Source organism: Pangasianodon hypophthalmus, chromosome 7 (genome assembly GCF_027358585.1).
Source record: "Pangasianodon hypophthalmus isolate fPanHyp1 chromosome 7, fPanHyp1.pri, whole genome shotgun sequence".
NCBI classification, from domain to species: Eukaryota; Metazoa; Chordata; class Actinopteri; order Siluriformes; family Pangasiidae; genus Pangasianodon; species Pangasianodon hypophthalmus.
In genome coordinates this window covers 10,216,928-10,278,343 of record NC_069716.1, presented here as the reverse complement: position 1 = coordinate 10,278,343, position 61,416 = coordinate 10,216,928, and the positions used below count along the sequence as shown (strand labels likewise).

General features: G+C 39.2%; 2 protein-coding genes across 2 annotated transcripts; both read left to right on the top strand.

Moving 5' to 3' along the window:
* The first annotated feature begins 4,364 nt into the window (after positions 1-4,364).
* Positions 4,365-9,097, top strand: cysltr1 (cysteinyl leukotriene receptor 1). The gene is made up of 2 exons (XM_026940480.3): positions 4,365-4,628; positions 5,931-9,097. The coding sequence occupies exon 2, from the start codon at positions 5,941-5,943 to the stop codon at positions 6,973-6,975; it is 1,035 nt and encodes a 344-aa protein (XP_026796281.1). The 5' UTR covers positions 4,365-4,628; positions 5,931-5,940; the 3' UTR covers positions 6,976-9,097.
* A 1,513-nt stretch (positions 9,098-10,610) lies between these two features.
* On the top strand, positions 10,611-59,396 carry LOC113542752 (fibronectin type-III domain-containing protein 3A). The gene is made up of 26 exons (XM_026940478.3): positions 10,611-10,916; positions 20,027-20,156; positions 31,912-31,987; positions 32,079-32,155; positions 32,324-32,528; positions 33,523-33,756; positions 34,549-34,613; positions 34,735-34,898; positions 36,219-36,278; positions 37,702-37,840; positions 37,965-38,018; positions 38,122-38,246; positions 38,483-38,666; positions 39,585-39,671; positions 41,408-41,546; positions 43,554-43,616; positions 43,782-43,900; positions 43,998-44,103; positions 44,668-44,843; positions 47,204-47,317; positions 47,452-47,601; positions 49,446-49,732; positions 50,165-50,368; positions 51,703-51,869; positions 52,500-52,621; positions 53,543-59,396. The coding sequence occupies exons 2-26, from the start codon at positions 20,058-20,060 to the stop codon at positions 53,843-53,845; spliced, it is 3,519 nt and encodes a 1,172-aa protein (XP_026796279.1). The 5' UTR covers positions 10,611-10,916; positions 20,027-20,057; the 3' UTR covers positions 53,846-59,396.
* Positions 59,397-61,416: the final 2,020 nt, after the last annotated feature.

The window sequence follows — 61,416 nt, the reverse complement described above, 5'->3', positions numbered from 1 at the left end:
TTATTTGGTTATGCAAATACAGGTGTTAAGTACAAACTTCCTTACTTCCTGGTGTGCTCTGGACAGGCAGCATTTGTGTAATGACTGTTTAGTGCCTTCCACTTATATTCACCCCCTTGATGTTTTCCACATATAGTAGTGTTAGAACCTATAACTGAAAATAAATAAATTGGGAAGAGGGGGAATCAATATAGTTTGCAAAGTATTTGCGATTAAAAAAAAGTAAATGTTGCAATTGCTTGAAACCCCTAATGCAACTAAGAAGTCACATAATTAGCTGAATTATTACTAATTATTAGTCACATAATTATTCCACCTGTGTGCAATTTAAGGTGTATTATTTAAGATTTGCCCAAATTTGGCAAGATTATGTCTCTGAAGTTTAAATAGTTGGCGTTGAATAAGATTTGAGTGATATTTTTACTCCTTGAACCCACCTCCATTCCCGCCCATGTACACAAAGCTCTGCTCCAAAAGCCTGTGGTGGTTCATCCACAGTTAACATGATAACTAGAGTTAGCATTAGCAAAGACTGTCAGGATATCACTTTCAAGCACGCTAGACATTCAACTGTTTGAGGTACAACACTATGTTGTTGTTCTTCTTTCGACTGCCCCCACGTTAGGGGTCACCAGAGGGGTCACCTCAATGGTCTGTGTATTTTATTTGGTACAGTTTGTACACTGGATGCCCTTCTTGACACAATCCTCCTCTATTTTATCCGGGCTTGGGTCTGTCACTGAGAGTGCACTGTTGCACGCAACCCCAGTGGCTGGGATTAGTTCCCTTGCCGGGAATTGAACCAAGGCCTCTGCGGTGAGAGCACTCCAGGGACCCTAGACCTCCAGGAACCCAAGGTACAACACTATAAACACTCAAATTCAACTCATAACCATTTATGAGGTTGTTCATGATTGCTATCTTTTTTCTTTGTAATTAGCTCTTATGAGCTCTAAGCTCTGATAATTAGAATGTTAGCATCACTAGCTAAAAGATCAGCCATTTGGCAGCCTGAAAGCCAAGTTACAATAATAAAAGCAAAGAATATAGCACAACCTCAGCTCTGCCTAAAGGAGGCCATGTGTATCTGGAGTGTAAAGGAGTGTATCTGTCAGTAAAGCAACCAAAAGGCCAAGAGGAAATCTGAAGAAAATGAAGAGATCCCAAGACACTGAAAAAATTTAAACATTAAATATCTGGTTTATTTAATGCAACCAACAAATATCTGCTGACTGGTGTCGTGAATAACATTGATTATCTTGTTACAATGACACCTGTCAATTGGTGGGATATATTAGGCAGCAAGTGAACAGTCAGTTCTCGAAGTTGATGTGATAGAAGTAGAAAAAATGGGCAAGCTTAAGGATCTGAGAGACTTCTACATGCCAAATTGTGATGGCTAGATGCCTGGGTCAGAGTATCTCCAAAACGGCAGGTCTTGCGGGGTGTTCCCTGTATGCAGTGATTACTACCTACCAAAAGTGGTCCAAGGAAGGACAACCAGTGAATCGGCAACAGGGTCATGGGCGCTTACCTGGGGAAGAGATGGCACCAGGATGCACTATGGGCAGAATGTTCTGCTGGGAAACCATGGGTTCTGGCATTCATGTGGATGTTACTTTGACTCATACCATACTCTGCCTAAACATTGTTGCAGACCAAGTACACCCTTTCATGGCGACATATTCCCTAATGGCAGTGGTCTCTTTCAGCAGGATAATGCGCCCTGCCACACTGCAAAAATTATTCAGGAATGGTTTGAGGAACATGACAAAGAGTTCAAGGTGTTGACTTGGACTCCAAAAAAAAAACACCCAGCAGCACGCTTTTTGAAAAAACTAAATTAGTTTATTGTAGATCATGCAATTGTGTTTATTACTTTTGGCTCATAATCAGGCGATAAATTGTGAATTAGAACGTGGTGGAGCCGATGTAGAACGGTGCCAAACGTGTGGGAATTACATTGTTCAATTTGTTCAATATGAGATTCTCAACACTGAGAACAGGGGGATGGGATTTTTTTTTTTAAAGGTCAAAAATCAAAATTCTCTCAGCAGTCAACAGCTGACTGAAGGAGTACATTTTAGATTTTTGAAAGGAGAGCAAAGGAAAACTGTATTATGTCATCACCGTAATCACCATTATGCCATGCTACTGTATGTTTTACATTGCACTTCATAAAAGGTTTTAGAGTTTTTTTAAAGATTTAGATTTACTGTCATATCACAGTTTACACAGGGATAACAAAAGGTGAGAGAATTGCAAAGCTCTAAAAGAAGCAGGCAGATAAATAAGAATAAAGTATAAAGTATAGAGGTCAGGGGAAATATATGTTGTTGGGCTGCATCAGGTGTGGCAGATAACCACATAATCCCTAATCTATTAAGGAAAAAAAATCCCAGAAGATATTTTTAGGATAATTTTGTACATGCAGACATGTGTTAGTCTGAATTTTACATCAAACATTTTAATCATTATCATGATTTTACCTTTGTGTACAAGAAGACTACACTCTAAAAAATAATACACTGGCTCAACTTAGAAAATGAAGGTAACAATTTGCACGGATCTTTTTAAGTTATTTCAACTCAAGCCATTTTTGAGTAAATATTGTGAGACTTTTCTAGTTAGCCCAACTCAGTTTGTTTAGCACAACCAACATGATTTGAATTGTCCTCTAAAAGCTTAATTAAGCTGAGCCAACTTAATGATATTATGTGGTCAAATTAGTTAATTTAAGCTGTTCTATCTTATTTATTTTGCTTTCAGTCTACTCAGAAATGTCCATGCAAATTGTTACCTTAATTTTTTGAGTAATAGTGACTAATTTCAATTCTGTCAGAATAAAAAAACACAGCAATTTCAGTTTTATTTCTGGTGGAAACACGAAGGCAAACTATTTGTAGATTCAATGAAATTGGTCTAAATGTGTCTAAATGTGTCTATCAAATATTGTTAAATAAAAAATGCTCTTACGTACAAACGCGTTACAAGATGGTTCAAGCATTGACGTAAGAATGAACAAAATGGCGCTTCTACAACAGAATCAAACTCCTGTAACCTACATTTGTTACAGAATGATCCACAAACTTTCATCAGTAGTGCCAAATTTAAATGAGGACAACGCGAGACTTATTCTCAAACATGTGCAGTGTTTGAACTAATGCTACAAACATTCAGTGCCGATGACGGTCATTCGGCTGCCACTGTAAAACAAAACCTAAGAAAACTGAAGACAGCTAGCTAGACAGATAGCTAGCGGTCAACTTCACTAACTCCAAATTAGCAAAGGGCACGCTGTAGCTAACTTAGAAGACGCTAGCTAGCTAGCTAGCTGAAGTCAACTTTCCAATGGTCGAATTAGCAAGGGGCAAGCTGTAACGCTACTTTAAAATGTAGTGTCCTGTGACAAAGATTTTATTGCACTGTGTGCCGATATAGTTTGATAGTTGCTGCTAGTAAAACAAATAAAAATAGTTCGGCTCCTCAGTATGTACCTTTGATGTGTGCACTCGCGCTCGTTCCTTCATTGTTCGTTTCTGCTGTTACTTCTCCTCCTGTAGGCGAGGTCTGGCTCTGGCATGTTCAGACAAGGTCCAGTCCTGTTCTCAGCTTTTTTTAGTTCGCTCACTACATTTTCAAGTTTCCCTAACTTCATACTTTTTTGTTGTTAGGTGAAAGCAAGACTGTTTGTTCAAAATCCATATATTAATAAGCTGAGACAGATTTCTTTCTTTTCAGTTTGACAAACTTCGTAAAATAAGTTGTCAACTCACTAATACATGTACATGTAACAAATTAAATTTTTTATGTCAAAAGTGTTCTTTATTTTCAGCTTTTCTCACTAGCCACATGGATAATTTTATAAGTGAGTTTCCCTCTCTCAGGAGTGCATTTGTTTAATTCTTGCTAATTTTCTGACCAATGATTTGTTGCTAAGGCCATTAAAAGCTTAATATTTTTGCCATTTTGGGTTTAGTAGTTCTGTGATATAGGAATTCTGCTATATAGTAGTGAGCAATGAAATATTATGAAAAAAAAAGGGAAAATGTGTAAACAGATGAGTGGGTAAGTGAAGTGCAGTCTCTACACTGCAAAACATAAAATAAGATGCAATGTACAAGTAATGTGAGACCAGGGAAGTGTCTGGCCATGTTAACTAGAATTAAATGGAGTATGAGGCAATAATTAGATGACTTTGCGTCATGCTAAAAAAAACAGGAAAAAGCACTTATGCTTTAGCTTTATTTAGCATGCAAAACTTAGATAATAGGCTATGTTTTGTATGCGAGGTCGCTAGTGGTGACTGAGCAATTGTTAAACAGTGCTTCAGTAAGAGGAGTTGTGGTTAAAGCTTGGACAGCACTGCTGATTGCATGAAGCACGTGGTTCACTGTGCCAGGACTCCGCGCGCAGACTAGACTTTGTTATATGCGCGCGCGTAATGCAGCAGGCTGTGTAAGGCAGAGATCATTACCGCGCGCTCATCTGTCCCTCAGCGCCTTTAATCAGACGCGATCAGACCCAAGCCTCGCTTCTTCCACACCGAGCAAGAAGCCCTTCTGATCAGCTGGCACAGCCACCCCACGGAACACCTGGATAAGCGAGTCAACGAATCAACATCTTGGGTAACCTTTTCTCAATCTTTACCTTGCCATGGAAAGTAAGCAGCATGCAAGAACTAATTTGAATTTTCTCTTTGCCAGTTTGAAAAAGTCATGCAGATGCACTTGCATTGTTATGAATGGATCTGTGCATACAATGATTCTGGATCTCAGACTGAAAGTTAACTTTTAACTTAAAATAAATGGACTGAATATTGACTTCCATCAGCAGAATTCATTGCCTCAGACCTGCATGCATGTAGAAAACTACAACCAAGTGACCTCGAGATCACTTTGAAACAGCTGCATGTTGTTCTTCCTCATATTCAGACTGCATAGTTGCATAGAGATTAATGGTTTGATTACTTCACAGACTTGTCGCAGCCTGTTTGTAATGTTTAGGAAAATGACAACAATAAAGCAAATACTGCATGGGCAAATTATTAGTATTTTTTTCTTCTTTATATATGTACATGCCACATAAAGAAGGGTGGTTCTTCCTTAGAATTGAAGAGGAGCCAAAACTAATTAATAAAACTGCATTGCTCAGGGTGCATCCGGACACCTTGCACACACATTGACACACATTGACACACTCGTGCACAGCCAAGAAGCAATTTAGTGCTGCCAGTTCACTTAAGGACATGGTTAAAATGTTTAATCTAGATACTAGTCATTCATTCATTCATTCATTCTTCAGTTACAGCTTTATCCTGGTCAGAGTCGCACTGTGAGTGGGGGATGACCCCCATTTATAAATTTAAAATTTATATCTGGAATTTATATATTCCTATAAAGCTGCTTTGTGAAAATGTCCATTGTTAAAAGTGCTATACAAATAAAATTGAATTAATTGAACCCTGAATGGGACTCCAGTCCATCACAGGGCAACATGCATACACACTCATTCACATCAGTTTGGCATAAGCCAATCCACCTACTGCCATATCTTTGGGAGGTATGAGGAAACTGAACAACCTGGAGGGGAAACCACAGGGACACAGGAAGCTCATACACAGAAACCCCCCCCACAGGCAGTAACCCGAGCTCAGGATGGAACCTGGGACCCTGGAGCTGTGCAGTAGCAATGCTACCCCAGTTGCTTGTCATGTGTTTTTAAATTAATTGTCTTACCTAAAGTCTACACGTTTTATAGTTTGGAACTATAGCCTAATGTGCATAACAGTTAAACTTCCCCATCACATCTGTACATCATTACTTAAGTGTCACTACTGTGGTGTGTCAAGTGTATAACTTGTGTGTGATCTGTGTAATCTTTTGTGTTTCAGTGCCATTTATGCTTTTTATCTTTGTTTTGTTTTAAAGAACCCAGAAAATGGCAAACAACACCACCGAGTTCTCCTGCCCCTCAATTGATGACTTCCGTAACCAGGTCTATTCCACTGCCTACTCCATCATCACCATTTTTGGCCTGGTGGGTAATGGCTTTGCCCTGGTGGTGCTCATCCGGACCTACCGCCAGTCCTCTGCCTTCCATGTGTACATGCTGAACCTGGCAGTGGCGGACCTGCTGTGTGTGTGCACACTGCCTTTCCGCGTTCTCTACTATGTGCAAAAGGGCCACTGGATACTTGGTGACTTCCTGTGCCGCATCAGCTCGTATGCGCTCTATGTCAACCTCTACTGCAGCATTTTCTTCATGATGGCCATGAGCTTTACACGTTTCCTGGCCATCGTCTTCCCTGTGCAGAATCTGCGCATGGCCACTGAGCGGCGGGCGCGAGTGGTCTGCGCCTGCATTTGGGTCTTCATCTGTTCCACCAGCTCACCGTTCCTGCTCTCCGGCCAGCACACTGACCCGAAGACCAACAAAACCAAATGCTTTGAGCCACCGGAGGAATCGGGCAGCCTAAAGAAGCTGGTGGTGCTCAATTACTTCTCACTGGTGGTGGGTTTCATTGTGCCCTTTTTAGTGATCCTGGTTTGCTATGTTGGCATTGTGCGGGCACTGCTGGGCAACTCCAATGCAATGAAGAAGCAGCAGAACACGCGCACCAAGGCCATCCGTATGATCATAGTTGTCATGCTGGCCTTCTTGGTCAGCTTCATGCCCTACCACGTGCAGCGCACCGTGCACCTCCACTTTAAAAAGCAAGGGGCCTCATGTGATGAGATCAATTACATGCAGAAGTCGGTGGTGATCACGCTGTGCCTGGCTGCTGCCAACTCCTGCTTCGACCCCATGCTTTACTTCTTTTCGGGTGAGAACTTCCGTCACAGACTCTCCACTTTCCGCAAGGCATCACTGAATTCCCTGAACATGAAGCGCAACCGCAATTTGCCATCGTCTTCCCGTCCATTACAGCAGAGCGACCTGGAGAAATGTAATAGCTCAAGCAATCTTGGGTAATCCTAAAGATGACAGTGCCTCCTGGCTAAACGAACGAGCAAGCAGTGAGCAAGCATGATGTCGTTGGATTTTGTTTGATTTCATAGAAAATTAATTCATAAAAAATGGCATTCACCTTGCCATTAAGCTTAAACCTAATCTTAACCTTTGAAGTGAATTCAGTTGTGCAAACTGGTGCCTCAAGGAATTAAAAAGAAGCGACTGTTGCTCATTGTGGAAACTCAGGTTCAACCTGAAGGACCTGAAGGTAGGGTAATCATTGAAGAAAGCTCAGTATTATTATGGTCCAAGAAGTGGAAATGAAGCTTACCTGTTTTATTGCACTTTTCTTTTTCTGGATATTAATTAGCAAAGAAAAAAATCCAGAAAACGAAAAGAAGATAAAGGCTTACACAGATTCTATATTAACTTACTATAAATGGACTCACAGAACAGTAGCCTGCTTACAAAATAATGTGTATACTGTATTAATGATGCTGCTTTAAATCTGTAAGGCAATGACGGATTACCACTGACAGATTGTTGGGCCAATCTGCTTTTTTTTATTATTATTATATGTTCATATTAATACTGATTAGCATAATGTGCTTATATTTTGTAATGTACCTATTGTATGTTAATAATTGCAAATGTTAATGTATTGTGTATGTACAGTGCAAATGCAGCAAGGCATATTTATATACAAAAGACAACTTTTTTATACCATGCAAACAGACTCATTCACACCTAGGGTCAAATCAGAGTTGCCACCCACCTACTGTGTTATTTGGGACATGGGTACTGTAGGACATGCCAAACTCTGCACAGAGAGTAACCCGAGCTCAGGATGTACCCAGACGCTAGAGCTATGAAGGACCAATTTGTTAATTGCGCTGTTATGGCGAACCATTTCTGTTGTAAGATATATTCTAAAGCTTGGGAAAGGGAAAGGGGGATTATGGAGTGGATACTGTCTGTACTAGGCGATGACAAAAAAAGGCATACTGCAGTTATTTATTGCAAATTGAACCATTTTGTGCACCACAGTGTACTTGTTTCCCATGCAAAGACTGGGAAGATGGAAAAAAAAAGTCCAGTGCCATTTTTGGGCTTGTTTCAGTTTTTCAGTTTTAGTTTTTTGTGATGTAGTTGAGCTGGAACTTTTTTTTTTTGAGACCTGGCAACTCTGTCCACAAAGTTAAATTACTACAGTGGACAGCCATTTATGTGTCACCCTTCAGTTCTGATAGTATTACAGTATTCTAGCGACATCTAGTGGCTGAAATGGCAACTGCATAAGAAGATACATTTGTACATTTGGTAACATAATACAAGAACAACAGACTGCTAGTACTAGTGTGCCATTAATACATGTTTTTCTTTAATATATGCACTAAAATTCAGTTGAACAGTATAGTATGTCATATTGGCTATCTATTAAGCGTTACTGATAGTAATTAGTCTATTATAACGTCGTAGCTTTAATCAACTAAAAGTAATATAGCATGAAGGCGTACCGACTATCATGTAAATTTTTGTTAATTGAAGATAGCATATTTAAGATTTTTAATAAGGTACATAAATGATTACTTTTCACACTGCAGAAGATAGCTAAATGGGTTTGCATTATGCAATTTTTCGGTTGATTTGTAAAGACGGACAAATAAAACCCAAACTAAAAGTGCAGACCCCCCCCCCATCATTATTCTAACAATGGAGTGATTCATTTTCTTGTGCTTTCTCCAGCCTCAAAACTACTTACTGAACTCTTATAACCCACATGTCCATAATTAACACTCAGACTGAATCAACACAAACAATAAAGACGGCAAGCTGTCGCAGAGTATAGTACTACTGTAGATACTGTAGATACACTTCAAGTCACGTGAACGACTGCTACCATCCCAACACTCCGAAATAAGTAACTGTGCAATGTATTAGTACTGTGCCACTCGCCACTCATATAGATCATTTGTTTGTGTCTATTGTACTGTTGCAGCTAGAGAAAGAACATGCAAGTAAGACTGATCATTGCATATTGTATACTGTAGGCTATTTGTGCTTATGACAATAAAAACTTGAAACATCAGGCAAAACCATCTTAAGGATAATTTTTAAAAAAAGGAAAAATAATAATCCTTTTATTCAACATTTACATGTATTAGGAATTTTTCTTGGTGTTTGGTCACGGGTGGGAGACATGGTGGTTTAGTGATTAGCACTGTTGCCTCACACTTCCGGGGTTGAGGACTCGATTCCTGTCTCCGTCCTGGTTGTGCGGAGCTTGCATGTTCTCACTGTGTTTCAGGGGTTTCCTCTGGGTACTCCGGTTTCCTCCCCCAGTCCAAAGACATGTGTTGTATGCTGATTGGCATTTCCAAATTGTCTGTAGTGTGTGAATGGGTGTGTGTGTGTGTGTGTGCGATTGTGCCCTGCAATGGGTTGGCACCCTGTCCATGGTGTCCCCTGTCTTGTGCCCTGAGTCCCCTGGGATAGGCTCCAGGTTACACCATGACCCTGTGTAGGATGGATGGATGGATGGTCACAACGAAGTACATTCAACACACACATCTCAGACAACACAACACAATTAAGTGAAGTGAAGTGACGTGTAGCCAAGTATGGTGATCCATACTCGGAATTTGTGCTCTGCATTTAACCCATCCAAGTGCACACACACAGTAGTGAACACACACACACACCGTGAACACACACCCGGAGCAGTGGGCAGCCTTTTTTTTTTTTGCTGCGGCGCCCGGGGAGCAGTTGGGGGTTCGGTGCCTTGCTCAAGGGTCTCACCTCAGTCGTGGTATTGAGTGTGGAAGAGAGCGCTGGTCATTCACTCTTCCCACCTACAATCCCTGCTGGACCTGAGACTCGAACCCACGACCTTCAGGTTCACCTAATCTACACATATTGCACCTAATATACACTGAAGAAGAAGAAGCCTTTATCTGTCACATATACATTACAGCACAGTGAAATTCTTTTCTTCACATATCCCAGCTTGTTAGGAAGCTGGGGTCAGAGTGCAGGCTCAGCCATGATACAGCACCCCTGGAGCACAGAGGGTTAAGGTTAAGGGCCTTGCTCCAGGGCCCAACAGTGGCAGCTTGGGATTGCTGGGGCTTGAATCCCTGACCTTCTGATCAGTAACGCAGAGCCTTAACCACTGAGCGTGATCAGCCATCACATTAAAAGCAGTGACAAGGGAATAATATTGATTATCTCGTTACAGCGACACCTGTCAAGAGGCAGGATATATTATGCAGCAAAAGAAGTCAGTTCTCGAAGTTGATGTGTTGAATGCAGGAAAAATGGGCAAGCGTAAGGATCTGAGCACTTGATGTACAAAGGAATTAATACATTTCTAAATTAACCTTGCATAAAAAAAGGGGGAAATGTATTAAGACTGACATATCCAAAAGAAATCTGTGATATTTGCCTACATCTCCTGGCCAAACCAGGAAGTGTGGTATTTAGAAGAACATGATAGCCTGTATTTAGTAGAACACTGCAGAGAACATAGCTACAGAGACGCCATGATAGCATCCTGTCGTCCTGTTAACCCCTGATGAAGGAGTGCTGGGAGCTAAAAGCAGTCAGGAATCAGGAATGTTGTAAAGTCAGACCAGACACCCGCGTTTTCGGTTCAAACTTTCCTCCTTCCTCCTACTATGGGAAGACCCTGGTTTAGGCTGACGGAATGTGGCTGGCATTGCGCATGCGCGCGCAGAGCCCCTGATGGCGATGTAGAACGGCGAGCTCGGGAATTCACCTCAGATGTCCCCCTGTTTCAGCCGAGCAGAGCTGGTGCTGGGGATGAGCGCAAACCAGCAGGCGTGCGGAATGACGAGGATCTCGGGGACGCATTAAAATCTGGGAGTGGGGCTTCATCAGCAGCTCGTCTAATCACATGCGAGCTGCGTCGTCCATGTCTTCTCCGTTCCGGCACTATTGCGGTAGGCTACGACTATTTCCTCTCATCACTCCTCGTGTATTGCTTTGAAAGCAAACGCGTTTCGGGTCCTGTCCGATTTCCATTTCCAGACTACTCCCTCTCGTTCTGCTCACCGATTCAGACTACGCCCTGTTCTGCTCGTCATTAACGGCGCCTCATCCTTTTCCCAACTTCCGCTTGGAAAAGCAGAACACTTGGGAAAAAAACAAAACAAAACACAAAGCGCTTTAATGAATAGGATTTTTCTTCGACTCGAGGTTAACTTAGAGCGAAATATCTTTCTGTAAACAACATTTTTCCCACATGAACAAGCCGTTAGCTAGTTTTCCTGTGTAATTCTATCGAGCTAAGGGGGTTGTAGCCAGAAGAAATAGTCTACATGGCACTGTTGTGTTTGTGGCTCTTTTCTTTTGGATGCAGCTCCAGTCATTTGTTCTCCTCAGTGAGAGAGTAAACACTAAGAAACTAGCTCTCTGGTGTCTTTAGCTCTTCAACTATCTGTTGAAAAGGAGCTATTCTCCTTCTAAATACAAGTCAGACACATGCCCAGTGTGGAAACTAGTTTTTTTTTGTAAGGTTTGTGTAGTGCTCTGAGGATATCTGTTTAACACAACTTTGAAATATTTAGCACTTGCTTTTATACAAGGTGACACTTTTACCTCAGGGTGAATAAGGGCCTTGCTCTGTGACAGCCAGGGCAGCAGGCTTCTAGTTTTATTCGTATTTTTATTTTATTTTATTGTTTTTTATTTTATTGTTATTTTATTGAGACTTTACACAATACTTTACACAATCTTTACACAATCCACAAGCCATAAAACAAGTTTTGCTAACAAAGCTAAGAAATCACCAAATAAACACTGGTGCCATATTGTGAAAAAAAACGTAAGACTAAAAAAAAAAAGAAAGAAAAGAAAAAAACTTAAGATATATTTGTTCCATATTTACAATAGTTACAGTGAGCTCTGATACTTCTGATTTATTATTTTTTTGACAGAAATATCATATCACGATATTTTTAGTAGACATGATAGACATTACCAGCGAAACAGTATTTTTATTTTATTTTTTTAAGAAAACACTTGAATTGAGTGATTTGAGTTAAATGATTAGTATTTTTTTTATTAATTTGTTGTGCATGCATGTGTTTATTTTATTTAACATTTACTAAATGTAATTATTTAACACAAAGGGATGGGCGAAAAAAACTAAACTTTAAACAGTTTTAAAATTTAAGATGAAATTTTTACATTAAAATGTGCCACTTTCAATCAGAATGTGAAATTAATTTTTTGTTTTTAATTTAAGAAATCACTTGAATTGAGTGATTTGAGTTGAATGGTTATAGTTTATTATATAGTATGTGTGTGTTTATTTACATTGTAATTATTTTTAATTATATTATTTACATTGATAATTATATTTATTGAATTATTATATATATTTAACACAAAAGGATGGATGAAAAAAACTAAACCTTAAACAATTTTAAACATTTAAGATGAAATTTTTACATTAAATGTGCTTCTTTCAATCAGAAATTGTTGTAATTGTTATTAAAATACCGATGATACCTCTGAAAATTTTACCCTGATATAATTGTTCACAATATCAATATTATAATGTCATTAATGTCATATTTTCCGGTATCCCTATAGTACTCAGAAGAGCATATCATAATGTACATATATCGGTACAGACCTCAGTATCACATATACAAACATACTGCAGATTCCTAGTACATCTTCAAGTACACACATCTGTCTCCAAGTCTCCAAAAAGGTGTTTACAGATGTTACAGATGGGGAGCTGGGGTACTGTATGTCCGTCTTTTATTGGCGGATCAACAGGTAGGACCCAGTTTCAGGTAGTTCTGCTCCCACGTCTCTTCTGTAAATAAGTATAACAAGGCAGTGGGAATCAAACTACTCCTTTACAAGTAACTTTATGCAATAATGATCATTTTGTCTGCAAGATCAGTTTCGTTATTTCTGCACAGTAGCATGAATAGTAATAGGAGCAGCAGATTAAACAGATTACCTGATGACTAGCAGTGGATTACGACTGTGAGTGTTAAGAAATCATTCCTCAGACAGAGGTAAGGTCTGTCCTGTTATTGTCCCAGTTCTAAGGCAAGGTTTTGACACAAAGTACAATCTCCACTTCTGAATGAACACTTGCAGGTTGAATTGTTACCTACAGGGTTGTATTAGCACGTACAGTGTTCATTTAGGTCCAGATGGATGTGTACTGTAGGTGTTCATTCAGAGCTGACGATTTTGCTGTGTACCCTGTTATTCGGTTTTGCAGGACTGTGAGGCCTCTCGCAGGTCTGATATGAGGAAAAATGTGCCCTTGTGTGTTTGTCAGAGGAAAGGAAAGACAGACACAGTGTGTGTGTTTGACCTCAGAGTTGATCAGTCTAGAATTACACACCATAACCATGAGCTACTCTGTACAGCAATGGACATTGGTTAGGAAAATTATCTTTTATTTTAGTCTTGTTAAAAAGTTGAGTTATTTTTAGATGTGACTTATGACGTATTCCAGAAGAGGGTAGAAGGAAGGTGAAAGGAGTGGTCACAGGATATCAAGATTCCCCATTTCAGCATCTTTTGTCTGACAAGGGTTTGGTTTCCTCAGTGCCCCGCGCCTGGTGTCACACCTTTCAAAGGCTGGCCTCATGCTGGATGCCCTGAGGGCATTTTCACACTCTGATCTAATTTTTTCTGCTTCCCTCGTTCCCTCCCTGTGACACAGCCAACCTGTAACATAGTTCAGAAAGAGCGCTATGAACTAGGGGTTGTATGGCTGTTAATTTTTAGTAGTCCACCAGTAATTCAAAAATAGTAGCTGACTAGTCGTCTGAAACCGATTCAGAGCATCACTACGTATTTTAAGGCTGTTTTATTAGTGCACTTAATAAACAAAGGCAAAAAAACTTCATTTAACAGCCAAACACAGGCTCCAAATGACATTTCCAGCTTCAGTGTTTTTAGGCTGCACTGTTAATGACAAAAAGAAATAAATCAGTAACATAAATGTACAAAATAATAAATCTGCGCATCATATTACACTCGTGTGTATGACCTCGTGGCTCCAGCTGAAATAGGTGCATCTGAAACTGAGAACGCACAGCATGGAAGCTCATGCCCGTCAGCAGAGCCCTTCTTATAGCTCAATGACTAGTCTTACTTGGATGTAGTCTTCTATGTCTACAGCAGCAACTGGGACGTTTTTCCATCAAGTTCAGCTGCAGCCTCAGTAGCATCAAGAATGAGTCTGGATCAGTCTCAACTCGCTTACTGGAACAGGACAGTGACGTGGCAGCGAATGTGCTTGTTTGCACAGTGCTGGTCACAATGAAATGAAATGAAATTCACTATGCTACAGTGTAAGGTTTTTTTTTAAAACCTTATTTAGCTAAAGGACAACAAAAAATACCGCACAAGGATTTCCGTCGGAAGAGAACGGGAGTGGAATAAAAAACAACAACAACTTGCACACACATCTACACGTAACCATAAAACTGATATTAAAGTAATAATAACATATTATTATTAAAGTAATAATAATGTTCCATTAAACAAAAGATCTTCAAAATGACGTTTTCCGGTGTAGTCTTGCAAAATCTGCAGTTGGCTGTAGAATATACAGACTAACAAAGTAACCTTTTTTGACCGTGTATCTAGACTACCATTTGTGACCAATGAATGGACATTATATGGCCATAAGTATTTGGACACCTGACCATCACACTCACATGCGCTTGTTGAACATCCCATTCCAGATTTAGCCTCCCTTTACTGTTATAATAATCTCCACTCTTCTGGGAAGGCTTTCCACTGGATTTTGGAGCATGGCTGTGGGGATTTGCCCATTCACCCACAAGAGCATTAGTGATGATGAGTGAGGAGGTCTGATGATGGGTGAGGAGGTCTGATGATGGGTGAGGAGGTCTGGGGTGCAGTCGACAATCCAGTTCATCCCAAAAGTGTTCAGTGGGGTTGAGTTCAGGGCTCCGTGCAGACCACTTCAGTTCTTCTATTTCACCCGTGTCTTCATGGAGCTCGCTTTGTGCACAGGGACATTGTCATGCTGGAAGATGTTTGCGCCCCTTAGTTCCAGTGAAGTGAAATCTTAATGCTACAGCATACAAAGCATTCTACATTTGTGTGCTTCCAAATTTCTGGCAACAGTTTGTGGAAGAACCACATATGGGTGTGATGGTCAGGTGTCCACAAACTTTTGCCCATACAGTATAGTGTGTTAGTCTATGCAAAACCCTAGTATGAACATATGACATGTAAAAAAGTGGGAAATTATCATATTTGTGGTGGTTATAGAAGACACTAGGGGTGTACGATGGTGCTGAAAATGTCATCAAGATCCTTTATGATACAGCCGCTTGTTATTGCGAGTCAGTCAACGTTATTAAAGCACTGATGACACGCTTTCAGAAGTGTAAAATAGAAGTGTAAAATAGAAGTGTACTGAGACTTTGTCATAATATTGATATTATATTGTCATTTCACAAAGATATGTAAGTCACTTCACTCTTTGCTAAATCTAAAACGTTCAGATCAATGGTGAGTAAACAAATGGTTTGCTTCAATTTAAAATGTGTTATTGTGTGAAAAAAAATCGCATGTTATAGATTTGAATCAATAAACTCTTTTTACATTTAAACATATCATTCATAAAAAAATACAAGATCTCAATAATATCATGCTATTAGCAACTGAATTAGCATTGGCACATGTCTGTGCAGGACTAAACAGGGCTTGAGGTGCTTCTTTCAAGAGCAGCTGTTGAACAGAGGCAAATGGAAGGACCCAGCGCCCGCCGATGTCAAAGAGTTATTGTGTGGCACTGGTGCCCTTGGCTAAGGGGTGCCTGGCACTGCCAGGGCTCTTCACCCACAATCCCACACTAAGCTCTCACCACTTCTGGTCCTCTATTAGCGTGAGAGAAACAGAAAGATAAAGAGACACACAGGCATAACTGAGTCTTTATTATTCACATTCACATAAATATGAAACCCTAACTGAGCATAACACTTCCCTAAACTTTGTAGAACAGTAATTAATCATTGATATTATCGTAATAATAAAATGACATTACAGAGCGATGGATAATGTAACAATTGATGGAACATTCCTTAATAAGTTGAAAATCTTATAAAGTTTCAAAAGTTGACTTTTGCAAGTGAGCAAGTATGAAAACTTTTCTAAAAACATGATTCCATGATTGCTGTCATTGATGCCAAGAAAAAAAGGCACTTATTTACAGCCTAAAAAGACAGTAACAAGGTTGCCAGTACAGTACTGTAATTAATTTACAATAAACAACTGCAAACCCATAAAAATTTACAGTAAAGTACTGTAATATCTTACATGGTATAAAATAATGTATAATCCAGTACATTTGCTCATTTGGCTGATGCTTTTTAAAAAGTTGCTTATAACCGACGCAGGATACAACTGATCTGAAGGTTCAAGGTCTTTCTCTTGGCTGATGCTTATTTATTTATTTATTTATTTTTAAACATCAGCCAAATGAGCAAATGTACAGGAATCAGGAATATGTGTTATTTACTTTACTATGTTTACTATGTAAATATATTTACAGTTATTTATTGTAATTTTTTTACAGTACTTTATTGGCAACCTTGTTGGCAATGGTACATTACCTTAAAAATTTACAGTCTTTTTTTTTTTTTTTTTTTTTTTACAGTGTATTACCCTGCCTTTAAAATTTCCCGTTGTACCACAGCACTGTTGAATTCTCGATTCTGATTGTTCGGAAGGCGTTGATTAATTTCTAATTTCTATAACAGCATGGCTCAAACAGTAGTTCCGTCTGCAAGACAAAGCACAGGTTTATATTAATGCACTTGTTCTAGTATATTATTGTTTCTATAGTAATATTATATTTTCCGACATTATCTTGACATTTATTTCGCGTTTTTAGAAGGAGTCTCCAGTGTCAGCACTTTGTAACAGTCAGAGGTAAAGCTGTAACTTTACATTTTCCGACACAAGAAAGTCTCCGGGATTTAGTGTTGTACAGTTTCTCAGTAAAAAAAGGGTGCATTTTGTTTTTGTCTTATTATCTTAAAGAGAGAAATAGGAGAGGTTTGATAGCTGCTATAGTGTAAGTGATAACAGGAGCTAATGTGTTTTATGGATGTTACACAACATTGAACATAACTATAAATGGATAAAAAGTGTTGTTCGTTAATAAGATTAATTCACTGTGAGATTGCTGAGATACAAGCGAAATAAAAGTACTTCAGGATGACATTGGAAAATAATCAGCTTCATGGTAACAACTGACTGTCACTGAGCTGTTGATTATTTTCCTGTAAGAGCTCACCCTGTTGTGATTTATTCTTCATATACTACATGTTTAATCCCTTAAACTCACATTCCTCATTGTCATGACTATACACCTTTCCTATTACTTTTAATACTTGTAGGTACTGTATCATGTATGATAATTACTGTATAATACTGCATGCTTAATACCAAATAAATATGTAAGATGAACAAATAAGCTGAAAAATAAGCTTAGACAGTTAGACAGTGGACAGTGATAAGGCTGATAGGATTGCCAACCTTATTACTCAGCCATTGCTATCCGACTCTTCTGGCACACTCTCTCTCACGCAATATCCTACAGGCTGGTAGATTTGTTAGAGTGTGATACCCATGAGGGAAGTGTGTGTGGTCTGAGCTCTTAACTGTGTGCAAGCACAGGTCATTTCGTGCTCTGGTGTCGCGCAGGGTTTTCTGTCACATCACACGTGTTCCCTGTGTTTCCTGTTTACAGCCTGGGCTGAATTTGTACTGAGGAGTGTGGAGTTATTGACTCCAGATGGGAAATGTAGCATGAAGTTCGGAGCGACAGGGAGAAAAAGAGAATCAGACCACATCACTGCAATCCATCGACTTGTTTCTTTTTTTTTTTTTTAACCCGAGTTTTCATGAAAAGAGCTTCAACTTTTGCAGAAGGCTGTGTAGAGGTCAAATATGTTCAGATATGAAGGAAAAAGTTCAGCGTCACTTTTCCAGATTTCTCAATCTCTGAATAAAAGCTAGGCTTGTTTCAAACTCAGATTACAATGTGGAATATTGTTTTGCCCCTTCACTTTAGGTGGAAAATTGCTGGGTTAAAATGGATTCTTTTAAGAACCTCATGTATTTTTCCGAGAAACAAAACTTCAGTGTTGAATTGAACCTAATTTTAATGCATCTGTATGCACAGTATTCACATTTATGAAGTCTATTGAGTGGCTGGTGAGGTGTGAAGAATATCATGGTACTGAATGGTGTTTCAGATTCCTTGTTATCCAGTATGCAATGCAATGCATCCAGTCACTTGATTGCATTTGTATAGTGGGCTGGATAAACCTGTAAGATGGTGCTCTGGCTGAATTCTGGCAAACAGCTAAAAGAAAGAGAGAGAGAGAGAGAGAGAGAGACGGAAATCTTTTTTTTTTTTGGCTGAAAATGGGTTTATCTGCCAGTCACATATATTTCACCAAAATGATGTGGAAAAATATTTATTTAGGCTACTTTCTCACCTTGCCTTGGCTGTCTCCCTGCCACAATAAGATTGGCTAAGAAGCCAGTTTACAAATATGGTAGTAAACATAGTTAGTTTGCCTGAAACATTGCTATCTAAGTGTGATTTCCTCTCACATGTTGGATATCTATGTGATATAACCAAAAAAAAAAAAAACATAAGCCTTATCAATTTAGATTGTAATCAGATGCCGGCTGTCAAAATGTCCGCGATGCAGCTGTGTTGTCACATCAGCATCAGAACAAGGAAGAGCATGTACACAGTCTGTACAGCTGACACAATCACAGTCACCTTTATTGCCAAGTACTGTGGGTTTACATGTACAAGGAGTTTGTCTTGATGCACTGGTGCACAGTATAAGAGTAAAAATACAAGCAATAAAACAACTATGAGCATAAATATAGACATATAAAAATTTAGGAAAATAAAATAATTGACAGAGGACAAATAAAAAAAAATGTTTGACTGGCCTAATAAAAAACATTAATAACAAGAACTTTAGTCAGCAGAAGAGATTATTGTCAAAGCAAGCAGAGCAAAATGTGCTGAGTGACTTTTACCTCAGGTCATGAGTCAAAGACTAATGTGGCTGATGCTAATAATCAAAGTGATAGCTCATTTCCCATCATATATTTTCTGATAAAGCGTTATAGTGTTAAGTGTTAAAGTGTGTATAACATCATATATACGACTTGTATGACTTGTGTGTGTATGTGTAAATATATATATATATATATATATATATATATATATATATATATAGATATATATAGATATATATAGATATAGATATAAAATAAATAAGTAAAAAGGGGCCACTGTGGCTTAGTGGTTAGCATGTTTGCCTCACACCTCTGGGGTTGGGGTTTCGATTCCTGCCTCTGCCCTCTTTGCATTTTCTCCCTGTGCCTCGGGGGTTTCCTCCAGGTACTCCGGTTTCCTTCCCCAGTCCATGCATATATATATGTGTGTGTGTGTGTGCGCATGTGTGTGATGTCTTATTTATTACATATTGAATGTAACTGAAATCAATAAATAATCAGTATGTTGATATCTCAGGTGGAATCTTTAAATCTTCTATAATCTTCTTCTTTATTTCTAGATTTTACAATGCTAGCAGTTTTTGTCATTGATATATGAGCAAAAGAGACAAAAATATTTCAGTTCAGGAAAGCTTGTAGCTTTCAGAACTGTATACAGTATAAAATGTGCCATGTGAAGGGTTTTCCCAGGCTCCCACACATGTAGAAGATCGTCTGTAATGTTAATGTATGTAAATGTATTTATTCTGCTATCACAAAATGATATTGACAGTTAGATTCACAATATTGCAGTGTTAGCCTAATTTGTTGAGAGGTCACTGATATGCAGAGGACACTGTTATATGATACTCAGGTCTTCAAATTCCCCATCATGTTTACCTCAATTAAAGCTCCTGCTTTCAAAACATGACTGTGGTGTTGTGATGGTATACTGAATGTTCCAGGTATTAATCATCTTTCTTTTTTTATCATCCCGTAGGAGTTGATGTCAATGAACGCTCTCTTCAGCTATGATGACAGATCAGCACCTCCCACTTTTGGAGGCCACGCCCATGTTGGCTGAAATGCCCCTCCACCCGCACATGCTCAGCCGAGACGGCATGCAGCAGGTGAGTGACCCAGAATGAGGAGGCCCAGATCTTCAGATAGCGAGCTTTTCTTTTATTTGTGACCGATTGTCATCTCTGAGTCGAGGCTTAGGGAATCAAATGGTGACTTTTAAGACAGTAGCTTGGTTCCAGCATACAGCAGGTTGAATAAGAAGCTTAAGATAATCCATATGTACATACTGCTTGTATATGCTTCATGCTTTTTTTCTCCACTATAATACAGATTTTACTTTTTTGTGAAAGTTTCATGTCCTCAAACTCTGTTTCATTTCACTGTAATATGATTTCACAGGATTTGGAGTGAAATCTAAGTGCAGGGTTTATATTAGAAGACCAAGGCAGACAGTCCAGAAAGCCAAAGCAGACTCAGAGTGATAAAAAGGCCCAGGGTCAGATGATCAGCAAACAGATAACACCAGGCAAGGTCTAAACCAGAAACTATGCAGGACTAAGTCAAAACCAGACGCTGATCATCTGTAGCCTCGGAATCATGGCTGACTGAGCTCTGCAGTGAACCGACGCTTGTTGCGGACATTTCAAGTCTGCCGGTAAAGGTTTTACCGGAACAGCTGAGTTGAGTTAATGATCAGGAGACTGTGAGTGGGGGTGTGGGTCATGTGACTCAAGCTGGTAGTGATATTATACTTACTGTAGATGTTAATGAGATTCGTCATAGGCTTTCTGAGTAAGTTTATAGTCAAATACTCCAAAAAGTAAGATTAAGATTTTCAGTCCTTTTTGTCTCAAGTGTATCTATTGTTCTGTTCGGTGTATTTACTCTCCTGCACTCGCCTCACACTGTTGTGTAATGCACTTTATGTAGTCTTGCGTACTGTTCTGTGTTGCACCATGGTCCTGGAGAAACGACATTTCGCTCCATCGTGTACAAGCTATGTACAGGAATGACAATAAAAACCCACTTGACTTGACTTGACTATTAGAAATAATCAGTTATGTATAAAATTGGGCTCCTGAGGGAATAACAGAAAAGCTTCTACCCTATTGTCAGGAGATTGCGAGTCTGAATTCCAACAATTCTGCAGCTGGGAGCCAAGAACATAGAAATTGGCTGTGCTCTCAGGGTGGGGGGTTTGTGGTTGGCATACTCTCCCTCCCCTGTCAATCACAGTGACTCTAGCCAACTGTTGGCATGTATGAGCTCATGAATGTAGAAGAGTGTGTTACACTGCCTTAGCATTAGCAGCAGTTCAAAAAAGACGCAGTTGGTTGGCTTTACTTTTCTTGGAGTAAGCATGTGTGTGTGTGTGTGTGTGTGTATGTATACATATAGAAACTAACTGAAACTGAAAATACCATAACCAACATGTTTCATGTTCTTTTGAGGAAAAGAAAGCATTCTCTGCTATCTGCGTCGGCATAAAACTTTCACTTTTTGTAACTTTTTGAAGTATTAAAATCATTCAGTTATCGCAAGCCCTCGCGATATGCATATTGCGGTATTAACATTTGTGATATCTCAGTAATTTCGATAGATTGTGCAGCCATATTAATTAGGGACTATTCATACCCATCCCATGTAGCACTACAAGAGAATCTATTCATACACTGATGTGAATAGGTAAATTAAGAAGACGGAGGGTATTATGTGTAAGGAAACGTCTTAGGTGCTCTAACCATCACTATCAGCAGCTCTTTCGGGGGGATGGGAGTTTGCTTGTCTGAGGTCCACTTGTTTTCTATGGAGGGTGTCCAATCACAGAGGAATATCCTGTTGCTGTGGCCATTGCTCTAGACCTGGATGGCTACTCTAATAGCGTATCTCCACCAAACTGAGGCTCAGGAACAAATGCAAAATGGAAAATGTATAATTTGCCAAGCTGATTCATATCGTTAGGTGAAAAGTGCTATATCAGAGCAGTGAACTCTGTCCTCTGGTTGGATCAAACTGTTTTAACGCTGTCTAACCTGACCTCTTTAAGCTTTAGCTGGTTGTAGACTGTGCGCTTACAGCAGTCTTTTAGAATTATTGTCACACTGTACAAGATGATCCCAATGAATTCTTGACTGAATTCTATAACAGCTTGTGTGATGTTCTCTAGCAGATTATATAGCCTTATTATATATCAGCTTGTTGAACATCCCATTCCAGAGTTAGTCCCCCTTTTGCTGTCTTCCCACTCTTCTGGGAAGGCTTTCCACTCAATTTTGGAGCATGGCTGTGGGATTTGCCCATTCAGCTACAAGAGCATTAGGTACTGATGTTGGGTGAGGAGGCATGGGGTGCAGTCGGCGCTCCAGTTCATCCCAAAAGGTGTTCAGTGGGGTTGAGGTCAGGGCTTGGTGCAGACTACTTGAGTTCTTCTACACCAACATTGACACACCATGTCTTCATGGAGCTCACTTTGTGCACCGGGGCGTTGTCATGCTGGAACAGGTTTGGGTCTCTTCATTCCAGTGAAGAGAAATTGTAATTCTACAGCATATAAAGACATTTCTGCCAATTGTGTGCTTCCAACATTGTGGTAAAAGTTTGGGGAAGAGCCACACATGGGTGTGATTCTCAGGTGTCCACACATTTTTGGCCAAATAGTGTATGTCGAAGATCCTGTGATTTAAGATCATTACTATGTTCTTATCTCATCAATTAGCAAGATCCCCACTCATGCAGAAAACAGGGTCAAATAAACAGAAACATTGTTCAAAGCAGCCTTGTGTTATATTACGATATTATTGTCCCTACACAATATCCAGTGATAATTATCACCACTTCTATTATATTACCAGACATGTTAACCATTGGGAGCTCTGCAAAAACATCAGAGTACGCTTTATACGAGTTATCACGAGTTACGAGTCACCTTCCTCCATCTCATCCGCTCTCACTCTCTGCCATAGTAAAAGGATTACTTCTGTAACATGGTAATATAAGACGAGTATGTATTAAACATAAGTGAACTATATTGATGAGGGATGCCCCCAAAAACATTTCAACGAAAAAAAGGTCAGAATGGCTCTTTCACTTTTCGGCCGAAAGAGAAAAAAAGTTCATTCGTGTGAAATAAAATCTATCAGTATATGTTTAGTTAGCTAACAGGCAAGTACATATTTATCATCGGTTTACTATAGGGATATCACCGGTTGAAATGGTTCAAAGTGGTTTTGGTGGAAATAGTAAAAAAAAAAAAAGATTTTGACCCTAAAAGATGAAGAGACTCACAACAAAGTGTCAGTTCTTATATTTTAGAAATAATGTTAACGGTTATGGTAATTAGAAAGTGATGAAATATGATGTTTTTGGGTTTTTTTGATTGACACTCTCCACCTGAATGCTGTGCAGCATCAACATCAAACCAATATACAGCTGATTTCTTTTATATATATATATATATATATATATATATATATATATATATAATTATGTGTGTGTGTGTATATATGTATATATCTGTATATATACACACACACACACATATATATATATATAAAACATCACATTTCGGTCTAATCCTTTAAGAAATCAGCTGTCTAATGGTTTAATGTTGATATACATATGTGTGTGTGTATATATATATATATATATATATATATATATATATATATATATATATATATAAATTAACTTTTTTTAACTGTTCACTGCATATTTCTGCAGAAAAACTTAAGAAATCCAACATCCACGGCCTTTTTGTGATTGGCACAGTTTCTGACTGCACAGCTGATAATATTATTACGCACTCCTGTACTCTTCCTGAAATGGAAGTGGTGGAAATGCTAGTTTTCCTGTCTTTCAAGATTAAGGATTCTGGATGATTAAATCGTTTCTCGCAATATTTTGAAATGTGATATTACAATAAAAAAAAATGAATATCGGACAAGCCTAGTTCAGAGTGATCTTGAGGTAATAAGCATATTTTTATCTGTTCATTAGTGTGTTGCGTTTATGTTTTCCATTGCCACTAGTGGATTTATAGTTGTCCCGTGAGTGTTACATAATCCTATGCTGTCCTCCTATTGGTGGCTTTTTGACGAGCGTCATAGCAGCAGTCACACTCTGAGATTTTAAGAAAAAAATTCTGTCACTGTCTGTCTTTAGTTTTAAATCAGCTGCCACATCACATTATACATAACAGCATCACATTATGCATTCTCAGACCACTGATCTTAACTCATTATCGAAGATTTCTATTACAGTGTGCTATTATTGTCTGCATTACAGTGTATTACAGTGTGCCGTTGTCTGCTGTAAACATTGTCAGGATGAAAACCGTACAGTGTGAAGCTGGCTTTATTTAACATGTTAATCATTAACAGCTGAAGCTGCTCATATCTCCTATGTGTCAATGGGAGGGATTTGAGTGTGTATGTGCATGGGTGTGTGGGTGGTATATGAGTGCTGTTCCCTTTATGAGTGCTATTCCCTGTATTATATATATATATATATATATATTTTTTATACTTTTGTTGTCACACTTATCAATGTAATATTTTCTTAAACCCAAGTGGATCCCTGAAGAGACTGAAAACAAAAGTCCTGAATTTTAAGAAGCAGATATTTTAACACTAACTCATGTTAGTGCTTTGGGTTTAGCCAAGCTGAGCTGAGAGAGGAGAGGAGCGAAGTGTCTGCATTCCTAACAGCCACGCTCTGCCAGCAGAATTTCCAGGAAGAGGAGGCGAAAAGGGGGGAGGGAAAGGGGCTGGAAGTGTACACATCCGGAACTCGGTCCTGATAGCCTCCGCTGATGGGAGGGTGTCAGTGTGTGTGTGTGTGTGTGTGTGTGTGTGTGTGTGTGTGTGTGGTTGTGTGGGTGGGACGTGTGCGCTCTTCCCAGCATGTGTTTCTTTTTCACAGTTATTCTCATCAGTGTGTGTAGCAATAGTTTCTGTGCTGTATTGTAGAGTTTATTGTTCTACAGACGTTCTATAAAACAGGGTAGTATCTGTTTAGAGAAAAAAAATTCTGTGAGTTTAATACGAGATTTTCGTGGACTAGAAGATAAAACAGTGTAAAGTAGCCTTCCAGGTATAAAATAAAATAAATTCACGTAAAATACCTACAGATTAAGAAGATAAAGAATATAATACTTCGACACAATGTCACATTTTAAAAAAGTCTTTTATTTGCATAAATTCAGCCTACTATTCAACATTATCAAATGTTAGATATATTAAGTACATATATGAAGTAAGCGTATGTGATTGTGGCCCAGTGCGTCCGTTCCATGTGAAAAAGCACGCTCTTGTAGAGCCACAAGAAGAAAAAGATTGGGCAAATCTTTTATTCATTCATGGCTCCCACTTGAAAAAGAAAGCCACATTCCATGCCTGCTTTCCCATCGTTTGGCCTCTAGATCAAAGCCTGCTGGGAGCTCAAAGGCCACACAAAGAGCAGGAACGAGAGAGCGCTCGGGTTGAGACGTGGCTTTTGAGCAACTTTATCTCCTTGAGAGCGACCGTCAGATTAGCCTTGAACAGTCCAGGTCACTGCGTCTCTCCATGGTGTCCATCAGTCTTGACGGGGAGGGGAAGGAGATCCCAGGTCACCTTTGCAGCTTTCAGACCATTAAGTGCTCCGTTTCTCCCCCCATCAGAAACTTCCAATGCACCGGAAGCATGTACCTGAGGAAATTAAGGTACATAAGCAGTTACCAGTTCATTAGAAGCATGTACTAGAACCTTCCTGAAAGGCATTAAGGATATGCGATTATTCATCTTAATTAAGCCTCAGTGACTGGGATATGTGACTCAAGCCGGGCAGTGACTGAACCTCCCAACACTCCCACACACATTTTACCAGAAGCTGTGTTTTTTCTAACAGTGACTAGATGTGACACTGAGTGGATCTGGGCTTGTAAGAGTTCTATAAAATCACACGAAGCACTAACGGTGTGGATCAGACAGTGTTTTTTTTGTGTACCTGCTTTACAGCACCTTGTGCTCTTTGACAAATTCAGATTCCTAAACATCTAATTAGTGTCTGTTTGTTTTTTTTTTTTACTGCCATGTTGGTCCTTATGCATATGGGATCTGCTGAGGACCAACTGACTCTTCCTATTTTACGTCCTCTTCCTGAAGTAGGAAAAAAATCCAAATATTTACCCTGCACCTTTAAAACTGCTTCTTCAGCCCAAACACATTGTGGGATTGTTTTCTTTTGTTTTGGCACAGACGAAGCAGCTGCTTGACGTCGTTTGTGGTTTTTGGGACGAGATTGGACAAAGCTTGGATGTCATTCCAGTTTGGCAAACTCATCCCAACTGTCGTTCTAACTCTCCTATTACTTTAACTCTTAAATAGTGTATTCAAGTTATTTATCAGTGGTAGTGCTGTTTTTATTGTGAGTCCCAGTACAATGCACACACAGGACCTCGAAGCCAGTATATCTAACCCAGTGTAGCATAGTTTGATAGCGGGGAAATAGTTCATTATTTTTTTTAAGCCTGTACTGATGCACTAATGACACACAGACGATTGCAATACCAAGTCACGTCAAGTAGACTTTGTCATTCCTTTCATTCCTCAGATAGGAACAAAATATAGTTTCCCGAGAATCACAGTGCTACACTTCACATGACACAGTGACAGACTAGAGGATAAATAAACACAGTGACAGACAGTACAACGTCAATACATACAATAAATACAGACAACAGACTACACAATAAACTATAAACTATACAAAAACAATCCTGTAAACATAATACTAATACTACTGTTGTTCTTCTTCTTCTTTCGGCTGTTCCCGTTAGGGGTCGCCATAGCGGATCGTTGGTCAGCGTATTTGATTTGGCACAGTTTTTATGCCGCGTGCCCTTCCTGACGCAACCCTCCCCAGTTTTATCCGGGCTTGGGATCAGCACTGGAAGTGCACCGTCGTGTGCAAGCCCAGTGGCTGGGGTCGGGTCCTTGGCTAGGACTGGAACCCGGGCTGCGGCGATGAGAGCGCCATGGCCTGACCACTAGTCCTCCAGGGACCCTGATAAATACTAGTAATACTGTAGTATGTTTAAATAAACTGGTTATGATGTATTATGTATTCAACTGTATTAACTTGACCAACATATATATATAAATATATGTGTATGTATCAATGCCACAATTTGTTGTAACACAATCACAGAGCAAAATACAAATGCTTTATTTATTTACATAATATAGCAAAGCAATATATTAAGCAGCAATATTGATAACCATATTTACTGTATGTACAGTATACCCTCATGTACAGTATACACTAACATTGCCATTAGCAATGTTACTATTTGAAGATTTAAACATATTTATATTGATGCAGGTATAAATATATATGTATAATGTAGAATATATAAACATCTCTTAAAGCAGCAGGGTTTTAAATCAGTGATCCATCATCATACATCATATATTTATCATCAGAATACAAAGGTCTTAAGTCCACTACCAAAAACGAGTTCACTTAATTAGTCATGAAAACCTAATGCATTTATGTGAAATCATATTCTTTATGCATATCAATCAGAATGGTTTGTTATTTACTGAAAGCAGAAGCAGTGATAAGGAATAGAAGTCAGTGTCAGGTGCTAAGACATTTATCACTTCATGTTAGGAGTATGAATGTTTTATAATTTGAATAAATAATAAAATAATCAATAAATGAATAATGAATAAAATTTATGTGGGTGCGTTGAAATAATATAAAATATTAGTATAATGTTAGTATATTCGTATTTTGGATAGTAGTATGATATAAAAAATGATAGTATAATATTAAAAGTAAGTAGTCTGGGAAAAGAATATATGAATATATTTAAATTAAAAAGACTTATTAGAACTCCATTAGAGCCTTTATTAGGATATATTAGAGCTAATATGGATTTGTCTCAATTTTAAATGATGTATTTGAATAAATGTGTTCAGTTAAATAAATTGAATTACAGGATTATTTAGGATAAAAGAAAAAGAGATTGGTAGAGCTCTCAAGCTTTGAAACCTACTGTATAAACAGTATATACATGTACAATACTGTGCAAGAAACGCTGTAGAGCAAAGATGCCTTTAAAAATAATGAAATTAAATGTTTCTACATTAAAAATACTGTAAAGAGCAGTAAACAGTAATAAATGAAATAAAAGTCAATATTAGGTGTGACGACTCTTTGCTTTAAAAAAAAATAGTAGTCTCAGGTACAATGTGTGCAGTTTTATAAGGAAAAAGTGTTACTGAGCATCTTGCAGAAGCAGCCACAGTTCTTCTGGAGACTTTGACTGTCACACTTGCTTCTTATTTTTGCTTAAAACCCAGCAGCCTTCATTATGATTTTTGTTTGAAAAGTGTCTCTTATGTAATATGCTGCTTTCTTTACTGATATACAAACATTTTTCTGTAACATTTAATTTTGTGCTGGAAAACTAATGTTTGGAAATCGAAAATGTTTTTGTACTGAATCAATAATGTAGAAAATTTTGTACTAAAAACAAATAGGGTGTCTGAGGCTTTTGCACAGTACTGTATGTGTTCAGGTGTGTGGTCGTCTGGGAAAACCCTTCACGTGCTGAAATTTGGACATCTTCTACTGTATATAGTTCTAAAAGCTGCAGGCTTTCCTGAACTGTAATATGTCTCGCTTTTGCGTATATCTATTCGCATGTAAAGATTCCATTCTGACACTGGAGCAGCCGATATCTAATTATAAACCGAACTGATTAGCCTTATGTCCGTTTCGCTGTCCAGCAAGAAGTGTGGATTTCAGTGTGCGAGGAAATTTCACGTAGCTAGGAAGGTTTTAGTCATCTTCACACACAACGACTTTAATGTAGAAGTCATAAAATAAAAACCTATAACAAAGTCTGTACTAAAAAATAGGGTGCCTAAGGCTTTTGCACAGTACTGTACATTATATACGTTACATATTTCAAAATGTGTTAAAAGTGCATATCTTCAGGCTGCATATGGATGATAATTAAATTGGCAGCATGTCGTCTCTGCAGATGTTGTTACCTGACCTAATATGTAAGGAATAAAACAATTTGCGATGTTCTGTTTTAGGAAAATAATCAACGACCAGGTGGTGTGATGCCACCTGAGGTGAAGTGGAGTTACTGTTACCACTATGATGTTGATTAGTTATCGATAACAGCGCATCACAAAGTGTTTTATTCCTCTTATATCACAGCAAATTTGCCAACTATTACAATTTTTAATTAATTACATAATGACATCATGAACATCCACAAATCAAGTTAGCTATCGCTTACAGTGTAACATTTATAAACAGTCGTTCCCTCAGCAGCTTCTCTTTTCTGTCTCTGTCACAGTTAATTAGCTCGAGAAACTGCAAAGCTTCCGTCCCCAAGACTTTCCCATGGCCCAAAACTTTAAGGAGCAGCTTTAGCTATGACTGTTATGAAGCGCTGACACTCGAAACTCCTTTCTACAAGGCTAAATAACCATCTCCTTACAGGAAACTTCACCAGAGCGAACATTAGACATTTTTCTTTCTTAAGGAACATCGCGTTGTTAATCTGTTTCTTTTCAGTCTTGGATTATGTGGAGCACTGGCTATACAAATCCCTGTGTTATTGGTATAGAAATGGTAACATTATTAGAACGAGGGCATTATGAACATGAATACAAACGAATCAGCACTATTGCCAGAGCTGCTGTTATAGAAAATTAATCAACGCCTTCTGACCAATCAGATTAGAGAATTCAACAGTGCTGTGGAACAAGTGCTAATTAAAGCATAGTAATTTGTGAAAGTGTTTTAATCAGGCATCGATAATGTCTGTGCCTAGCTTTTTCATTTCCACCTCCTTCCCCAACCCACCCCCTGTCTCCCTCCCTCCCGCCCTCCCTCCCGCCCTCCCTCTTTCCTCACCTCTGGGTTTTGGCTCCCATGGATGGCAATGGCTTTGGGGGCTGGTCGGATCATTCCATGCATACTTCTACCCCTCTTCCACCATCTGTATCCTGCATTCCTCACATACTGCCCCTGTCCGCTTCCTCCCCCACTCTCTCTCTCTCTCTCTTTTCATTCCATTCCCTTTATCTCTCTCACTCTCTTTCACCTTATTCGTCTGCTCTGCACCGGCTCATGCACTCCACCAGCAGTTGTAGGTTAAAAAAGTTTGTGCACAGTCTTTTGCAAACAGAAATGTCTTTTATTCTTTTGTCATTGATATATTTTGTCACACTCTGATTGTCGTTGCTGGCAGCTGGCGCATGTGTGCAGAGACAGATCTAACATCCAGGCTGGTGTACATTTCCCATGGAGGCGTAGTTTGTCAAATGGGGCCGGGGCTTTGTGCACACACTCTGCAGGCTAGGGGAAACAAACACATGCTCTTGGAGTGTGTGGACGAGTGTTTGCACTGAGCTGGACCTCGCCTTGGCTGGGAAGCATTTGGCTAAAACTGTGTCTCTGCTCACATGCTGGAATTTGGATATATGCTATTAGAATTGGGAGATTATTATTATTATTATTGCACTACCGTTTCATGAACTGCACAGTAATTTGTAATTTGGTTTGTACACATATTTTGGTTTTTATTGCAGACCTTTCTTTTCCATACACACATAGCTCCTGTATTTTTGTTAAAGGGGGGGTGGGCGAAATGGCAGAATCTTATGTATGAAATAAAACATGACTGGGTATGCAATTATAAGAAAATAATCAATGTTGTAGTCATGTGACGTGGCATGTCCAGTAACAGCACATCACAACAAACAACAACAACAGCAGCAAGTGTTTTATTCCTCTTATACCACAGCAATTGTTAACAATTACAATTCTTAAATTATTAATGAAGGACACATCACACTTTAGGCCGCTGATAGATATATCTTATGTTGTGGAACATCGCCTAGATATTATATATATATATATATATATATATATATATATATATATATATATATATATCAATATTTATTAGTGCCAACAGGGCAATAGAGTCACATTTTAAAAAAAAAATCCATCCAAAGTTTCAGTTCCAATTCGATTTTTTTATGTAAACTTCCAGGATCCACAGACAGGTCCAGACATACATTTTCTATATTACGTATATTGTAGTTACGTTTTTATTTATGTAACGTTCTGTATTATTTATACTGTAGTTACAGAATACTGTGTTTTAAGGTCAAAAAGAAACAGATTTTAAGGGGTTACTGCCTACAAAAAAAGCTTTTCTTTGTCCATTAGGTACTTGTGAATGTGACTACTAGTGCAGTCAGTTAGTGTTCAGACACACAACTTGAATGAGACTTTATTGACTCATCAGACTCAAGCTGGAAAGATTTTCGGCAGTATAAACAGCAAAATCAGATTTTAGCAATGTCTGCGTGTGAGATTTACACTTTACACTTTACGCGTACACTTTAAGTACGGATTTAGGAAAAATTCAAGTTTGCTCCGTGAGGTGAACAAAGCTTAAGCGTACTGACAATGCTTCAGAAAAAAGAATACGCGAAAAAGCCATATCATAATATATTGTTCAGCACTACTCTGTATAGGGTAGGCAGAATTTCAGATATCAGTAATAAACCTAAAATAATTTATACGGGAAAAAAATTACACTTACAAGCACAAAAAATTGACTCCAAACATTACTGAGCTGACATAACTCTTTCCAGAGCTGTACGTTCATACGCAGTAGCGAACAGTGTTTTGTTTGACAGTAAAGATAAACACGCGTGGCAGAGCTCAGAATACGTATTTAAATCGTGAACTGTTATTTCACGTCACATGGCTCACATCATGGTGCAACACCATGGTCTGATTGTCCTTTTTCCTACTGTTTGTTTGTGTCTTTTCCAGATGGTCCTGGTGCAGGTCAATCCAGGAGAGACATTTACTGTACGCACAGACGATGGCCAGATTCAGTGCATTACAGGTAAACACACACACACACACACCACATACACACCCATGCATGTTCAGGTTTTGTCAGTGGTACTTAATAAATAGACTCTGTGTGTGTTCAGGTCCAGCGCAGGTGCCCATGGTGTCCCCTAATGGCACCGTGCCTCCCATTTTTGTGCCTCCAGGTTACATATCTCAGGTACCGTCTCTTGCTCCCATCCTCATCATCCTCCGTTTATTATGCCATAAAATGAATGCATTATCATTTTGAAATAGTATTTTGAATTAATAGACATTCCAGTCAGAAATATTGATTGGGGACTAATAAATACAAGAAATGTTTTGTGGTCTTGTGTGTCCCCTACAGGTGGTGGAGGAGAACGGCATGTGGAAGGTGCTGGTTCTGCCTCATACGATGGAGTTTCATCCCTCGTTACCCCCTGTACCTCCACATCTCCCACTGTACACCCCGCCACAACCAGCCATGCTGCACCACCCACACTTTTACCCCACCGAGCTCTCTCCTCACTACATTCACCAGCTGCCTGCGCTTCCTGTCTACACTGAGCAGGGTGAGCAGGAGCACACACTCCCACACACACTCCCACACACACCTAATAAATATTATACAGGCCCAGGATCCACCACGACCCTAACCAGGATACAGCGGTGAATGAATTACTGACCTCCTGCTAAGATTACTGTGCTCTAATTTATGATTCGACAGGCCCAGTTTTTATGATTGTCGTGTAGGTTGGTGTGTTTTGGTGTGGCATATACACTCACTATCCACTTTATTAGGAACACCTGTACACCTGCAGTTGTCCAATATCAGACAGTCATGTGGCAGCAGCGCAGCGCTTGAAATCGGCGCTTGCAGATGCCGCTCGAGAGCTTCAGTTAATGTTCACGTCAGAGGAGAATGGCCAGACTGGTTTGTGCTGACAACAACTATACCATGGTCAAAGTCACCCAGATGACCTTTTTTGCCAATTCTGATGTTTGATGTTAATATTAACTGAAGCTCTTAACCTGTATTTTCGTGATTTGATTTTGATTTTAGTACTTTTGTGACCAGTGGTGTGCAGGAGGAAAGGCATAATTGTGTTCTTGGATAGACAGATCAGTAGGCTCCATACCTGAGACATGAAGATTACATATCTGGGCTGTTAGTGTTTTTTTATTCATAGTTGCCCAGTGGACAAGTAGGTGCAGTAGACTTTTATCGAATAATGCGAGGACAGATCCCCAAATCTCATAACTAAAACGTTCACCAGTGGCTCGCTGACTTTTTGTCATTTGCGTAAACATGATGTGCAACTTCAGAAACATTGTCAGAAGAGGATAGGAAGTCTTAATGGACTAGCTAACTGGCTTACCATATGTTATTAAATTACGTTATCTACCCCTCTTTAGCTTAGTCAGTTTGGTTTCTGAGCAACCAAAACATGGGACTGGGCAGCACACTGGAGCTCCTACTTGCTCGGTGACCTAACTACTAAATTTATGATTTGTTCACCCCTGAGATATGTGTGTGTGTGTGTGTGTCTGTCTGTATGCACCCAGACATGATGTGCCACAGTGTGTCAGTGCCCATTCGTGAAGAACGTGCAGTGAAAATGCAGGAGCAGCTACAGCGGAGGCTGAAAGGCGGACATCTAGGTGCTGCTAACGGCATGCCACTCACCCACAACGGACATGGCAAAGTCCGGACAGGCATGGCTGCCTCTCCTACACCACCACGTCTTAAACACTCAGTCCGGAACAGAGGCTCCCCCCCAAGTGACTACGAGGTTAAAGGTGAATTACGCACACACATACACATTGACATACACTCACCGTCCACTTTAATAGGAACACCTGTACGCCAGCTCATTTATGCAGTTATCCAGGCAGCCAATCATGTGGCAGGAGCACAATGCATAAAATCATGCAGGTAGAGGTCAAGAGCTTCAGTTAATGTTCACATCAAACATCAGAATGGGGAAAAAGTGTGATCTCTGTGACTTTAATCATGGCATGGTTGTTGGTGCCAGATGGGCTGGTTTGAGTATCTCAGAAACTGCTGACCTCCTGGGATTTTCACACACAACAGTCTCTAGAGTTTACACAGAATGGTGCATAAAACAAAAAACACTGAGTGAGCATCAGTACTTTGGGCGGAAACACCTTGTTGATAAGAGAAGTCAGAGGAAAATGGCCAGATTGCTTCGAGCTGCCAGGAGGGATATTGTAACTCGTATAATCACTCTTTACGTCCGTGGTGAGCAGAAAAGCATCTCAGCATGCACAAAACATCGAACATTGAGGCGGATGAGCTACAACAGCAGAAGACCACATCAGGTTCCACTCCTGTCAGCCAAGAGTAAGAATATGACCTATACTGAGCACAGACTCACACAAACTGGACAGCTGAAGACTCACTTTGCACACACACACACACACACACACACACACACACCTTTCATCAGTAGGATACCCAAACATGTAAATTGATTATATAACATACCATATTGAAAACAAATAGATTTTATTACTAATATAAATTTAAAACAAGAAAATGGGATATGACATTTAGTGTAATTGTTACAGCTGCAGATCCAGAAGAGGAAATGAGGCGAGTGCAGGAGCTGCTATCTGCTGTATGCAAACCAGCAGTGAGTGTTTTACTCTTATGTAGATGACAGCCTACTAGTCAGATTTCAAGTACAACAGTTCTATTATAATCCTTCATCCTCTCTCTCTCTCTCCCTCTCTCTCTCTGTCTATCTCTCTCAGGTGGGCAGTGTCACGTCACACTCTGCAGTTCTCTCCTGGCGTCCTCCACTCCCTATACTGTCAGAAGCAGAAACACACTTACACTCACACCCTGCTCTGCCGCTCAGCTACGAGCTGGCCTTGTCTCAGAGTGGCACAGAGGGAGATTTCAAACTTGTGTACCAGTGAGTATCTCTTACCCCCACCATACACAATTACACAAATACAAAATAGAAAATTGAAGTACCCTATATGGCCCAAGGTTTATGGACACCTGACCATCAGATCCATATGTTCTTGTTGAACATCCCGTTCCAGATTTAGTCCCTCCTTTGCTATTATAATAACCTCCACTCTTCTGGGAAGGCTTTCCACTAGATTTTGGGGTGTGGCTATGGGGATTTGGCCATTGAGCTACAAGAGCATTAGTGATGTCAGGCACTGACATTAGGATGCAGTCAGCATTCCAGTTCATCTCAAAGGTGTTCAGTGGTTGAGGTCAGGGTTCTGTGCAGGACACTCGAGTTCTTCTACTCCGATTTTAACAAATCATGGCTTCATGGAGCTCGGTTTGTGCACATAGTCATGCTGGAAGATGTTTGGGCCCCTTAGTTCCAGTGAAGGGAAATCTTAATGCTACAGCATACAAAGACATTTTATACAATTGTGTGCTTCTGTCTTTATGGCAACAGTTTGGCAAACCCCTCATATGGGTGTAATGATCAGGTGTGCACATACTTTTGGCCATATCGTGTACCTGTATTTTAGCTTTAACTCCCTTATTCCACCTCATAGTAACTACCACTGTGTGCTATGGGGACATTTTCATATCACAGAAAAGACTCCTTTTTTTGCCATGTTCCTCATTTCAAAATTAAAAACAAAATTTTATTCATCTACGCTGACAAACTGGGTCAAAAGTGGGCTTGCACTGCTACTAGCAGAAACCCTGTCTTAGCACAGACACGGTGCAAAAACGTCCCATTTCTTTACAATTAAACACATCAGGCACAGATAACAAAGAATTATGTTGTGAAATGTGAATAAATGAAAAGGAATTTACTCATATAATTAATGAAAATGATATTGCATTATTATTTCATTTTATTATATCATACAATTCATGAAATCAGGTTCGCTAAATTCAGTGTAGCAAATTATGTCAACCAGCTGTTTATGAATAAGTTAATAATATATGTCTAATTGTGTATGATTATGAAAATGTCACTTGGGTTCTAAAAGAAACAACAGGAACAGGTATGAACAGACTGGATATTGCAGTAGCATGTGTATCTAGAGGTGTGACCAGATATCGCAGTAGCATGTGTATCTAGAGGTGTGTTCTTATTAATGTACTCGTTTAAATCCAACTCCTTCTTATAATAACGCTGCATTATGCTGATGCTCATAAAAATACCAAAAAAAAGACATAACACTGCAATGCGCCTTATATTGCACATTTGGTCCCTTGACTGCATCCTTTGTAATGTTGAATCTTCTTCCAGAGGGAAAGACACTACATGTACACTGGGAGAGCTCAGACCTGCTACACACTACTACGCCAGGTGAGACACGCACATCCCCGTGATTTATTCCTTTAAATATTAGAGAATATCATAATTCATAGCTGGGTTCAGAGATAACTGGGAGGTTGTGAGTTCACATCCCAGCAGCCAGTTACATCAGTTAAATTCAGGGTGTAAATTTGATCCTAACTCCTACATTGAGAGCAGTTAGTTATAAACTAGTGCTGTGTAGAATTTTGTTTGTACCGCAGGCAACTTTTGTAACGAGTAGTATGTATAGTAACCATTAATCAAGACTTTGCAACTGTAGATCAAAAAAGTGACATTTCAGCATCACCATCGCCAATCAGATGCATGATCCAGCATTAACAGGAAGTTCTACACCCATAACTGAGACACAGGGAGTCAGTTAGTGGGTGGAACATTTCCTTCAAGCAAGGTCCATTTAAAAAAAAAAATCCAAACAGTCCGCTCTTTACAATAAAGTTGTGACTCGTATTGTCCGTCTCTTGTACTTGTTTGGCATGCAGGCATTTTAGTAATGAACCTTAATAATAAAACAAAACTTAATCTTCATTTGATTATATTGAACAACAAACTAAATTCTTTATTTTTTTTAATATTTTGTGATGTATGTTGCCAGTAATCTGAATTTGATCACTGACAGGTTGACTTCGCTTAAATGCTCATTACATGCCTGATATAAAATATATTGTATTTATAGTTTATCCTATAATCCTTGAGATTTATATGTGCTAATATATACTGTGTATTTCAGTGAGGTGGTCATGATCATAAACCAGATAAAATATTTCTCACAAAAAGAACTCTGCAAATACAAAGAAAACAAGGCACATTTTTAGTCCATAAACATCCAGTTTTTTTATTCTGGACACACGGTGAACAAAATTACCCAGTAATATTATTTACAGCAGATAAACTACTAAGCCTAAGCCTACTGCTTTAAAACTATGCTGCTTGGTGCACCTAGAAGTTGTTTTTTCTTTTTTTTTTAATGAGTAATCCATAAACTTAAATCTCAGGTACCGGCCATTTATGTTCTACCTGGCTTATGATGGAGCTTGCGTTCCACTGTCGCAACCAGCTGATTGGCTCCCAGAGAGCCAATCCTGAGCCTTTGACCTTCAACCCTTAACCCTTAACTGCTCAGCTTTATTCTTGGGGTGTATCATGTGTTAGTTTTAAAGTTGCTTTGTGTTGAAGAGTCTACTAAATGAATTAATGTAAATGCTTGGAGTACATATAAAGTTTCTGTTCGTATCATACTTCATGAAAATGCCGAGTTGTAAACAGATATTGTGCGACATACAGAAAAAAAGGTTTTTTTAAAGGGTTGTAGATTTTTGTTTCAAATTTTCTGCTTTAAGTTTATAAATGTGTGTATAAAGTATGCAAGTATTCACATAGTATGCTATACTGATGCTCCGTTTGTGTTCGTAAGGGTGTGTGTGGCGTGTAGGTCGATGAAGGGAGCCCCATCAGAGTGTGTAACTTTCACTACACTGTGCAGCGTCCCGGACACTCCTGCAGTCCCCCGATTTATCCAGCACACCAAGAGCTCCATAAGCCTTCAGTGGAGAGTATGCCACATTCTCACTTATGACAAACAGAGCCACACCAGTAACAATAATTCCGTAATATAATGTAAAAATCTGATAATATGCATCAGCTCATTCTCATTTTCTTCATCCTTGTCTATCTTAGTCACCCAATGACAATGGCTCAAAAATCACTGGCTTTTGCTTGGAGTACCACGAAGTAAGGATCTGCCACTAAGCAAGCACATATTTTCTCTTCCATAATAAATCTCAGGTCATGTCTGTTTGCTCTGTATGTATGAACGTGTATTTGGTATGATTAGCAGGGAAAACAAAGTGCATTTAAGGAGATTTACAGTGGCCTTGCCAAGCAGTACAAAGTTGTGCACCTCATGCCTTCAACAAAATATGCCTTCAGACTTGCTGCTAAAAACGATGTAGGAATGAGGTAAGTATTTGTCCCATAGATCTCACTGAAATGCATTTAGTGCTCCTTCAGTTACATTGTTCTGAATCATTCTGGGATAAATCCCAGAATGTAATTCATGATGTTTAAAAACGCAGCTTTCCTATTAAATTTAGCTACAAACTAGATTTATTTTTCAGTCCATGTCCTAGATCGGGGATTCAGATGCCTAGTTATTTGCTCAACAAGAAGCATGTTCATGTGTCTGCTCTCCCCAGTGCCTTCAGTGCTGTTCTGAGTTGTTGCACAGCCAGCTGTGTCATGTCTCCTCCTGCTCCTCCACCTCCACCTCGTCTGGTGGAGGCTGGCGTAACATGGCTGAGTCTAGAGTGGAGCACCCCCTGTGGGACAGCCAGCCGAGACACACTCTCTTACATTCTGGAGATGGAAGAGATTGGATCGGTGAGTGTGCAGCATACACCGTAGTTCTGTTGGAGTAGATGACACACAATACACACATATGTTTAGTGTTTAATCGTGCTTAAAACACATTGCCTTAAGTAAGTATTCACCCTTTTGACCTTGAACAGTATTTTTCAAATGATTTACAATAAAAAAAAAAAAACATAAAAGTAGTGATTGCATAAGTATTCACACCCATTGCTGTGAAACCCCTAAATTAGTATTGTCCACCATTAGTCAGAGAAGCAGCCAAGGGGCCAAGGCTAACTCTAGAGGAGCTGGAGAGATCCATAACTCAGATTAGAGACGCTGTTCACATCACAGCCAGATCCCTAACACCACACACAGCTGAATTTCATGGAAGAGTGCCAATGTTTGGCTTATGTTTGTATATCACACTATGTTTTGGTAACACCAACCCCACAGGGAAGCATGATGGTGGTAGCATCATACTGTGTGTTATGTTTGCCCTCTCGGTTGCTTCTATGACTAATCTCCCCCTTACTGGTCACTGACTTTTGTTGGACAGCCTCCTCTGTCCATCAGAAGAAAAAGGCCCCAATTGGTCCATCTGTGTAATCTATTCAGATGTACTGAGAGATGACCAGGACAGCTGGTACTTACAATGCAATACTTGACCGTAGCTTTAGTTATTCGCTTCCAAATGCATAAACCCACATGTGCGGTGTACGTTGTGAACATGGTGCAGTGTGCCTAATTACATACAGATGTTTTGAGGCTATTCATGTGGGCTCCTCATACTTTCTAAAGGTTAAAAAACAGTCAAAACAACACCTGTTATGACTTTTTATTTTCTGTTTTCCTGGGTAAAGGCCAGGAAGTGACTAGCAACATAGTCATGTTGTTTGTAAAATATGTAAGAAGTGATGTTGACAGGATGTTTTTTTTTCTGTACAGGGGTGTGGCTTTCAGCCAAAGCATAGAGGAGAGGAGCAATCATGTATAGTGAAGGAGCTCAGGCGATACACCTCCTATCGATTCAGGGTGAGTGATGGCAGAAGGTAATTGAATGTTAAACCACCTTTTGTCTTAGGTCACATTCTCAGCTATTAGTCCATCTGACACATTCGTATAAGAGCGAAGATTATTTCGATTTGTTTTCTATTTGAACGGATTCAGTTTAATGCTGCACAGAATGAGATGGGCTAGAAAACGTAAAAGCTGCTTGAGGAATGAGCAGTGTGACAATGGAAAATGTAAAAAGGTTACATTTTTATTTATAAAATTTTACATAATTTAAAAACAATAATATTTTTCACAACCTCCACAGCTTCCTTCTACAGCGCGCCAGCTATATCCTCTGGCTCAGTTTGTCATTTTATTTTTAGTAGCTCACATGACAAAATGCTGCCTACGACCCAAAATACCCAGCATGTTTGGTTCATTTCCTGCGAGTGAATCAGGGTTGAATTGTGTTCTCACTGCAGTCACAGTGCACCTGGGTTCTCTTGGACACGGACTGAGAAACAGTCTCAGCCTGGGAATTTTTGTCCATATTCGTGAAATTGCTGTATCTATACAAACGAACCATATTAATGGAGTGAATGCACCAGTATGATTTTAAACTAAAACCTGGGTATGCGAAACAAAGCAGCTTTAATTTGTAAAGCCATCCTTGGGTGTATGAAAGGTGTATTAACCATGTGGCTGTCTGGGGAAAACCTGTCTAGTGTTGTTGCTGTGACTGAATTCTGGAAACCAGCAAAAAAAAAAAGTATTGTAATGTAAAAAATTTCTATCTATAACATCCTGTCTTCCTGCAAAACAGTGGTAAAAACAGTCATTGTGTGTAAAGATGACTAAAACCTTCCTAGCTACATGAAATTTCCTCGCGCACTGAAATCCGCACTTCTTGCTGGATATTGAAAAGGACATAAGGCTAATCAGTTTGGTTTATAATTAGATATCGGCTGCTCCAGTGTCAGAATGGAATCTTTACATGCGAATAGATATACGCAAAAGCGAGACATATTACAGTTCAGGAAAGCCTGCAGCTTTTCTTTATATAGCATATACAGCATGTGAAGGGTTTTCCCAGACCACCACACACCTGAACACATACAGTACTGTGCAAAAGTCTCAGACACCCTATTTGTTTTTAGTATTTATGATTTCTACATTATCGAGTCTAAAAAAACATTTTTCGATTTCCAAACATTAGTTTTCCAGCACAAAATTAAATGTTACAGAAAAATGTTTGTATGTCAGTAAAGAAAGCAGCATATTACATAAAGACCACTTTTCAGACAAAAAAAACATAATGAAGGCTGCTGGGTTTTAAGCAAAAATAAGAAGCAAGTGTGACAGTCAAAGTCTCCAGAAGAACTGTGGCTGCTTCTGCAAGATGCTCAGTAACACTTACAGCTCATTTCCTTATAAAACTGCACACATTGTACCTGAGACTACTATTTTATTTAAAACAAAGGATCGTCACACCAAATATTGACTTTATTTCATTTATTACTGTTTACTGCTCTTTGTAGTATTTTTTTAAATTATAGAAACATTTAAGTGCATTATTTTTGAAGGCGTCTTTGCTCTACAGCATTTCTTTGCATGTGCCTAAGACTTTTGCACAGTACTATACATACATACGTACACACATACATACATGTCTGATAGCGCATCACAGGAAACCATAAAGATATTATAAATGAAAACGTAATGTCTCTGTTTGCTTAAGCGGTTCTTGTGGTCCATCATTTTCTCGTGTTAAACAGGTGTCTGTGGCTGGACCAGAGGGTCACACTGTGTCTAGCGCAGTAGTGGACTACAGAACACTGCCAGACCAACCAGGCAGCCCAGGAAAACCATCACTGCAGGGTTCTGTACAACCGCACAGCCTGCATGTTGTCTGGGGTAAGCAATATTGACATCAGTACAAAGAGTTATTAATAGTGTGTTCTCTAGACACATATTATACCTGCTCTTAATTTAAAACCTAGGTGTACTATAACTGTATACCAATATTACAGGAAAGTCTACTAGTACTTGCCTAAACGGTAATGGCATCTGTGATGCTTATGTCTATGGTGAAAGCATGTCTTGTGAGTAAAAAAATGCAGGTATGTGATAATTTACAGCACTATCAATACACACAGCTTTTCTCAGTTATGTATCCAAATCCAAGTGGCCACTTTAAACAGATTAAACGAAAATAACATCTCAGAAGGATTGAGTGTATACACTACTGAAGTAAACAGGAATGAACTGTAAGTAAATCTTTTACTCTCACATCAGTTTATTAAGCTCTCCTCTTAAAGTGACAGTCAGGATGTCCAACATGAAATTTTCAAATGAAAGCGCAACCACTATGATGGCATATTGTGATGAGGATGTATGAAAGATCTAGTTGACGTACAGAAGAACCCTGGTGTGAGAGTGCGGAGGACGACTCAAGTGACAGGCGGAATCGTAACTGAGCTCACATTTATGGAAAACACTCGCAGCTTTCGCTCCGTCAGGTTCAAGTTCACGCTTCTTGGCGTGTGTACATGTATGCGTCTCGCCAGCTTCTTGCAGTCTGTCTCTGTCTCGCTCACGGGTTACGGGAGTCACAGAAAGCACAAATAAGTAGACTGCCGGTAATCAGACACAGGTGAGAATCATCATGTGTTACCTGCCGGTTCGATCCGTCTCCTCTCCGTCCACAGCTGACGCTCGACCACGCCCCTCACCACCACACATACCATACTGTGCTATTTTTCATCATTCATCCTCAAGTAACTGCTTTATCCTGGTAAGAGTGAATCCACAGTCAATCCTGGGAACACTGGGTGTGAGGTAGGAATACACCCTGACTGGGACACAAGTCCATCTCAGGGCACACATTCACACCTATAAACAATTCAGCATAACCAATCCCCCCCCCGGCATTGTTTATGGGAGGTGTGAAGAAACCAGAAGACACAGGAGAACATGAAAACCTCTGCACACACAGTAAGCCAGGCTCAGGAGTGAACCGGGAACCCTGGAGCATCCTGATGAGTCTACATCATATAAAAATGCCATAGACCAAGATTCCAAGCACCTCAAATAATACAGTAGTCTAATAATCGTATAGGTTATAGAGCTAGGGCCTAGAGGCTTAGTGGTAATACCTGTGCTACATTGAATTATCACAGAACTTCTTGAAGAACTCATTTTTTCTAAGAATGTAGGCTAATCTGGGTCTAAATAATAATCTTAACGTATTTATACCACAGCATAAATTCTTGAATTCTTGAATCCGATTGGTGCTGAGTCATTTACTGTTACAGCAGCTCTGACAGTACTTCCAGCTGTAATTCAAATCATGAGTTTATATTAATGCGCTCGTTATATTATCGTATAATTATTGTATTGTGGACACTCCATATAATCTAAGGCTAATAATAAACCTATTAAAAAAGTGTGTTATTTGACAATAACCCTAATCACTATAATCACTGAGAAGGTGAAGTTTTGAGTAAGTAGATGTTTAATTAACATTTATGGAAGGAGTCTGCTTTTGAAAGTTTTCCTCCACTGGAAAGTCTTCAGGACAGAGTTCTTTGGCGGTTTTTTTTTCCATTTATTTATTTATTTATTTATTTTTAACTTCGAGAGAGAAAAAAGAGAGGCTGGTCAGAGGCTATAATGTAACAATAATAATTACTAAAAATCGTAATGATTGGCAAATTGCTGTGGTATTAGAGGAAAAAAACACTACAGGAAGTGCTGTTATTAGAAAATAATTGTCGTTGATTATTTTAATACCACAGCATGCCTTGTCGTGTCTCATTATTTACACAATTACTGAGCAAAAGTTATCATATTTGTCATGCTTAATAGTGAGATATATTGACTGCTTATTTCTTGTGTTTTCTTTTATTACTTGCATATCAGAGGCCCCAGAGGATGACGGAGGCTCGCCGATCACTCTATATATACTGGAACTCAGTCAGAGTGGTGAGAGAAGCTTCTGGTCTTAAATCACACCAGCATTGAGTCATCGAGTCATCAAGTCATGATATTAGACCCAGAAAGTATTAAGCAGCATAAAAACTGATAAAAATGTTTGCTGATTCTAATTCATTCGTGTATATGTGTGTTTGTGTGTGTGTGTGTGTGTAGACCACCAGTGGGATGTCGTGTACCGTGGGCCTCTCAGACAGCATGTGTGTGAGGGGTTGCAGGAGGGGAGATGGTACAAACTGCGGGTGTACTGTGAGAGTTTGGGAGGTCAGAGTCAGGTAAAGGCATTCCGATATTTTGGAACGATGACTTTTATGACGTAGCAGGGACATTTGTTTGTGTCCTGATTGAAGAACATGTCTTTGTTCCCTTCAGGTGTCGGAGAGTCTCTGCGTGCAGATGGCTCCTCTGCCTCCTGGACCCTGCCAAGCCTTGCACCCTGCAGAGGGAGCCACATCCTCAGAGATTTCACTATCCTGGGGTGAAGCGTCTTCTTTTTTCACACAAACATCATTATTATGAATTCGGAAAAGAGCTCTTTAGTTTTTGTTGCCGTCCAGAATAGTGAAGAAAAGTCTACCCTGAAAAATGATGAATTATTCAATAATAAAGAGCAAGAACTTCTACGTAATAGCACAGTACACAAACAACTAGAACAACACGAGACAATTAAACCACGGCTACAAAATTTATTTGGGGCACAACTTTATTCTTTTACCTTTTTTAATTTCTTAATTCATGTCATGTGAAGTCACGGTTAAAGATCCTCTGGAACAGGATCTATGTTTACAGTATATCTGTCTTATTTTTATGCTTCAGTTTGTTACCCATGCTTTATTAGTAAGTATAAGATACAGTTTAAATAGTTTAATCCGCAGCTTTGGTTTTATTAATTTAGTATTTATGCAGATTTTTATCTTCAGTTATTGTGGTTTGTATAATTTTTTTTTTTTTTAGTTTAGTTTTTTAGTCCCCTTTTATTTCGGAGCGTATTCCTTTCATTTAATTACAAGCATAAATACAGATTCCTCTGCGCCTGTTGCAGATCCTCCAGCGTGTGACGGCGGGGCAGCAGTGTCTCAGTACTGTGTGGAAATGGCTCAGTCAGTGGGAGACTCTCAGCAGCAGGTTTTCCAGGGTTCAGATCCCTTCTGCACTGTGGGCCAACTTCTTCCTGGCACAGCGTACCTGTTCTGGGTGAAAGCCTACAATGCAGCAGGGGTAGGTTCATACTAGAGAGCTGTGTGATGATGCGTATAGCGATAATACTGCCATGCTTCATGGCTATCTGTCAGTAAAACTGGAAAAAATTGAAAAAGAAATAATAATAATAATGATAATAATAAAAATCCCAGTGTGGATCATTTCTCCAGTAGGAATTGTAAAACTATGGCCTTTATTAATCGTGCCAAGTATGGTTACATCTGATTGTAAAATGGTTGTATTCGAATTATTCCACTGACAGTTTCCTTATTCATTAATGTCATCTTTGGAGTATTAAACTTTGCCTTAATATTCAGTATCAATATCATTAATAATTATATCAAGAAAAATACAAAACCAATAACAATTAAAATAGAAAATAACAATGCTAATTGTAATTACTCTAATTGTAGATAATGTCATTTAGTGTCAGTTTGTAAATGTGAATCAGAATGCACAGACGTGGATCTTTGTTTTCTTTATTTGCTCATTTAGTCCTTCCGTTGAGTGATAGTCACATTTGTGTACAAAAGACACCATGAGACGCTGCATTGAACCGAGGAGCCTCAGGGCAAATCACACGCTTGGGCTACTCGGAGATGCTCTCTCAAACAACTGATCTGTTTGAGTTATTAAATGAATCAAAATCTAGAAATAGAGTTCAAAGAACTACCAGAAGATGGAAATCAGTTAAAGTTGGCACAGTTAATTTCCTCTTTCCTTCACCATTCTCCATTGCCTCTGTTGAAATTGTGTTGATGTCATTTTAGCAAGTTCTCATTTCATGGAATTTGTGTGCTTTCCGAAAAGAATGTCTTTGCATTTTCAGAAACCTCAGACACAAATTCCTGTTATTCAACTTCACTGACATTGATTTTCTCCCCCTTCTCCATTACGTATTCCATTATACGTTATATGGCCAAAAGTATGTGGACACCTGACCATCACTCCTATATGTGCCCATTCCAGAATCATAGGCATTAACATGGAGTTGCTGTTATACCAGCCTTCGCTCTTCTGGGAAGACTTTCTACTAGATTTCTACTAGATTCAGCCCCAAGAGCATTAGTGAAGTCAGGCACTGATGTCAAATGAGAAAGCCTAGTGCACAGCCAGTGTTCCAGTTCATCCCAAAGGTGATCAGTGAGGTTGAGGTCAGGGCTCGGGCCGCTGGAGTTCATCCACACCAACCTTGACACATCATGGCTTCACGGAGCTCGATTTGTGTACAGAGGCATTGGAACATGTTTGGGCCTCTGAGTTCCAGTGAAGGGAAATCTCAATGCTCCAGCATACAAAGACATTCTAGACAATTGTGTGTTTAAATTTCTGTGGCCGCAGTTTGGGGAAGAACCACATATAGGTGTGATGGTCAAGTGTCCACATGCTTTGGGCCATATAGTGTATCTTGAATAATTGTTGCTTGAAGCGGTGATAACGTGATGCAGCGGGTAACGTTGTCGTCTTACGCTTCCATGGTCCCCAGTTCCATCCTGAGCTCAGGATACTGTCTGTATTTTGTATGTTTTCCTCATTTCCATGTGGGTTTCCTGTGGTTTCTTTGGTCTCCTCCCACTGTGCAAAATCCTGTGACCTCCATGACCCTGACTAGGATAAAGCAGTTAGACAGACAGACAGACAGATCACTTTATTAATCCCAGAGGGAATTTCACAAAAAGAAGAAAGCCTTTATTTGCTACATATACAATACAATGAAATTCTTTTTCTTCACATATCCCAGCTTGTTAGGAAGCTCGGGTCAGAGCACGGGGTCAGCTTTGATACAGCACCCCTGGAGCACAAAGGGTTAAGGACTGACCAGTGACCCCCGATCTTCTGATCAATAACCCAGAACCTCACCCACTGAGCCACCACTGCCAGTAACTGAAGATGAATAAATGTAGCCTGCTAAATGCTTTCCATTTATTGGCTCACTATCACAACACTTGCATAAATTAGGTTGTGTTTGTGTGTGTGTGTAAAGAATGTATATTAAGGAAATTGGGGAGTGTCGTATGCTTATGACATGTAAATAAGGGACTAGTGAGACTAGTGGTTCATCAAGTGCACTCATCACTGCTTGTTTTGATGATTTGTTCATTTGTACATTATACTGAATCTGTTCTCGTTTTTATGCAACTGTGTGTTAATGTCAGAGTAACAACAATGAAAAGACTAATTAATTAATTAAATATCCAGTTGGTAATAAGTAGGCCCTGGACTGGGGTCAGAGATACAGGTTTTATTCTGCAGCTACCATCTTGACAACTTAGACGCCATTTTTATTACAGCATTTATTCTCCCAGATATTTAAAAATTTTTTTATTTTTTTTTTTTATTTTTTTACCAATTATTGCTGTGATCTTTTTTCCCCACAGTGGGGTCCCCTGTCAGATGTGTGCCAGGCTTCCACGACACCAGGAGCCCCAGAGCAGTGCAGTGTCCCAAATCTTACACTAAGCACTTGCAGCAGTGTACTGGTCACCTGGGAGGTGGGAGTTTTTCTTTTTCTTTTTCATTATACATTATATATGGCCAAAAGTATGTGGACACATGACCATCACTCCTATATGTAGAAGTCTGAAAAATGATTTTTTTATTTATTTTTTTATCATTGTTACTACAGAGCCCAGCCTGTAATGGGTCAGAGGTGTATGAGTTTCAGATGGAGTGGGGTGTGGAGGAAAGTGCTCTGGAATTACTGTACTCTGGTTCTTCATCTCAATATGAAGTGAGAGAATTGCAGCCAGCCACACAGTACTACTGCAGAGTGCGGGTAGGATCTCCAGTGTAATTACTGCAGCCAAGAGAAAGAAAGAGCAATACCTTTAACTTGTATGTGCTTTTGGACAAAATGACCCATTTCAGCATAGAACGTGATGCGCTTGGCTTATTTGTTTTTTTTGTTTGTTTTTTTTATTATTATTACAGAGGATGCTAATATTTATACAGAGTATGTACAGATTTATGTTACATATTTATATACAGTACCGTGCAAAAGTCTTAGGCACCCTATTTTTTTTAGTACAAACTTTGTTATAGATTTTTATTTTATGATTTCTACATTATTGATTCAGTACAAAAACATTTTAGATTCCAAACATTAGTTTTCCAGCACAAAATTAAATGTTACAGAAAAATGTTTGTATATCAGTAAAGAAAGCAGCATATTACATAAGAGACACTTTTCAAACAAAAAAAAAACATAATGAAGGCTGCTGGGTTTTGCTGCAAAAATAAGAAGCAAGTGTGACAGTCAAAGTCTCCAGAAGAACTGTGGCTGCTTCTGCAAGATGCTCAGTAACACTTACAGCTCATTTCCGTATAAAACTGCACACACTGTACCTGAGACTACGATTTATTTTTTAAAAGCAAAGGATCGTCACACCTAATATTGACTTTGTTTCATTTATTACTGCTTACTGCTCTTTTTTTTATGTGGAAACATTTAGTTTCATTATTTTTGAAGCCATCTTTCCTCTACAGCATTTCTTTGCATGTGCCTAAGACTTTTGCACAGTACTGTACACTTATACTGTAATATTATTGGTGTGATGACCCTTTGCTTAAAAAAAAACAGTAGTCTCAGGTACAATGTGTGCAGTTTTATAAGGAAATGAGCTGTAAGTGTTACTGAGCATCTTGCAGAAGCAGCCACAGTTCTTCTGTCGCACTTGCTGATTATTTTTGCAGCAAAACCCAGCAGCCTTCATTATGTTTTTTGTCTGAAAAGTGTCTCTTATGTAATATGCTGCTTTCTTTACTGACATACAAACATTTTTCTGTAACATTTAATTTTGTGCTGGAAAACTAATGTTTGGAAATCGAAAATGTTTTTGTACTGAATCAATAATGTAGAAATCATAAAATAAAAATCTATAACAAAGTTTGTACTAAAAAAAAATAGGGTGCCTAAGACTTTTGCACAGCACTGTATTTGTGAAACTCACAAATTTCATTCACTGATCAGAAACAAAAAAAAAAGTAAACAAACCTTTGCTGAGTGCACATAGAAATCCCTTGAGCCCAGAGAACATGGAGCCGACACTAAATAAATGATTACCTATAGAAATAACTAGTTTAAGACGTTGTGTGTATCACGTTCACTGTTTTATTTCTGTATTTTTTCACATCACATTTCTGCAGTGGTATAGCTCTGCCCTTTAGCTCAGTTCGTGCCTCGTGGCTCGGTTAAGCAGCTCATATCTACAGAAAAATGCTGCCTGCAACCCAAAAGACACAGAATTTTTGGTTCAGTTCTTTAATTTGGGTCGATTCAGGGTCGAATCGCTTTCTCACTGCAGTCGAATCACTCTACAGTTCACTTGGAACCACACTACCTGGTCTCGGACCTGTTGTTTTGGTCCACACCAGAGTGTTCTTTGCCTAAAGAAACCACACCAAGGGGAAAATAATGCTTCATGGTTTAATTCAAATGGACTAAATGCTGCATTTGAGTGACTCTATCCATATATATTTCTTAGATTTGATGGATAAGTCAGACCGGGTATAAATATTTATAGCAATAAACGGGAATGAAACAGAAGAAAGTTCCTTAAAATGAAAGATGTGAGAGTAATGAGCTAATTTCCTGTCATGTTTTTCTTATCAAACGCACAGGCAGTCAATGCTGTTGGGGCAGGCCTCTTCAGCGATGCTGCCACAGTACAGACCCCAGCCTCAGTCCCAGCAGCTGTGGAGCATGTGGAGGAGATTGGGACAGACTCCCTGGGTGCTGGGACAGCTCGCAGTACTGCTACCAGTCTGGCTCTAAGGTGGACAGAACCGAAGTGTCATGGAGCAGAGATTTCGGGATACAATATAGACTTTGGAGAGGAGCGCCCTCTGTCTGTAGGGAGGACTAACTACCACGTACTGGAAAATCTTCATTCAGACACTACATATAGGTATAACCTATATAAAAATATAACCCTACACACTATATAGCTGATGATAATATTTTCCTCGATAAGTTATAAACCATGACTACGTAACAGCCAATAGTCCTTCATCTAGCACTGTGACACTTTATTACTGCCACCTTCGGACACTTATTTACTTATTTACTATTTATTTACTGTTCTGCTTTATTTAATAGCACATGTCACTTTTACTTTGCCATTGTACACCACTGTCACATTTACTCTCACAATACAGCATCATCCCAACCTTAACATCCAAATATGTCTTTGTTCATGTCTAATAAGTGTTTGTACTGTCAATGTCTAAATCTGAGCCTCGTCACAAGCATTTCAATGCCCAGTGTATGCAGTGTAACTGTGCAGATGACAAATAAACAACTCCGACTGTCTGACTCTGATCATTTTGCTGTGTTCCAGGATACGAGTGCAAGCGGTGAATAGCATAGGTGCTGGTCCCTTTAGCACAGTGCTAAAGCTCAGGACACGACCTTTGCCTCCTGAACCCCCAGTGCTGGAGTGTGTGGTGGCTGGACCTCAGAGTTTGAAGCTGAAATGGGGAGACAGGCTTCAGAACAGTCACGGCACACACTACTGTTTGCACATGCAAGCCGCCACGGACAGGTACTGGCCAGGTTACGAGCCTCTAATCTGAGTAGAATGCATGAGAAATTGTTAATACGGTGTTCAAATGTTACATTCTCTGCTACCTTGCACGTGATTCTTCATAGTTATTACATTTGTTTTATTGACAGCCAGACCATACCACTGTATTTTAGAGTATCGGCAGATGGTAGGCTGGTCAGCAATGAGTTGATGTGGATGCTAAGATGTGCTACAGAGCAAACCTACATGATTGGGTGATCACCTTGATTGGACCATCAAGGCTAGCTCATTTTAGGGGCATAACCGTTTTTTAAAATTATGTTTTAAAATATTAGCAAAATTTTCACGTTAAACCTAATTTTAAAATATCCACCAAGCCGAAAGGCAGACAATTCCAAAACGTAAGGCAAGAGCGTAGTCAAATAACAGGCAAAGCGAGGTCAGGCGATTAGCAAACAACATGATCTAGGCAAGGCTAAGGCTAAACGTGAAACAAAACAAAACAAGATCTGCAACCAGGAAGACTATAACTATACAAAGGCTAGGTAATGACTGAGGAGAGCATGTACTTCACAACGAATAAAGAAACACGAGGGCTGTAAGTACACAAACTAATCAAGGGGCAAACTGAAAACAGGTGAGAGTAATCATTACATATTAGGGAGACAACCAGTGACAAAACATGGGAGGAGACAAGACATGAACCAAAACATAACACACGTGGCAACGTAAACAAACCTTTGACAATACGGAAGTATGCGCCGTAGCGCTGCGAGCTGCTGTGTATGATCTGGTCAGCAATGATGTTCTGTGCATTTGATAGCTGTTGTGTATGATAAAGTTACAAACATGCTCGGAGTGGCAGCAGAGGTAGCAATGAAACTAAGGGTTTTCAGTGTCGTTATGTCCCCTGTACAGTGAAACAGAGGATACTGTAGTATGATTATGGGAGAATCCAGAGAGAGGCGATTGAGAAACTTTTAGGGAGTCACAGCCAGAAAAAGAGATGAGAACTTGATCAGGTAAATAAATATGGATGGGTAGAAGGAAATGCATTATTAATTGGTATTTTCAGTGGTGAGGTCACCATCTGATCATACACAATGACAAAGCATTAAAACTTAGTTATAACTTAGTTATATTACCTTGATGGAAAAGGGACAACAAGCCTAGCTTGATGGTGTAATTGTGTTGTGCTAGCACAATTGGTTGGTGGTGGTGGTCCGGCATTCACGTTAAGATGTCTATGAGATGCCTAATGAGACCTAACTGTCAACAGAAACACATATAATGAGCTTTGCATGAAGAAAAACACACACATTTTGATAGAAATGTGCGTTTCTGTGTTGTAGGTTGGTTTGCATCTACAGCGGCCCTTGCCATACGTTTAAAGTGCAGCGACTGTGTGAAGCTACCGAGTACCAGTTCACCATTCAGGCTCACAGTGCAGCAGGAATGGGCCCCCTCTCTCCTCCCTACATATTCAGCACCACCCGCTCTCCACCACCTCAGCTCAAACGTAAGCCTTGATTATCTGTGATACCTCATTGTACTTGTGTGCCTTAGGGTCATTTTTCAACTGTACATTCAAAACCAAGAAAAGGCCCCAACAGGAGCCAGTGGTGCTTGAGATTCTAATTCTTAGTAATGTCATAATTTGGCACTATAATAATGGCATCTTCATAACATGGAAGAACAGCTTGGCTTGAAGAAGACACAGAGACAGGTGACAAAGGAAAAAAACAATATGAAGTGTGTTAGTAAGACGTTGGGCCACCACGAGCCCAACAGCTTCAATGCTCCTTGGCGTAGATTCTACAAGTCTCTGGAGAGCACTGGAAGGATGAACACCATTTCATCCAAAAGATATTCCTTCAGCTGGTGTTCTGAAGATGGCGGAGGAGAGACTTCTACCAGTACGATGCATACACAGTGACGTCGTCTCATCACCCCTTCAAGTGCACTTAGTCCCAGTTGGTGCCAAATCTTTGGTAGTGGACCTGTAGTTAATGGACAAAAGGACAATTCCAGTTTTCTGGTGTTAAAAATTCTTGTACTTAGAACAATGGAAAAACCATAGCTTATGCTAAGACTGAATTTGATGCTTTTCTGTTTGTTTATAATAATTATTGTTATGTGCTTTTCACAGCACCAAAGGTTGAACTGGTGGAGTGGAATAGGTATACAGTCACATGGGAGGCGCTTCAGGCAATGAGAGGAGACCCAATTGTTTATGCACTGCAGCTGCTGAGGGGCCGTGAAGTGGAGCAGGTATGGAGAGGAGCATCTAACCTTAGTGTAACAAGCCCATATAATAAATACACAGAATCAACATATTTATTGCAATCCATGTTTTTTCAACCTAATCTGTATCCACTGCATCAGTAGTGTATGTGTGATTACCATGGACATAAATTTCGCTGTACTAAGAAGAATGGAAGACCTGTTTACTCAAAACTCACTTAAAATGGAGATCTAATGGCAGTTGCTACAGTCTGAAATGTTGTTACAGCCTAACAATAAAAACCATATGGCATTAAGAATATAGTCTTATTTAAATATAGTATTAAAGGAAGAAAGGCAGCCAACGAAGCCACAGCCAACTGTGGCCGGGAGCCCAAGAGAGCAAAACTGGCCGTGCTCTCTCTCAGGGAGGGAGGGCTGGCATACTGTCTCTTCCTGTCAATCACAGCGACACTAGCCAATCATTGGCATCTGTGAGCTCATGTATGCGGAAGTGGGAGGATAGCGCTTTCATCCCTGTGTGTTACGCCGCCTACTGACGTTGCATGAGCAGCAATCCGAAACGGTGCAGTCGGCTGGCCTCACGTGTCTCGGGGGACGCATGTGATAGCCTTCGCCCTCCCTGGTTGGTAGCTGTCATGTGACAGGGGAGAGCTGCCTGATGGGTAAGAATTGGCCATGACTAAATTAAATTAGGGAGAAAATTGGGGAAAAATCAAAAAAAAAAAAAAAAAGAACAGAAAGCAGAAAGGATAGAAGGGGTTGATGGATGGATGGGTGGATTTATTAAAGTGTGCTCAGATATTAATCAACTGCTCTTAGACTTCCATTATAAGTGTATACGAATAAACAGATACTTGGCTTTATGTTTCACTAGTTCCTTTTACTGACAAGCAGCATTTTCTGGTTATAGAAATACCATGAGTAACACTCTTGTGTCTTTTCTAGCTGTATAAGGGCTCTGGAACCTCATACACATGGCATAACTCCACAGCGAGTAGCATGTGTCGCCTGCGTGTGTGTGCCGGTCGTCGGAGCACAGACGGTGGAGAGCTGTGGGGTCAGTGCAGCCTCAGCACGGCCCTTCCTGCGACTGAGCCGCCCAGAATCACAAGCTCCCACAATCCCCAGCCCAAGAGGAGTTGGTCTCTTGCTGATGAGCGCTTTGCAACTGTTCTGCTCCTCGGCTTTGTCATACTGGCCATCCTGTTTGCCGTGTTAATCCAGTACTTCATCATCGAGGTGCAATGAGGGAAGAGGAAAGGGATTAGGTGGAGGAAGGGAAGAAAGAAATAAGATAGAGGAAGGAGAAAGAAAAAAGCGGCGTGTTAGAGCAGAGCAGGCCTCGTAGCACATAGCCGCCCTGGCTAGCACAGAACATTTTGCAATGGTCAAAGCCCAATTATTATTATTATTATTATTATTATTATTATTATTATTATTATTATTGTTCTTTTTTTAATGACTATTAATGCATGGAGGAAAGAAATCTATATATGGCATCAGTAGGTACTTTGTTGTGTAAACTGTGACGAATGGGACTTCAGTGTGCCGTCTGCGTACTTTTTAGAAGGTTACTTCACAGTTTTGGCCAGATTTTATTATTATTTCATATGAATTCGGATTATTTTTAGATCACAGAAACTTCTCTAGGCATGGCCGATCACTCAGTGCTTTGGTGAGCTTGGCTGGTATTCGGTACACAGCAGCCTTATCTGAACATTAAAGGACCTCATTCTCAGTCTGGAAGTCATGAGACACCCTGAAACACCCCTGAGGATTGTTACGTCACTGAGTTTATGTTGCTTTATAAAAATGAAGTCTTATGGGCTGAGTGCTTTTCACTGCCTTAGAATAATACGAGGGGTTTTTTTTTCTTTTTTTTTTTTTTTGCGCATATATCATGTAGGCAGTATTCCAATTTTTATTTTATTTTTTTCCAGTATCACAAGTGTTAAAAGGGAGACAGTGCCAAAGCTTTCATAGACATATACAAAAGAGCATACTCATACATGACTGGAGTCTATTGTACTCTCATTTGCAGATAAGAAATATTTTTTATGTTAAAGAATTCATAACATCATAACCACATTATACATAATAATTCATTCATTTAGCTGAGACATTGGGAGAGCTAGATTTTTACGTTCTGCTATCACCAGTGTGTTCTTATATGATAGACTATACATGCATTCTAGCTATGTTCATGTACATACAGATATGGCAGTATTGCTTAGATAGCCTATATGGATATGCATTTGTTATAAATGTCTCTATTTAGCTCAAACTGAGCAGTGTAGTCCCTTTCTGATTTCTGCTTTTGGTGAAGAGTTTTATTTTACAGGTTTCGTTTAACAGTATATGTTCTCAGTTAATTTGTAATGAATTCTCATAGTTATCCAGCAGTTACAGATGTGTGGGGGGGTAAATACCAGCACACCCCATCTCCAGTGCCAGTGAAGCTGCTCGTAAGCTGGTATTTTCTTGGTTGGTGCTTAGCAATGCAGCAGAAGGAGTACCCATCCCTCTTTCCTTCCTTCCTTCCTTCCCTCCTTCTTCAAAGGACTGCACATGACACAAATGGGATTTTCAATATTTAGCTTAAAGATTTTATTTTATACTTACATCCCAGTTTCCTGCCGGTGCTCAATCCAGATGAAGTGAATGGTTTTTGATGTCGCTATTGCGCTACGTTTGTTATTTGACAGAATAAATTCCCCCGTGGACATAATTAGATCGTGCTTGATGAAGTAGACCCCGAGTGAAGTGCCTCTATCTGAAAAGGCGTCATGTTATAAGTGCATCAGTGTCAGTCTAGAACCTTTGCCTTTTTTTTGCCTTGCTTACCTTAAGGACTCGTAATAATTCGTTCAAGTGCAGAGTGCACTCAGTCTCTGACTCTTCTGTGCAAGGCCTACTTCTGAGCTTCTCATGCAAATGCAAAGCTGTGTTTCACTACCAAAAGTGGTGATAAACATATTTATAGAGCTGCTAGTGTTTTTATTTACGATGGAGAAAAGCTGCTGTCTGAACTTCCTTGTTTTCAAACTTGAATAGAGCTGTACGCTGTTTGTTCTTTATACCTCTTTCGTGCCGCAAAAGCCATTCTATTGCACAGCAGATGCAGTTTTTTTCCCCTTTTGCTTTTCTTTCACTTTGTCATTTACCTTTAGGCGTACTGCTTCAACATGTTGGTCTTAGCCTTAGGGCTTTCCGTATTTACCTGTATACTTTGCATTGGATCCAATTTCAAAATAGCTCCTGGGCTATCTCAAGGTTTCTGACATATTGAATGTCTTAGATATAGAAGTAGAAGTCTGATTTACTCAGAATGCCTTTTAGAAAGTGCTACAACACACCCATTCACATGCATGTTCAATATGCCAGGATGTTCATGTTAAAGGAGTCTTTGTGCCATTTAATAAGTGATTCGTGGAAATGAACACTGTCACTGAAGAATCACATGAGTGTGTGGAGTAATAACAGATTATTATATAGGGAATTTCCATTTATAAAGGTGCTGGTAGCAGGAATCTGTAGGGCCAAAAGTGTTTTTGTTTTCTTTTTTTTTTTTTTTTTTAGGTAACACTTTACATAAAGGTACATTAAAGCTACTAGATGTAAGATTTTGGAATTTCGCCTTTTCAGCCTCCTGTGGATAAAAATGCTATTGCAAAGCCACTTGCAGAACATTTTATAATGTGGGTTGTGCTGCAATCTTCCCTGACTGCGTGCATTAATCTCAGTTATCAGCCGGTTCACTGTCACTGGGACTTCAGGCTGGTTGACACAACTACTGTAGCGAGTGGTCGTTTCCGTTTTATTTGTCGCCCGATCTGTGTTCGCTGTGTAGTTTGTTATTTAATCTGCGTGTTTTGTTCTCCTGCGTGCCAACAAAGCTCGGCATTAAATGGCTAGTTAACGCAAGCCAGTGTATAAAGAGACACTGATCAGGTGGGCAGCGGGCCTGGATCACTCACCCTTGGTCGATATAACAGAGTTTGAAATACAAAACCAACACTTCCTGTTAGTCACTAGCCACCTATCATGAGTTCTCACATATATGACCTCAACAACTTCTCAATGATACAAATTCCACATCGAGGACAAATCAGCTGACTATCGTTCACTAGCTTCCCATCAGATTAAAGAACAAATAAATGTCTGACCTATTTAGCAGGAAGAAAGCTAAAACTCCATCAGTCCTGAATCCTTTTCCTTTTACGGAGCTGTGCCCAGATTTGGCGAATTAAACGAGTTCAAACGTTAAGTCAGTATTTACACAAGAATGTTACTTGTATTCAGAGTCTGGTTACGCGGCTATGATTTCCAGCGCTCTCCGTTCTGATCATGTAAATCACTTGCATTTTGAATTTTATCTTCGATACGATGCGCTGACAGTGAATTGAGCACACACACAAGTTAATGAAGCCACCAGATACTAAATTGAGGTCATGAAATTGCAAAGTGTGTGTGGGATGTAGGCTATTTAATCACATTTTTAATTCACTATTTGAGTTGTTGAATGAATAAAATAATAATTTGATGTGATCTTCTGTAAAGAAAAAAATGCGCACTGTTGCAATCCTCACTACACGTGCGTAACGGCCCATAGTGTAATGTCAGACTCATTCACGCTCTCATTCCCATTTACTTGATTTACACTCTCACGTGTTCTCACTCTTGCTCTCTCCTGATTGGCTGTGGCTCCTGCCAGTCATTGTGTAGTCAGACTTCTTTTGTGCCTGAAGTGGGGAGTGATGAAGTTTGAAGTATCTGATCTGGTGTATGACCTGTACATACAAATTTCCCACCAAATCCAACCCGACTGCCTTGATACAGCTCTGACTGTGAACCACGATTACAGGGTTGTCAGGGAGACTCGCAGCAGCCAAGGAACGTCATATTATAAAGTTTTTTGGTTTTTTTTCCTCCTCTGACCATATAGTCATGTGTTTTTTTAAACCATACACCCTGTAGAGTTTTAAACTCCATTATTCGCTACATTATTTAAAATATACAATCCATAAACTTCAGCATTAATACATCACAAATATTGTAATCATACTTGTACACTTGTATTTACTGGGTTTTTTTTTTTCTTTTTTTTTAAATAATGAACCAAATAATGAACATCTGCATTATGTTTTCACTCCATCTATTAGTACAAGCCCATAAACACCAATATGAACTAATTAGTTAATTGTCTAAAATTGTATAAAATTGGTTAAATTGTCTAGTTAAAAGTTAATTGGCAAAATTTATTAGTGAATGAATGAATGTTTGGTGCCAATATTAACACCCACTGAGCTGATTATTAACATTTAATAACATTGCAGTTTAATTAATGCTGATTTAAGTGGACTTTAATAAAACACTCATTTAGTCCCATTGGGATCTGAGAGAATAATTCCACAAAGATTTAGCTTTCTGTATTTAATTTCTATTCTGTTTCATTTTTCTTTGGTCTGTGGCAATAATAATGTGGCCAATGTTGCTGTGTTATCATGACTTACGCTCAAGATCAGTGCTGATGTTTATGGATTGTTAATGTGAAATAATTCTGTGAATAATGTGAGGTTAGTGTACCTGAATGTAAAGTGTTCTCTTTGTAAAAACCTACCAACTCTGCTGCTACCAGAAAATGGACTGTTCATCCTTTAATGTAAGCCAAAAGCTAAAAGCAATTTGTATACTTCACACAAGTGTTAAAACCTACAAATAAAACAATAGCATTTAATGACGTATCTAAGGAAAGGACATGGACCAAAGATATTACTGCTGCAGTATATTTAAATGTGGTTTAATGCCAACAATGCATGTTTAAACCTCATTAAATGGTTGATTTTGTGATTATTCTAATCTGTTGATCACATCATCCAAACTGGTATTTAATTCCAAACAAACTGTGCGACTCCTAATTCACTGTGCTTGTGAAACGAGTGGCTTAATCCACACTTAGGAATGACTTACTAAATTATAGATTTCCAATGAAAGGGCCCGTTTTTATGCCAGAATAATAGAGAAATCAGTGTGTATGCTTTTTTTTTCTTTTTACCCATACAGTTTTCACAATTAAATATAAAAGAGTATTTAGGTTTCTAGTCGTAGCCCTAAGGCTCAATAACCTCTGTGCAGCTTTAAATTTGTGTGTAAGCTACTGCATTTGTAATCTCATAGCGTTTCAATTTCCTGAAGACGTAACCAAAGCCGGTACAAAGACTGTTAACAGGCACCGAGGTTACTGTGCATACACTGTCTAGCTTTCATTTTACATTTTGCCATGATTTAAGAAAAAAATAAAATAAAATAAAAAAAAAACTGTCATAAAGCATAAGAAGCCATAAGGGACAGTCTGAATTGTCATGGTCTCTCTGTCTGTGGCTCGCTGCTAAAAACACTAACAAACAAAAATAGGCTATAAAATGTCTGAATCCCTAAGTAGTATCTCAGTGTTTTAGAGTGTCATGTGTAAAGTAGGGAAGTAGACAGGCAACACAAACAAATTAGCAGTCAGTAGCCTATATGGTGTGCCAGCATGTACATGGAATCATCTTTATGTCAATCTACCAGCTCCAAATCACCTTTTGTCATGCCAGTGTTTATAGACCACATTTTTGATACTGAACATTTTTTATTTTGAAATACAAAAATTATACATTCCAAAAATATTTATCTGTTTTTTTTTTGTTTTGTTTTTTTTACTCACATTAAAGACTGCCATGTACCGTATGTCATAACTGACTTGTAACAATCATAGATAATATATTTAATATGTTAAATAAATTATAGTCATTCTGTGTATTAATTGTGACTTCTGAGTTTCTTTTCTGGTTGTTTTTTTTTTTCCTTCAACTAAGATGAATGATGACTGGATATGGTTAGGGGCTTTGGGGTGAAAAAAGGAAAATGTAGCATAAAAATGGAAGAGTGGTACGATGTTAAAATGAAAGATAAGTGTGTCCTCACATTGTGGGTCTTCCCCAAACTGTTGCCACAATGTTGGAAGCACAGAATTGTATAGGATGTCTTTGTATGCTGTAGTATTACAGTTTCCCTTCACTGTTCCAAACCTGTTCCATGACAGTGCCCCTGTCACCCCAAATCAATGCCTGACCTCACTAATGCTCTTGTGGCTGAATGAGCGCAAATCCCCAAAGCCATGTTGCAAAATCCAGTGGAAAGCCTTCCCAGAAGAGTGGAGGCTATGATAACAGTAAAAGTGAGACTAAATCTGGAATGGCATGTTCAAAAATATATGGTTGTGATGGTCAGGTGTTCACAAACTTTTGCCCATATAATGCGTAAGGCAAAATCAACAGAAGATGTTTGGGAACAAAAAACTAAACTAAAGGAGATTTGCCATGAACTTTTCAGATTCTAGACCTGATCTGAAGAAGCCAGGATCTGACATCTGGCACAAAAGAGGTTGGAGGAAGTTATGTGTAATTCCACAACTGAAGTGTCATTTAGCCCTTATATGTCTTAAAAATTAAGTCTTTTTTAAAAAATCATTTTTTTAACATTGAATCTAGGAAAGTAGACATTTTAACCATTCAGAATGTTTTAACCCATTTCAGACAACAATCATTTTTGATGTTCAGTATCAAAAATGATATTGTGATATTTTGTCAATATCACAATATCGGTGAAAATAAAAGAAAGAAAGGAAAAGAATGAGAAAACAACTTCTTCCCATGATCAACTAATGCAACTTGAAAATTGTTGAAAATTTTAGAATATTATTTCCAAATATTTCATAAGGGTGAATGTGTTCAGGTAACAGGGTTGAGTGACCTGCAATATACATCTTTCATAACCTGTAATCAGAAAGGTTGTTGCAAGCATGGGGTGTTAAATGAATTCATAGATTAATGGAAAAGCAATAAGGTTTTTGAAATATTTTAATGAGTATACACTCACCGGTCGCTTTAAGAGGAACACCTGTACACCTGCTTATTTATGCAGTTATCTAATCAGCCAATCATGTGGCAGGAGCACAATGCATAAAATCATGCAGATACAGGTCAAGAGCTTCAGTTAATGTTCACATCAAACATCAGAATGGGGAAAAAATGTGATCTCTGTGACTTTAATCGTGGCATGGATGTTGGTGCCAGATGGGCTGGTTTGAGTATTTCAGAAACTGCTGATCTTCTGGGATTTTCACAAACAACAGTCTCTAGAGTTTTCACAGAATGAAAAAAGAAAAAAGAAAAAAAAACATACTGTGAGCGGAGGGTCTGCAGGCTGAAACAACATGTTGAAGAGAGAGATCAGAGGAAAATGGCCAGATTGGTTTGAGCTGACAGGAAGTCTATAGCAACACAAATAAGCACTCTTTACAACCATGGTGAGCAGAAAAGCATCTCAGAATGCACAACACATCAAACCTTGAGGTGGATGAGCTACAACAGCAGAAGAGCTTCCACTCCTGTCAGCCAAGAACAGGAATCTAGACCTGATCTGAAGAAGCCTGGCAGTTAAAATAAATGTCAGATTGAATGAGTATGAATGGATGGTATTGCAACTGAAAGGATCCAAAAAATGTTCAGACAGCACAAAAGAGGTTGGAGGAAGTTATGTGTAATTCCACAACTGTAGTGTCATTTAGCCTTTATATCTCTTAAAAATTAAGCATTTTTAAATGTCAGCCAAGAACAGGATTCTAGACCTGAAGAGATTCCATGCCTGTCAGCCAAGAGCAAGAATCTGAGGCTATCATGGGCACAGACTCATCAAAACTGGACAGCTGATGATCAGCTGTCCAGTTTTGATGAGTCTGTGCCCATGATAGCCTCAGATTCCTGTTCTTGGCTGAC

Excerpts from the sequence above, each read along its gene's own strand:
- cysltr1 (XM_026940480.3), top strand. The coding sequence starts at position 5,941 with ATGGCAAACAACACCACCGAGTTCTCCTGCCCCTCAATTGATGACTTC.
- LOC113542752 (XM_026940478.3), top strand. The coding sequence starts at position 20,058 with ATGATGACAGATCAGCACCTCCCACTTTTGGAGGCCACGCCCATGTTG. Across the intron at positions 39,672-41,407 it reads ACACCTCCTATCGATTCAGG|GTGTCTGTGGCTGGACCAGA; the intron begins GTGAGTGATGGC and ends CGTGTTAAACAG. Across the intron at positions 43,901-43,997 it reads GTTTGGGAGGTCAGAGTCAG|GTGTCGGAGAGTCTCTGCGT; the intron begins GTAAAGGCATTC and ends TGTTCCCTTCAG.